The sequence below is a fragment of the Physella acuta genome, unplaced genomic scaffold (genome assembly GCF_028476545.2).
Source record: "Physella acuta isolate Inbredline_101_S28 unplaced genomic scaffold, ASM2847654v3 ptg000379l, whole genome shotgun sequence".
NCBI classification, from domain to species: Eukaryota; Metazoa; Mollusca; class Gastropoda; family Physidae; genus Physella; species Physella acuta.
Genome location: NW_026731898.1, coordinates 21,256 through 93,344, shown reverse-complemented (window position 1 = coordinate 93,344; position 72,089 = coordinate 21,256). Strand labels below are relative to the sequence as shown.

The following is a 72,089-nucleotide window of genomic DNA, read 5'->3' as shown; positions in this document are numbered from 1 at the left end:
AGTTTCGCGTACTGATAAACAAAAAAGCCTATCTGAAGAGGGAGATCCCAAACTATCTTCTTTTTTAACGTTTCTACTTCATAAACAGCGTCAGTAAGTTTTGTCATTTTTTTAAATCGTGGATTATTAATACAATTCCCTATATCCCTATCACTACAGTAGGTCATGTCCGCATGTCGTGTTTTATCCGTCAAAGTTTTACCGTATGCTGCGTTTCCTAACAATTTCATTGTTTCACTAGTTATCGCGTATTTGTCGTCTATGTCCCCCTTTCTTCGCGCGTCTGAAACTGTATCCCCAAATGTCTTAAAACATGCAACCGGATTATATTCAACGACTTGATAAATTTTACTGACTACCAACCCATGATTTAAATACCACTTTAAAAGGGGGGTCGCTAATAAAATTTTCTCCCCTGTAAAGCTACCGATTAAAGTCCGTCTACCGCTAGTTAATAAGTTGTTATCGATCGCGTATTGTCTCATAAACGGTCCGATGTCATCGCGCGTAACGTCCGTATTTTTAAAAATAGGTGTCATCTCACTAAAATGTTCTCTTAAACTATCCGGTACTTTAATGTCGCATTCTATCAGACCAAAACACGAGTCGTCTAAAACAGAATCGATGATCTGTTTTTCAGTCAGGGGCCATTTCTTACCATAGGTCGGTGTCGGTGTCTTTTGTGATTTGTCAATAGATTTTAAATAGTCTTTAATAGTTGGGTTCATTTTTTTCTGGTTCCCCCACTCACATTCCCACATTTCTACGACTTTAACGTCAACAGTATCTGTAAGGTACTTCGTAATTTCGTTTGTCTTTTTAAATAACTCAGTCAAGGGTCTGTTACTAATGGGGTTTACTGTTCTGTCTTTAGTTAAAGGGCAGTCAGGGTGTCCATGAAAGAGGCAGCCATGGAACTGATAAACGGTTCGAGTGTTCGCGTCCCACCCGTCTACTCTTATATGGCGAGATCCTAAGCTAACTTCGCCCCCATTAAACGCGGTTTTTAAAGTTACCCCCTTTGTTTTTGAAACCCACGATAACCACTGAAAGGCCTGTTCCCCATAATGATTCGTTTTACGCGGTCTAAACCCCTCCTCACTATTTCTAATAATCGGAAATCCCGTCGGCATTTTTTGCATTAAAGACCATAAATAAAGCGCGTTTGCGTCGTACCCCTTAATTGCCTGTACCACCTTATTACTATTCCCCCTAATGAACGTTTCACCCTTTTCGTGATGTCTATGAAAAATAATGGAGGGGCCCCCTACGATATTATTTCGGATTGTTTTATGTAACTCTGATTCGCGCTCGGAACACAAAGAAAAAGAAACGTTTTTGGGAAGTGTTTTGAATAAGTATTTTAAGGTTACCCCCGGGACAGAAATCGCATCTTTAAAAATATCAACCCCTAAATTTTTGTAAAAATTAGTTTGCTGCTCGAGCGCTTCGATAAACGGTTTTACATCGATATTGTTATACCAAATAAGATAATCTTTAAACGTTTGCATCCCCTTCTCTACCCAAATTTGCCTACACGTCGCGTACTCCTCGTCTGAAATGTTACAATTTTTTAATGATGAAAAAAAGGCCGAACGCGGAGGTAAAGACGTTTCATCTAAGACGGCTAAATTTTTGACATATTCGTACGGAAAAAATCCCTTGGTCTCTTTAACATTATATGCGGCGAGGTATTTACTATAGCTAAACCCCGGTGCTAGATAATTAACTATATCTAAGAATTTTAATTTATTTGTTGATATACACATAAAATTATTATTTCTTTTAACTACATATTTAAACGGTGTTTGTTTATCTTCTACGTCGTCTTCATCATCGTTACAACTAGATCTAGGTCCCTCCTCTAACCCCTCTTCTGTGTTTGAATAAGCTAAAAAGTACTGAATAAAATACGGCTTAACGAGATTTATATCATATTTTCCTGAATTAAACCCTATAACCGGCATTTGTCGCAAATACTCGTCTAATCTACCGCTAAGAAACCTATCAAACCCTTTGTCGTTCGACTTATTATCACTACCCCTAGCTTTAGGTGGAAATAACTTCCTGATTTGCTTAAAAACAGGCTCGAACTGTTTTTTTAAAATGCCATAAGCTGCCTCGGCGATTATGTGGAGTCTGTCAATAACTCTAGTCACTAATTCTTGAGGGTCACCAGTCGAAATAAAACAGATGGGTTCGAGGAACCCATCTACGTTTGAGGCTACAGAGCAAGACAAAGGCACGTGTTTGGCTACGCTTTTTGTAACTCTACCTAACGGGGGTAACTCGGTATGGTCGAAATAGCATTCGAAATCGTAAGTTGCTCGGAAGGGATAAACAAAGTTACTATCTACAACTAACCCATAGGACGCTAAAAACTCCCAGATTGTTTGCTGTGTGTGATAAAGCCCTCCCTTATACCTATCTACGGGTTTCCCCCCATTACACCCTTTCGCGTGTCTGTTCATTTGTTGAACGGTGGGCCATAATTTGTTACACACAGAACATGCGAAAGCGTGACCCGCCCCACCTATATTATTAATGTACATAAACTGATTTTGAAAAAATAAAAGATATACAGTCTCCCTAAACCTATCACTACTTCTAAGTTTCGGAGAAAGGATCTGGTCTTCGTTAAATTCAAAAATCTCAATATTTACACTAAAACAGGACTCTAAGAGGGGAATTTCGACCAACCTAACCCCGCTAAAATTATCCAAGGTCCCGAGACCTTGGTGCGCTTGCCACTGTTTCGCGAGTTTTAATGTTGGCTTTCTGAGATTTATTATGGATGCTCCTAAATGTGTGGCTAAACATCTAAAAAAGGAAAAATTGTCTGTGTAGGGTTTGGAATGGGAATCCTGTTGTAACATGTTGATGGCGTGATTATGTTTAATAAAGTCAGGAATGTCTGTAAGAAGGCATGTGGGTGAAGCTTTGTCTGTGGTCGGGTGTAAGTCTACTGCATCTCCCCTAAGGTCGTCTACAGGAAAAATAGTGGTGTGTGAATTAAGGTTACTGTCATTGTTAGTCTTTACGCGTTTGTTGTTTGATATGTCGTCATACGTCGTGTGTCGTTTTAAGGAGTTAGTGTTGGTCGCAGTGTGGTCTGTTTGACTCGCTGTTGGGAGTTGGACAGTATGTGTGTCGGTCACTAATGTGGGTTGGTGTGTTTGTCTGTTGGTTGCTGATGGGGTGTCGGTCGGTAATGTTTGGTTGCTGTGTGCTTTCTTAAAGTGTCTTGTTAAATTACTTAGTAGTGTAAATACTTTCCCGCATGTTGTGCAGGGATGTCTCTGACGACCGTGTGCAGAGTCGTGATGTCTTGTCAAAGCGTCTTTGCGAGTGAACACTCGGTTGCAGATCTCACATGCGTAACGAGTCATGGCTGGATGGCTGGTAGGCTGATCGGCTTCCATTATTGATGAAGTGTCTAGTGTGTGTGGATCAGTTGGCTGCTTGGGTAGGTCGCTGGCTGTAGAATAAAAAGAATTACATAAAATAAAATACATGAAATAAAAAACATACTTAAAACAAAATTGAAAATGAAACGTACCTATGGGGTGGTTTGAACTTCTAAGCTGAACGTGAAGTTAACTGTATGTGGAGATCCGAAGTGGTGTAGTTGGATGTAGTTGGATCTTTGGTTCAGTGGATGCCTCGGGGCTGGGTAGGTAGCTCAATAGGGTCACTGGTTGTGTCGATGAGTCGGTTGTACACTAAAAAGAAAATTCAATTGACTACTTATTTAGATACACATTTATTTAAAGGGTATTTTAATGGGGTTAGCGCCCTTAAAACAAAAGTAATATTAACCTTACCTCGGTGTACGATTCAAAAGTAAAGTAATTAATTAAAAGGTATTTGAATGGGGGTTAGTTCCCTTAAAACAATACGTACTATTAACCTTACCTCGGTGTACGATACAAAATTAAATTAATTAATTAAAAGGTATTTTAATAGGGTTAGCACCCATAAAACAAAAGTAATATTAACCTTACCTTTAATAGAATAAACACGCACACAGGCTGCGGTCCGTGTAGGGTTAGGTAGATGTGATGGTTGGTAAAGCTGGCGTGGGTTTAGTCTTAGGAGTCAACAGAGGTCGCAGGCTGGATAAGTCGCGGTGAAGCTTGATTTGAAGTCCGAAGTCGAAGTGTTTAGAACACAATTTTCGCGGTCATTTATACGATTGCTCAGCGTAATTACACCACCAGCTGTCGCACAACAGCTGTTGCATAATGACCTAAGTGCTTCGCGGAAAGCCACTTAATGTACGTCGTTAATTACCATACCCCCCCGGTGGGATCGCTTCGCGAACCCACATAAATCATCATGACCCGTCAAATCGATCGGGGAAACTCGGTGAAGCATAACAAAATTTAATTAGGTGGGACATCATGCTGTGATGGCCCGTGGGTGGGATCAATATAAAACCCATTAATCACTACGAGGCGCGTGCCATGGTAACAGGTGTTCCCACACTTAACGCTGGCTTTGTGGTTAACCACTTAGCTCTTTCAATTAAACGCGGAACCCCTGCTGTGATCGGGTCGGCGAACAACGCATAAAATCGGTGAAGCATATCCAATTTAATTATATGGGACAACATTTGATGGCCCAGCGGCTGCGATCGATACAATACCCATTAAAAACGCTCAGCGCGTGTCAACAAAGGATCCCGGCTCGATAAGTAACAGATGTTACATGTCTGGTTAAAGGCTGGTATACAAAGACTGTTCTAGTACATGATAGTGTTAGTCTTTTATTTAAAACATACATACAACCAAATAAACAAACCAACAAATTAAACAACAAAGAAAAGAAATATATCAAATAAATAAATTAAACAAAAGTAATTAAAATCAAATTACGTAACTAGTTAATAATAATTTAACTAATTATAAAATAAAATTAAAAATAAACAAAATAAAAATAATTAAAAAGTAAACAAATAATCAAATTACGTAACTCGTTAATAAAAATTACACAATATAAACAAAGTAATTAAACAATTTAAATCAAACAAATTAAACAATTACGTAATAAAAACACATTAAAATTACGTAACTAGGTCAAAAATTAATTAAAATTTTAAAAACTCATTAAAACTCATTAAAAAACGCATTAAAATTACGTAACTAGGTCAATGATGATGTCACAAGGTCACTAATTACGTCACAAGGTCAATGATTACGTCACAAGGTCACCAAAAGGTGACCTACTTCCCCACCACCTCCGCCAACCCTAGTTGGCGTAGTATTTTACTATATGTCTTTGCGCCACCCCTGCATCCTGCTCACCCACCCTCCACATCCCGATGCGCCAGGCTGGGAGTATTTTGCTATATCTCTTTGCGCCACCCCCACATCCTGCTCCCGAGTATTTTGCTATATGTCATTGTTCCTCCACATCCCCACCTCCGCCAAAAATGATAACCAAAAGCGACCTAATATACTACTAAGGTGTGAAGCCCGATTGTTTAATTCCATGGTAAGTCTTTCCCAAGCACTGCATTAATTAAGTCGCTTGGTCGCTACATTTTACACGGCAAGTTAAGGTTAAAACCTATTTGCCAATGTGGTCACCCAAAGTATCTGGAAACTTGATTCTGGCCTATTCGGTCATTTTAACTGTTTTGATATCCTGCAACTGTCACATTTCTCCTGCAATATATCTATTTCTCCTATAATATATCTATTTCTCCTATAATATATCTATTTCTCCTATAATATATCTAATTCTCCTATAATATATCTATTTCTCCTAATAAAATAAAATCCCCCTACATATATCTTATCACCACCCATCTAAGCTCTATCAGACTTTCCTTTTGTAGTCTATTTTATAAATCTCCATTATGCCACCATCACTCATCCATCCGTTCATATGCTAAGACAAACAAACAACATATGAACTTCACTTCATCTGCCCTATGGATTGTTAGGACCTATCCTGGAACTATACTTATACTCAACCATCGCTTACCCTTATGTGAAATAAAATAAAATAAACAAAATGAAAACGTCATTTTCCTGTAATTATTCATTTAATTATTCCCCATGTATCTTTCATATCAACTTTATCTTATCCTTTTCCAAAGCACGTCTTACTTCATGCATAACATGTGCTCACAAACTAATCACAAACAACTTAGTTAATTTTAAGGAATCTTTCCGCCACTTAAAGTTAGTCAGGCTTGATCCGCCAACTGTGTCAACAACAAAAAATCCCACGGAATTAAAATTAAAATATTTTTTTACCATACACAAAATGTTATTTTTTCCCTACTATCCATCAACCATAAAACGGACCAATTTCTTTCACATTTTCCATTTCTAGCGCTGTAGACATTTTTCCTGTAATGCTATTAACGATTCATGAGATTCAGCCCAAAGCTTTCACCCCACCCCCACCTCCACCCCCCCCCCCCCACTACCAGACGCTTGGTGTATTCACTTAGGAAAACAATGAAAGGAAATGTATGCTAATCTAAGCTATATAATCGTATTTTTACGGACCATTTTTTCACATTAATGGCGGCTATATTTGCATCAGCTGCTTTGGGTCAACGACACTATTAATGGTTTCCAATAGCAACCATTTCCCTTGCTCTTTCTAGAAACATCGCGTAAATAGCGCTGCTCTTTTTTATGTGTTTTGGTCTTATAAATTAAACAAACGATTTTTGTTTAAACAGTCGAGGGGAGGTAATCGACATACCACTTACAACTCTCACGAAAAGGGAAATAACAAAGTATGTATTATCCTGGAGGAAATGTATACCGTTGTATGGTATGACACGATTGTGGGACTGGGTGTAAGGGCTTAAGATAAAGGGCGGGTTTGAAAGGAGAAATGTAAACATTGGTTTTATTCATTTGAATTTTCTTTTTTGCGTAATTGATTTTAGGTAACATTGGCGTGTATAATAGATGGAACATCTAATAATATTTTAGGAAGTATATGTGGAGCGATTGAATATGTCTTTTATTCATAAATATGGTCCTAGGACCTTTGACCACAGGTGCTTTGACCATAGGGGGTTTGACCATAGGGGGTTTGACCACAGCGGAGCTTTGACCATAGGGGCTTTGACCATAGGGGGTTTGACCACAGCGGGCCTTTGACCATAGCGGTGCTTTGACCATAGGTGGTTTGATCATAGGGTGTTTGACCACAGGTGTTTTCTCAGCAGAGTGTCTTTGATCACAGGTGGTCTATCAACGGGTGTGATCACAAGCGCTGTGTCCGGCTTTGATCATAGGTGTGATACGATTAACACGATTTTATACATGTTTCCTGAGAGTACGTTAATAGAAATTAACATGTATTTAAAAAAGCCAAGAACTATATTTTAGTCTCCACATAAAGGCTGGCGCTAGTCCTCATAGATTTATTTTAAATATAAATGAAACACAAATAATGCGACATATAACAAGTTTCACAAATAAATAATGTAGAAGTACTTGAAAATACATAGCATATATAAAGGATAAAAAATGATACAAAACTTGCCAACAATATAGTCAAAGATGTAATACATAAAATGGTTAACTACATGACAGATGTGCTATAGCACGCAAATATGTCAGTACATCTGTTTGACCATATTATTACATCATGTCGAAATTTAAAATATAATTTAGCAACTTTTAAAATAAATCCTTACCATATATGGACAGCATTGGACAAACCACCTGAGATCAAAGACCCTATGTGGACAAAACACCTATGATCAAAGCCGGACACAGCGCTTGTGATCAAACACCAGTTGATAGACCACCTGTGATCAAAGACCCTCTGCTGAGAAAACACCTGTGGTCAAACCCCCTATGGTCAAACCCCCTATGATCAAACCACCTATGGTCAAAGCACCGCTATGGTCAAAGGCCCGCTGTGGTCAAACCCCCTATGGTCAAAGCCCCTATGGTCAAAGCTCCGCTGTGGTCAAACCCCCTATGGTCAAACCCCCTATGGTCAAAGCACCTGTGGTCAAAGGTCCGCGCACCATAAATATGTACCCTAAACATGTATATATATACATATTAATATACATACATATATATATATATATATATATATATATATATATATATATATATATATATATATATATATATATATATATATATATATATATACATATATATATATATAAATATGTATTGATTTTTGTTTTTGCTATGCTATCAAGATTTAAATGGTCATTTAATAAAACGCATCAAACAATTAATTTTAGATGTACTTTACAAATCTTAAAATATATAATTACAAGCCGGCCCGCGGCATAACATACGCCGCTATTTAGTTGTTTCTAATTTTCAATAATTCATAATTTGTGAATTCGACAGTACCAACGCTGACACTGAAAATATTTCTTTAAAACACCATAAGTAGCTCGTTAAGGACCATAACCCCTCCCCCCCTTCCTCCCCCTCCCCCCCCCTTCCTCCCCCTCCCCCCCCCCCCCCTACGTTTAAAATCGTTGGCTCTGCTTGTAAACATTTAGAGTGAACACAGCTCACTAAAACCATGTAGGGGTGGGGAGGTAGGGAGAGCGTTTGCAGCTTGTTTTCTAACGGCTCGAAGAGGAGAATTATATATATAGATGTACGTTTGTATATATAATTATGTACGTTTGTAGCGTGTTTAATGTGATTTTCGTGTTGTTTAGTTTTTATTTATTATAGACCCTGTTTCTGAGATCCGTGTTTTCAAATCTCCCCACTTGCTGCCTTGGCACGCCTGTTGGAGTTTTTAGATTCGCTGACGTCAGCGGAAATCTTGCAAGGTTTCCCGGTGACTTGCAGGAGATCTTGCAAGTGCAATCCGCTTATAGAATTAAGTCAAACCGGTGCAATTATTTTCCTTACCCCATCCTTGATCGAACACTCAAATTTTGATCTAGTACTAAAAATCCGATTTGGTGTGGCGTTATTGATTAAGCAAGCAGTGATCTAGCTCTTAAATATTTAGCTAGCTCTCAAATATTGATCAAATACTCAAATATTGATGAAAAGCTCAAATATTGATCCAAAACAAAATTATTGATTGTGGGAATTCAAATATTATAAAGCAATGAATTGTGATTTAACATTTCAGTATGTATTAAGTATTTAAAAAACCGAGCTATGAAGATAACACAAAGGCAAGATATTTGACCAGTCGTGGCAGTAAAAAATAGTTGACAGAAAGTGTAATGCAGATGTTGAGAGAAAGTGTAGATGCAAAGAGACAGTCTGATAGTTTAGATGTAGAAAGACAGTTAGCTTGAAAGTGTAGATATAAAGAGACACTCTAAAAGTGTAGAGAGACAGCCTGAAAGTCTAGATGTAGAGAGACAGCCTGAAATTATAGATGTAGAGAGACAGTTATCCTTAAAGTCTAGATGTAGATAAAACAGCCTTAAAGTCTACATACGGAGAGAGTCTAAACTGTAGATATATAGAGATAGTTAGCCTTAAAGTGTAGGAAGCATGAAACCGTAGCTGTAGTAATACAGCATAAGATAGCGACTCAAATCCTCAAGACGCCCCCGAATCGTACCCTAACACGATTAATCACCTAGACCAGGGGTTTCCAAACTACGGCCCGCGGGCCAGATGCGGCCCGCGATGTCCTCTCATCCGGCCCGCGGAGATCTTTTTGTCCACGGAAAAACCGTTTGTTGGTGATGGCTGAGGAACTTTACCCAGAAAAAATCAAAGACATGCCTGGAAGAAACTGGCCCCCGAACTGAAATTTGATAGTTAATGTGGCCCTCGGACTGAAAAGTTTGGAGACCCCTGGCCTAGACTAATGATACTTATCCGGCTAGCTGTGAACAGCGTAGATCTACATTTTACCGTTTTTACGCCCAGTGCAAACAATTTTCACCTTTGTCCTCCCCTTTTTGTTACAATATTTAAATAACTCCCTCCGTCGATTTTAGCCAAGTCCAAATCAATGACAAAACCAACCAATAGTAAAAACTCGTTTCCTTAATCCCAACTTTTTGCTCCTTCATTTTATCCCGACTGGCAAATTTCCAAAGGAAAGATTTTTTTTTACTGCTGTAACCTACATCTATCTTTTCATTGCCAGTTTAAAAAAAGCTTCGTATTTTTTAAAAATTATTTTTATATTCATATCTTTACAGGAGAGATGAAAAGAACTTGAAATGGAAATCCCTATTTCTTAGATGTACACAGTAAAAATGAATTCAAATTATTGAATATTATGTCTTTTTTTTTTTATTCCGAGATCTAGTCTTTGTGTCCGAGTTTTAAAGTTCATTTAACCGTAAAAAGACCGTAGGTTAAACGGTAATTTAATTACCTGTAAGAAGAAAAAAACTAACTGTATTAGTGAAGGAATTGGACAGGTTATTGGGTAAGTAAGCGAAGTAGAGTTAGGTCTCTAACCCTAAAAATAGAAGAGTTCTTCTGCCTTTTGTGTACTTTGGAGAGTCCATAAAAGACGTCTAACTTCTGTATGTGGGATGGGTGGTGGGGGGACGGAATTTTGTGACGATGTGTGATGAGGGAGAGGATGAGTTAAAAAGTGTGACGACACGTTTTTTGTGTTATAAAAAATAATATTAACACTGGTTTTTACTAGTTATTTCACGTTTTTTAAAGACATTTTTCGGCTATTTATATACTTAACATAGACCGAGCTTAGAAATATCTTACAAAGAAAAAGTTTTGGGAAAATAAAATCTGCAATTTTAAGGGATGGGGTTGAAGGATTATTTGTGAGGTAAACATAGGATGTGGTTTACTTTTTTAAACGATGTGTGTCATGTGGAAGGGGGGGGGGAGGTTTACAAACGTCTGGAAAAACGTGACGTCATGTATGGATAACTCCTTTTATTAATGCTTTGTATGACCTGTTAATACTGTTTAAAGAAAATCAAATGCTTTTATATTTTACAAAACAGAAAGAATAGTATATGTATATCTTGTAAAGTGAAAGCAGAGCGGACGAATACTAACAACCCGAAAGCCTCGAATTAGGATCCCAAGCGCGATGACGTCGCTGAGTCCACTCAGCTATGATTAGTACCTGACTCGCGTTAGGGAAAGTAAAGTCGACTGGGTATAGTAATGACAAGTTTATTACTTCATATCCCGGGGTCACAGAAACAGATGAACTCTGCCTCATCTGCCCACTGTTGCAAGTTCGAAAGGGTACTTTACTTTTTACTTTAATAACGGCGTGTAACCCGCCGGTTAAGGTAAAATTTAATTACGTCTGCAGCTGTTTTTGGTTAGTTTTTTTTTTTTTAAATAAAGTTTAATGTAATAATCTCATTATCTGGTTTTTTTTTTTCCTTTTTATGGACGCTTGTAATTTTGTTTAAAATTCATTTGCGCTATTATTATTATTTTATTTTTTTTGCTTTTAAATAGCGTCTGTCTTTAAACCTCCACGGTTGTGCATTTTTATCCTAATGAGCTGACAATAGGTGTTAATTAGCAATCTTTTCCCCGTGTTTCATAATCGTTTTTTTCCCATCATAAAAGCCTGCAATTATTTCCCTTCAGTTTTTGTTCGCAGGTTCGTTGAAACTGGTGTAAAAATCGTCGCATAAAAAAATGTTAAGATAAATGACACAGACAGACCCCGATAGACCCCTGTCAGACCCCGATTTTTTGTTTTCTTGTAAACAAGTCGACCCATAACACAACAATTTTCACGAAGATAAAAAAACAGGTGTCCAAAAAAAGAAACAATTTTTCCGTCGTATTTTTTTACACATTTAAAAAAAGGATCGGGGAGGGGGGGGTGCGGTGATATTTTGCCAAGTAATGTGTATGAAGCAACATAAAACATTCATCCTGACATATACATCACAACATATATATCTCCTACGTCGTAGCACATAAATCTTAACAGTTTTGTAATAGCACATACATCATAACACATACATCGTGACACATGCGTTTCAATACAAACAGCATAACACATATATTTTAACACAAACATCATAAGATATATATCTTATCACAAACAGCATAACACATATATTTTAACACAAACATCATAAAATATATATTTCATCACAAACATCATAACACATATACTTTAACACAAACAGCATAACACATATATTTTAACACAAACAGCATAAGTTATATATCTTAACACACACATCATAAGACATGCATCTGAACACAAACATTATAGCACATATATCGTATCAGCTATATGATATAACATTAAACACACCCATATTTATATTAACACACAAGTAAACACACAAACACAAACCTCACATATAAACACGCACAAGTTAACACATACACACACACACGCGCGCGCAACTACACACGACTTTTAGCAAATTCATCTGTAGCTAGATCTAAATGAAATTTAAGATGTCGCCTCAAACATTTGTTTACTTTTTTTTTCGGCGTGAGATTCCCCAGTGCCAACCAATGGAAACATCATCTTTCTCTCATCACGAGCTACCCGGACCAATCAGGACTAACGTGACTCTCGCCCTAGACTGATCTACAGCCACAACGAGATTGCTCCGGGGGTCAGGGGTCAGAGCTCATCTCTACGTCATTTACATAACAGTTGGGGGCGACCAACGTTTTTTTGTAACGTGACGTCAAAAATGTGAAACGCTTGCCAAGAAAAAAATAATAATATTCGCCATTCATTGAAAAAGTGGGTTTCGACCCAAGAATGAAATTACGCGGTTAGTTTTCACGATTACATTTGCATATCATTCGTCTGGATATTATTTAAAATGTTATCGTTATATCATTATTATTTATATTTGGTTTGGTGCACTTTAGCCATTAGGGAACAGAATAGTGGTACAAATAGCGTCTAAAATTATAATGGCGACGTCGGTTAGGTTACTGAAGTGGAGGCCGATGATGGCCGATTAGGGCCGATGAGGGTCGATTAGGACTGATTGTGATGGAATGGAGTCTTTTCACTGCTCGTAGAACTTTAAAATGGGAAGTTTGTACCCGGGTAAAAATTGGAACCCCCCCCCCCCCCCCTTGAGACGATCCTGGCTACGCCACTGCACTCAGTCCACCCAGCACGTATGAGGACCTGACTCACGTCTTACATCTGATCCATATGTTTGGATGCTATTGCGGACGAATTTACCTTTGTCATACCACTGCTTCGTAAACAGGCTACATAAAAATGTTCACCTTTCAGACCTAACAATAGCTAGGACAGAAGCACCAAAACTTGAGAATTCAGAGTTATTCGACGTTTGCTCTAAAATTATGTCGTGCATATTTCAGCTGACGTATGTGTTATTGATGTAGTTTTGACAGAATGTTATTAGTATGGCCTACCTCTGGTGGTCAATAAATATTGATAATTTCGTTGTTTCTTTTGAATAGAATTATTTCCTATCGTACGTATCGTGCTGCATTTGCTATTGACGATTTCAGTACCAAAAAAAGCTGTTGTTAAATGTTTGGTTGATGGCGTGGTCTAGCGGTAGAAAGCTAGACTGCTAACCCGAAATTCTCGAACTCTAATCCGGGTTCAAGTCAGAAGAATGTTCCTTGGGTGTGGTAGATGTGGTAAATGTGTGGGTGGGTGTGGGTGGGTGTGATAAATGTGGTTGTGGATGTGGTTTGGTGGGTGGGTGGGCTAAATGTGGGTGTGGTTATGTGTGTTAAATGTGTGGGTGTTATTGGGTGGGTGGGCTAAATGTGTGGGTGTGGGTGTGGTTGAGTGGGTGGGTGGGCTAAATGTGTGGGTGTGGGTGTGGTTGGGTGTGATAAATATGTGGGTGTGGGTGTGGTTGGGTGGGTGGACTAAATGTGGGTGTAGCTGTGTGTGCTAAATGTGTGGGTGTGGGTGTGGTTGGGTGTGATAAATGTGGGTGTGGGTTGTTGGGTGGGTGGGCTAAATGTGTGGGTGTGGGTTTGGTAAGTTTGTGTAAAATCGTAGGTCGGCGGGTGTACGGGGAGAGATCTTTCACCAATCCAAACAATCGAATTGAAGCGACGAGCGAGCTGATGGGTGTGCTAATTGTGTGGGTGATTGTGGTTGGGTGTGGTAAATGTGGGTGTGGTTGGGTGGAGTAAATGTGTGGTTGGCTGGGTATGCTAAATGTGTGCGTTTAATACGTTTGTATACAATCCTAGGTTGGCGGGTGTTGGAGAGAGATTTACACCATTTCAAACACTCGAATTGCTGTACGGAGCTAGCTGATTGCAACGTGTTGATGTATCCTGGGACAACGAACTCGAGCCTCGCCCCGGGCGTTGAAAATCTCCAAGGCCGGCTGGACCTCGGCATATCCGATCGGCTGGACGTCTTAAGTGCAAATAAAACATTTCTAGCCCTCTAATGTGGCCCATCTATCACAACGAACTACCCCCCCCCTTACCTTAATTTTTTCATGCACTAATGTGACCCACGCGCCGATGCTGTCTATATTTTTGAGCTGATCCCGACAAATCTGTCCCCAGCAGGTTGGAATAAATACCCCACCCCCACATCCCACCCCCAGATCTGGGTTTCTAGACAACGGAATTCGCAGGCAAAAAAAGTGTTACATTTCAAGATGTCTAAAATTGTACACTTTATTGTTTTTTTTTATAATGTCGGGTTGGCTTGACCCAGAGTGTCAGTTTTAAAATGTTTTAAAAGGTGTTGTTTTCTTATTTTATTATTATTATTTTGAAAACATTTAAAATCACTCATTACTTTCGTCTTTCTTCTTCTTCGTTCTTAATTTTAGTGTTGGAAGGGATCCCATCCAGCACAATAAAGTACACGTGTCATCTGGTTATGCGCCATTGAGGCCATTGACTCAGATTTCAGCCTGCTTTTCTTGTTGGATTTGCTTCCATAGCATTTGTCCAACCAAGAACAAACTACAAGTGAGCATTTTTTAATTTTATTTTGGAGTTGTGACGACCATTGTCACAATGAATCATCTGACATTCCTCTCGCCATTTATATATATATATATATATATATATATATATATATATATATATATATATATATATATATATATATATATATATATATATATATATATATATATATATATATATATATATATATATATATATATATATATATATATGTATGTATGTATATATACATACACATATATATTTCTAATCTGAGAGTCTCGAGTTCGAATCCGGGAAACAAAGGCGAATGGGCATAGTGCTGACCACGATATATATATATATATATATATATATATATATATATATATATATATATATATATATATATATATATATATATCGCTTGTCCAAAACACCCACAAGCACCACCCAATAACACCGTTCTAAAACAGCTTGTTATACGCTCACTAAATTATTTCTTTCCTTATTTTCAGCACACAGAAATGGTAAAGCTAACGACCACAAAGCAGAAAAAAATATTTTCCCGCAACAAATAACTACAAGCTTTAAGTTTTCCAATTCTTAAAATCGTTAAAGCCTGGCTTATTTTTCCTACAAGTAGGATTAGAGATCAATTATTTACATGTTATTTCACAGCTAGCATTGCATGGTGGGATACAATGGGTGTTGTTTTATTGTTTCAAATATACGATCGATTGCCCACGCAGGTAGTTCCGACACGTCTTTGCTCGTTGGGATAATTCTCATGGGAAATGTTTTAATGTAAATATTGGATTTTTATAACGTGTTTGTTATCATTTAAAAGCATGCTGGTGCATGCTATGTTTAGGGTCTATGACGGTATATGCTATATTTGTAACGTATGATGCTGTATGTTACCTTTTTAAATATGCTAGTGAAAGATGCAATTTCAGTGTATGCTAGTGTTTGTTATATGTTCAACGTATGCTGCTCTGTGCTACCATTTCAAGTATGCTAGTAAAAGATACAATTTCAGTGTATGCTAGTGTTTGTTATATTTTCAACGTATGTTGTTGTATTTTTATCATCGTTTCTTGTGTGTGCCCAAGATACATGACGCAGATGAAGTAGAGTGTATGTGTTTCAGTGACCTCGGTATATGAAGAAATTGTGTGGTCAGCATTATGCCCAGCCGCCTTAAGTTCCCTTACGTGAGTCAAGTACCCATCTGAGCTCGGTAGACTCAGGGGCGTCATACAGAGATTCGTTCTCGAGGCTTTCGGGTTGGCTGTCGTAAGCTCTAGTTTGCGACCACGCCGTCCCCATTTGAAACGGATACTGGTGTTTGTATATTATTTCAACGTATTCTGGTGTATGCTATCTTTTAACGTACGGTACTGTATGCTACCATTACAACGTATGCTGATTCATGATACCATGAATAAGTGAGTAGTATATTAGGTCACTTTTGGGTCGTATTTTTGGCGGAGCAGGTGGTGGGAAGGTACAATGACATATAGTAAAATACTCGGAGCAGGATGCGCAGCCTGGGACAATGACATATAGCAAAATACTCCCAGCCTGGCGCATCGCAGGGGTAAGGGTGGTGGAGCAGGATGCGCTGCAGGGACAACGACATATAGTAAAATACTACGACAACTGGCGTTGGCGGAGCAGGAGGGTGGCGCAGCCTGGGACAATGAGATATAGTAAAATACTCACCCGCCTGGGTGAGCCTGGCGCAGAGGCTGGGTGAGGGTGGGTGCAGCCTGGGACAATGAGATATAGTAAAATACTCCCCCACCCTAGGGTGGCGGAGCAGGAGGGGTGACGTAATCTCCGTTGACCTTGTGACGTAATCATTGACCTTGTGACGTAATCAGTCACATTGTGACGTCATCACTGACCTAGTTACGTAATTTTAATGCGTTTTTTAATGAGTTTTTAAATTTTTAATTAATTTTTGACCTAGTTACGTAATTTTAATGTGTTTTTTAATTAGTTTTAATGAGTTTTAAAAATTTTAATTAATTTTTTATTAACGAGTTACGTAATTTGATTATTTGTTTGAGTTTTTAAATTTTTTAATTAATTTTTTATTATCGAGTTACGTAATTTAATTACTTTGATTGTATTTTTATTTTGTTTAATTTGTTTGTTTACTTGTTGTTTAATTTAATTACTTTGTTTATATTGTGTAATTTTTATTGACGAGTTACGTAATTTGATTATTTGTTTACTTTTTAATTATTTTTATTTTGTTTATTTTTAATTTTATTTTATTTTATAATTAGTTAAATTATTATTAACTAGTTACGTAATTTGATTTTAATTACTTTGTTTAATTTAATTACTTTGATATATTTCTTTTCTTTGTTGTTTAATTTGTTGGTTTGTTTGAATGTATGTATGTTTTAAATAAAAGACTAACACTAGCCGTGTACTTTGTGAATAACATCCATTAAAGATAACGATCAGCCACAGCTGTTACGTATCGACCCGCCCGCGAAGTTTTCTCACCGCTGCCCGTTTTAATGGGAATGTATTGATCGCAGCCGCTGGCCCATCACAGCATGATGTCCCACCTAATTAAATTTTTTGTTATGCTTCACCGAGTTACCCCCGCTCGGTTGACGGGTTATGGTAATTAACGACATACATTAAGTAGCTTTCCGCGAAGCACTTAGGTCATTATGCAACAGCTGTCGCACAACAGCTGTTGCTGTAATTAGGCCGTTCAACCGGATAAATGACCGCGAAAATTGTGTTCTAATCACTTCAACTTCGGACTTCAAATCAAGCGTCACCGCGACTTATCCAGCCTGCGACCTCTGTTGACTCCTGAGACTAAACCCACGCCAGCTTTACCAACCATCACATCCACCTAACCCTATACGGACCACATCTTTTGTGCGTGTTTATTCTATTAAAGGTAAGGTTAATATTACTTTTTGTTTTAAGGGAGCTAACCCCATTAAAATACCCTTTAAATAAATATGTAACTAAATAAGTAGTCATATGTATTCCTTTTAGTGTACAACCGACCCTACGAGACAGACTAACCATCGACCGAACCTATTGAGCTACCTACCCATCCCCGAGGCACCCACTGAACCAAACGTTCCAGCTACATCCAACTACACCATTTCGGATCTCCACACACAGCTAACTTCACGTTCAGCTTACGCGTTCAAACCCATAGGTACGTTCATTTTTAATTTTGTTTTAAGTATGATTTTTGTTTCATGCATTTTATTTTATGTATTTATTTTTATTCTACAGCCAGTGACCTACCCAGTCATCCAACTACTAGACACTTCGTCAATAATGCAAACCGCCCAGTCTACCACCCATCCAGCCATGAGCCGTAACAAGTGTGACATATGCAACCGTGTGTTCACCCGCAAAGACGGTTTGACAAGACATCACGACTCTGTTCACCGCCGACAAGGACATCTCTGTACAACATGCGGGAATCTATTTACACGACTTGACAATTTAACAAGACATTGTAAAACAACACACACCAACCAAACATCACCGACCGACACCCCATCAGCAACCGATAGACAAACTCCACAACCACTATACGTGACCGACAGACAAACCATGCAACCCCTAGCAGCGATCCAAACAACTCGTACCATGACCAACACTATTCCATTAAAGCGACATACGATGTATGACGACATAGCAAACAACAAACGCGTAAAGACTAACAACGACAGTAACGTTAATTCACACACCACTATTTTTCCTGTAGACGACCTACCCATGATACGTTATACATGTGACATATGTGAGCATGCATTCACCTGCAAACATGGTTTGAAACGACATCACGATACGGCACACAGACGACGAAGACATACATGTAGAGAATGTTTGCAAGAATTTACAAGAAAATATAATTTAACGAACCACTATAAAATACCACACACCATCAAAACATCACCAGACGACACATCAGTGACCGACACGAATATCCCATAGGATGACTTCTCACAGACATCTCCTTACACCCAACACAGAAACTCACTTTCTTACTTTTATATTAAAAGACAAGTAGACACAATGTGACATCTCCCCTAGACTGTAGACCGATGGGGTTGTTTTTATTCAATAAAAATTTATTATATATGGTCTTTTGTGATTTTTTATTGTGTTATTGTTTTGTTACTTGTCCCTGAAAGTTATGTAACTCGGTATCCTGTATAAGAGGTATGACTGGAATCAAAATCACGGGAGAGAACGTGACGTACATCGCGATATTTGAAAACAGGGCGATGTTTAACCTCAACCAAAAAAGACAATGAACCTAGAAGGAAGACGAATATATATCTTAGTCTTGCAGCAGATTACCTTCCCATGTTCACTTTAGTATTACAGTTTTCATCAAACTTCTTTTTGACTTGAACTTCGTTAATTTTTAAGAAAGTTTACTTATACATAATACATTACGTCTAATGACAATTTTTTATTTTTACCACTCAATGTATTTTCTTTTTCTATATCTTACATTGTCATCTTAATTTTTGATCACCTTAGTAAAAATTTGCTTAAGATTATAAACTTCAAGTTTTAAAAAACAACAACGTTATAGTACGTCGTGTCAAATGACACACCGTTTAAAATGTCTACATTTAAAGTTCACCAAAATAATGACGTAAAATCTAAATATGATATGACGTTAGCATACATATCATTCAACCTGTCAAGTCGTGTAAATAGATTCCCGCATGTTGTACAGAGATGTCCTTGTCGGCGGTGAACAGAGTCGTGATGTCGTTTCAAACCATGTTTGCAGTTGAATGCATGCTCACATATGTCACATGTATAACGTATCATGGCTAGGTCGTCTACAGGAAAAATAGTGGTGTGTGAATTAACGTTACTGTGGTTGTTAGTCTTTACGCGTTTGTTGTTTGCTATGTCGTCATACATCGTATGTCGCTTTAATGGAATAGTGTTGGTCATGGTACGAGTTGTTTGGATCGCTGCTAGGGGTTGCATGGTTTGTCTGTCGGTCACGTATAGTGGTTGTGGAGTTTGTCTATCGGTTGCTGATGGGGTGTCGGTCGGTGATGTTTGGTTGGTGTGTGTTGTTTTACAATGTCTTGTTAAATTGTCAAGTCGTGTAAATAGATTCCCGCATGTTGTACAGAGATGTCCTTGTCGGCGGTGAACAGAGTCGTGATGTCGTTTCAAACCATGTTTGCAGTTGAATGCATGCTCACATATGTCACATGTATAACGTATCATGGCTAGGTCGTCTACAGGAAAAATAGTGGTGTGTGAATTAACGTTACTGTGGTTGTTAGTCTTTACGCGTTTGTTGTTTGTTATGTCGTCATACATCGTATGTCGCTTTAATGGAATAGTGTTGGTCATGGTACGAGTTGTTTGGGTCGCTGCTAGGGGTTGCATGGTTTGTCTGTGGGTCACGTATAGTGGTTGTGGAGTTTGTCTATCGGTTGCTGATGGGGTGTCGGTCGGTGATGTTTGGTTGGTGTGTGTTGTTTTACAATGTCTTGTTAAATTGTCAAGTCGTGTAAATAGATTCCCGCATGTTGTACAGAGATGTCCTTGTCGGCGGTGAACAGAGTCGTGATGTCTTGTCAAACCGTCTTTGCGGGTGAACACACGGTTGCATATGTCACACTTGTTACGGCTCATGGCTGGATGGGTGGTAGACTGGGCGGTTTGCATTATTGACGAAGTGTCTAGTAGTTGGATGACTGGGTAGGTCACTGGCTGTAGAATAAAAATAAATACATAAAATAAAATGCATGAAACAAAAATCATACTTAAAACAAAATTAAAAATGAACGTACCTATGGGTTTGAACGCGTAAGCTGAACGTGAAGTTAGCTGTGTGTGGAGATCCGAAATGGTGTAGTTGGATGTAGCTGGAACGTTTGGTTCAGTGGGTGCCTCGGGGATGGGTAGGTAGCTCAATAGGTTCGGTCGATGGTTAGTCTGTCTCGTAGGGTCGGTTGTACACTAAAAGGAATACATATGACTACTTATTTAGATACATATTTATTTAAAGGGTATTTTAATGGGGTTAGCTCCCTTAAAACAAAAAGTAATATTAACCTTACCTTTAATAGAATAAACACGCACAAAAGATGTGGTCCGTATAGGGTTAGGTGGATGTGATGGTTGGTAAAGCTGGCGTGGGTTTAGTCTCAGGAGTCAACAGAGGTCGAAGGCTGGATAAGTCGCGGTGACGCTTGATTTGAAGTCCGAAGTTGAAGTGATTAGAACACAATTTTCGCGGTCATTTATCCGGTTGAACGGCCTAATTACAGCAACAGCTGTTGTGCGACAGCTGTTGCATAATGACCTAAGTGCTTCGCGGAAAGCTACTTAATGTATGTCGTTAATTACCATAACCCGTCAACCGAGCGGGGGTAACTCGGTGAAGCATAACAAAAAATTTAATTAGGTGGGACATCATGCTGTGATGGGCCAGCGGCTGCGATCAATACATTCCCATTAAAACGGGCAGCGGTGAGAAAACTTCGCGGGCGGGTCGATACGTAACAGCTGTGGCTGATCGTTATCTTTAATGGATGTTATTCACAAAGTACACGGCTAGTGTTAGTCTTTTATTTAAAACATACATACATTCAAACAAACCAACAAATTAAACAACAAAGAAAAGAAATATATCAAAGTAATTAAATTAAACAAAGTAATTAAAATCAAATTACGTAACTAGTTAATAATAATTTAACTAATTATAAAATAAAATAAAATTAAAAATAAACAAAATAAAAATAATTAAAAAGTAAACAAATAATCAAATTACGTAACTCGTCAATAAAAATTACACAATATAAACAAAGTAATTAAATTAAACAACAAGTAAACAAACAAATTAAACAAAATAAAAATACAATCAAAGTAATTAAATTACGTAACTCGATAATAAAAAATTAATTAAAAAATTTAAAAACTCAAACAAATAATCAAATTACGTAACTCGTTAATAACAAATTAATTAAAATTTTTAAAACTCATTAAAACTAATTAAAAAACACATTAAAATTACGTAACTAGGTCAAAAATTAATTAAAAATTTAAAAACTCATTAAAAAACGCATTAAAATTACGTAACTAGGTCAGTGATGACGTCACAATGTGACTGATTACGTCACAAGGTCAATGATTACGTCACAAGGTCAACGGAGATTACGTCACCCCTCCTGCTCCGCCACCCTAGGGTGGGGGAGTATTTTACTATATCTCATTGTCCCAGGCTGCACCCACCCTCACCCAGCCTCTGCGCCAGGCTCACCCAGGCGGGTGAGTATTTTACTATATCTCATTGTCCCAGGCTGCGCCACCCTCCTGCTTCGCCAACGCCAGTTGTCGTAGTATTTTACTATATGTCGTTGTCCCTGCAGCGCATCCTGCTCCACCACCCTTACCCCTGCGATGCGCCAGGCTGGGAGTATTTTGCTATATGTCATTGTCCCAGGCTGCGCATCCTGCTCCGAGTATTTTACTATATGTCATTGTACCTTCCCACCACCTGCTCCGCCAAAAATACGACCCAAAAGTGACCTAATATACTACTTAAGTGTGCCGGCGAATGCTACAATATGTATATCATTTCCATTCTGATTGAATAACAACACTTGCCTAAACACCACTCAAGGTATGGTACTCTACCCTATAAACATATGCTCATGTATGCTAGTATATTAATGTATGCTCCTAATACATTGACAATATAGTCTCATTAATCACGATAACAACGTTTCTTTTTCAACTTTACCTTAATATGCCATATGTACAATGTCGATATATGCTAATTTACGATCGAACGTTAACGGGAACTGCTTGGAAAATTATGCCAAAGTAGATATGTTTGCCTGTTTCAAAGTAAATTATACAGCATAATACAATGCCGAAGTATGTTAGTTATTCGTCTTTGACTAAATATGCTGATTTGTGCTGCTTATTTACCATTTATATTATGCTGCGAGTGCAAAGTATAGCGGTGTATGCGTTTATGACAATGTATGTTACTTTAAGTTATGAGTATAAAGTATGCGTGTATATGCTACTAATAGGGTGTATGCTGGCCTACATAGCCTATTTGTTCACGTATACAGATATGCTACCATCATTTCGTAAAGTAAAGATTCCTCTTTAGACCTAGCGATCCACTGGGTAGATGTATCATAGTTCATATGTTTCTTGACCTCGGTATATAATGTTTAATATGGCCAATACTATGCCTAGTCACCTTTACTTTCCCAACCGTAAGTTAGGTACCCATCAGAGTTGGATGGACTCAGGGACGTTCCACTGACTTGAACCCGGAAACAAACTCGAGACTTTCGAGTTACAGTCTAGCGCTCTACACGTCTTCCTATCATTTGGATGCATGTTAAAAATACATCATTTCACTGTATGCAGTCGTATGCTGAAAGCTTCAGTTATGCTAAGTATGCTTCGTATGCTGGTGTTTAATGGCAGCAAATGATAACTAATCAAAACAACTTTCTTGTACCCTGTGTCTTAGTTACCCTATTATAGCGATCTCAATCAGAAATAACCAGCCCTTCATAAAAATATATTTTACACATACGTCATCGCGTCTAAAAATAGCTCCGGTGGAAAATCCGATCAAAACACGTCCTTGGATGACTGACGTCTTCCAGTTCTCGAGTTCAGGACTTTTCGTTAACCTAATTAAAATAATCATTTCAAATTTCAAGCCGGTAGTTCCCACCAAACCGAATTATGGTAATACAGTCACGTGATCCCCGCCTGTTATCTAAGAGTTGAAAGCTAGTTAATTTGCTTCGTCAGTGAATTGCTTAATCTAATTATATCTCGTGTCAATCCTGTTGTCCAGGAACCTGGGCTGTCCAGAGGTGTTAGAGGGAGGGGGTGAGGGGAGGGGGTGAGGGGAGGTGTTGGGGAGTGAGATGTGAGAGGGTAGTAAATGGATGAGGAGAGGGTAGTAGAGTGTGGAGGAGAGGGGGGGGGGTAAAGTAAGGGGAAGAGTGTAGTAGAGTGTGGAGGAGAGGGGGGGGGGGTAAAGTAAGGGGAAGAGTGTAGTAGAGTGAGGAGAGGGTAGTAGAGTAAAGACGAGAGTGTAGTAGAGTAAGGAGGAGAAGGTAATAGAGTGAGGAGAGGGTAGTAGAGTGAGGAGGAGAGGGTAGAGTGAGGAGAGGGGAGTAGAGTGAGGAGAGGGGAGTAGAGTGAGGAGGGGAGGGTAGTAGAGTGAGGAGAGGGTAGAGTGAGGAGAGGGGAGTAGAGTGAGGAGAGGGGAGTAGAGTGAGGAGAGTGTAGTATAGTGAGAAGAGGGTAGAGCGAGGAGAGCGTAGTAGAGTGAGGAGAGTGTAGTATAGTGAGAAGAGGGTAGAGTGAGGAGAGCGTAGTAGAGTGAGGAGAGGGTAGTAGAGTGAGGAGAGGGTAGAGTGAGGAGAGGGTAGAGTGAGGAGAGGGTAGTAGAGCGAGGAGAAGAGGGTAGTAGTCTAAAGAGTGAAGGCAAGAGCTGTGAGAGGATATATTAAATAAGAAGGTTGGTCAACACTACTGAAATGGTACTCAAGTTATCGTGCACACAGACACGCGGACAAAACTGCAAAACTAAGTTATTCTGCCTCCAGAAGGATATAAAGCGTTAAAGTTTGTCAAAATCCTTATTTAGATTTTTTTCACGATTACAAACATCCTTATTATTCCTTACGAGCTACGCCGCTATTTAGTTGTTTTATTTTCTACTTTTCAGTAATTCATAATTTGTAAATTCGACAGTACCAACGCTGCCACTGAAAATATTTGCTTTAAAACATTATCGCTCGTTAAAGACAATGAACCCCCCCCCCCCTCCTTTCACCAACCCCTACCCCACACACCACCCCGTGAAAGTAAACTCCTCTTAGTTACCTCCCCTTAGTTTAAAATCGTTTCAAACTAAATTATCTGCCTCTAATAGTCGTCACTAAACCCGGCTCTACGATTGTAAACATTTAGCGTGAACCACAGCTCACCAGACCATGTAGAGGTGGGGGGTGGTGGGGAGCGCGCTTACAGCTTGGTGTTTTCTATCGTCTCCAAGAAGAGAATTATATATATAGATACGACAAAGTAAAGATGCGTAAAACAGCGAAAACTAGTAATTATTTAGCACATTTATACTACTTCCTCTATTCTCTGTACACGAGAACGTTAAAAAATATGATATAGTCCTACTTCTTAACAGTACGACTAAATTATTCTAACTTCAGGGATTCCTTTCTGTTATACAAAAAAAAAAATAATTAAGACACGGAAAAAGAAATAAAAGCCACCCAACCCTAAGGACAGTAAAACATTTTTGCCAAACCTAGTCCCAACACGATAGGAAAGAATGGGAAGAACTTAAGAGATGGCAAACCTCCCAGTAGGAAAAAAATTTATTGTCAGAGTACCTTCTAGAAAGAGATGTAAAGACTTCAGCGCTGAGCAACGTTAGACTGTGAACAGAGATTGTAGGCGGGTTATTTTGATTGGGGGTGGGGGCGGGGGGACTGCGTGGGTGGTGGGTGTGGTGGATGGACAGGCTAACTTAACCTAACCTAAAGTAAACACACCCAGAGCTACTGTAGCGAAACTCAAGAATCGAAAGTTGTGTGAGGGAAAAAAATAGTTTCAAGTGAATCTGGAGTTAAAGTACGTTCATGTCCTAGTAGTTTGGTGACAGTAGGCCCCACTAGAGTTGAACGGTTCTCACACTGGTCATAGCTGGCTCCCATTCATATTTCAGGTAAGCTGGCTTATTATTTTGAAGTAAGAATTAATTCTATTTAAGGCCAATACAACCTTCAATTATTTATACCAGAAGTATATCAAAAAATTAAAACGACATCTACTACAAGTAAAATATCAGAAATAAAAAACTAAAATTAAACTTGGTATTAATGGTATGTTGGATTTTAGTTTTTCGAGAATCCTTATCTTGCGTGTTTCTAGTATTAAATCTTAAAGACGAATGAAATAGTGTGGTATAGAACAAAATACAATGTTCAGGGTACTGGGAATACAGTCAGAAGACGATTTAATGTACACGAACTCTATAGGAATACATGTAGTACTAGCTAGAGTATCTAGTTCATGGGGGAGGGGGGGGGCTGCACATGTAGCATTAGCTTTAAATCTAGCACGGTTAGTACTAGCACAGTAAACACTATCTACATTATAAACAAAATTATATATATATATATATATATATATATATATATATATATATATATATATATATATATATATATTATATAGCTATATCTAGGATATGTAGCACATGTAGTAAGTAGCACACGTAGCATTAGCTAGACTAACAAGGACGTCCTACAGTCACAAATACGAAAGGATATCCAAACGCTCTACCATTCGACCACACCGTCCCTTGAATGAATAAGTCACTTTTATAAATGCTGAATAGGTTCACTAATACAAACATCTAGATGCTAGACTATGATCTTGCATTCCCTTACATTAGTTTTTTGTCTATATCAGAGGCTGCTGTTCTAAAAACGGTTGAGTGTTTTCATCTGTTTCCTTTTATCCCTCAAGAAAAAAATATGCAGGATTTTCCTTGGCATATTTTACAGATTGCGTATCTTCTGCTCCAGACAAAATAGTTTTAGCAATTTTTAGGTATATTTTTTTTTAATGTCGTCAGTGTGCTGTGTTTATGGCAATCAGTGAGTAATTACGTAATTATAGTTCAAAGTGTTTTGTTTGGATATTATGCTTTGGTTAAAATAGTTCACATAGTTCATGATACTGGATTCACTTTTTATTTTATTCTCTTAAAGCGAGCACTGTGAAAACGGCATTTAATAAAACAGTCCCGCCATAACGGTCTCTCCCTAAAAAGCCCGGAAAAACGACCCTGATTAATCTGCCCCCGAATAAAAATAGGCCCAAAAATTTATAATCCGAAAAAATGGCTTCAGACACACACACAAAACGCCGACATAAGGGTCCGCGACAATTTAGCTCCAACAAAAAAGTCCCCGATATATATTGCAAATTTGTAACAAATTAATAATTCGCTGTTAAACTTTATTTTTCCAACACGATGGGGATTATACTCCGCAAAGCATAAGCTGTCGTCTTTAAATGACATCACGCTTATGCGGAAAATCTCCCCCACCTCTCTGGCCTCCTCATGTCACGTGACTTACTTAACCTCACCCTCTTTACTTCTTGTGGAGCGAATTGGTCTACTCATCACATTAAAACACACAAAAATGTCTTAAAGAAAAAACTGAAACAATTTGTTTCACCTTTTTCACCACTCCCCTCAGATCAGCGCGCCCCCAGTCCCTTTTAATACCCACAACCCCACACAACCACAAATCATTACCTACTCCAATCATTACCTCCCAACTACACACTCCAATTATCACCTCCTACATTCCCCGGTCAATCATTACCTCCCCATTATCCTTCAATCATTACCTCCCCACTTTCTTTTAAGCTTTTCTAGTATTATTTTATCCTCTACAAAAGATAATTTAATACACGCAAAAAGGCATGTTAACTCCCGTCCCTATTTTATTTTATGATGCTAATTAATAACATTTAGATACAACCTTCCCCTCCCCAAACATGCCTACTCTCTCTGCACCCCTCCCACCTTCTACTGTTAAAGCATTAGATAAATTAATACCACAGATAAGATTTTTTTTTTAATTGTGGGATAAAGATCATTTTACATTTAACAACAAAGTGTAAGCCAGGGGTGTCGATTCGTCTAGTTATTATAAACAGCAGACTTGTTTTCATAAGGAATAAAGAAAGCGTTATACAATATCCCTTAACACCAATCTTACCTTACAAAACTATAAAACCAACCATTACCCATATGACATAATATAACAGGTTACATTATCTTTATTTTACCTACCTGCCCCGTGTGTTTCATAATATATTTGATCTTCAAGAATAAAAAACAAATTTAAAAAACGTCTAAGGGTTGTAATCGAGAAATTTAAAAATGGTTATATTGATCTCCCTGAAGGCAGTTTTTTTTTGTTGACTAGCAAGAGTTACTTTTACTGACTAGCAAGTGTCGTTTTTGTTGACTAGCAAAAGTTACTTTTGTTGACTAACAATAGACCCAGTATTGAGGTGAGAGTAAGTAAAGTAGGGAAAGTTTCCTATTCAGACCTAACGATCCATAGGGCAGATAAAGTAGAGTTCACATATTTCTTAACCTCCACTGTCCTGACTGTAAGTGGTGAAACTAGATTAAATATATCACCGTATCTACGTCATCCGGCTGGACGCATAAGTCATTTGGCTGGCCTTACATGTGTCAGGTAGGTGTAGACGCCAGTGCGGTGACGTCACATTCCACGTCATATGCTACATGTTTTGTTTAATCCAATATCTTCTTTAAACACTAAATGTAGTCTCACCAGTAAAAAAAAGATGAAAGATAAGAACATTTCAAATTAGATATTTGGTAATTTTGGTATGGGTATAGAGGGCACGTGTAATGATTTACTGGAATGAGTTTACGTGGAAGGGGGGGGGGGGGTTGGGCATTTGGTAAATATGTGCGATAACAGATGCCGAGTTGTGTATACATTCGGCTACACATGCGGGAGGTCATTTCTGGACAATGAACAAGTTTTCATTATTTCATGTATTTTTTAATGCTTTGGTTTAATTTTTGTTTGTATTGTTAATCAGCGTAAGATGTTTACAATTTTTCACATAACCCCCCCCCCCCCCTCGCCCCACCCCGGTCATGTTGTGCAGAAGTCCATGGTGCACTCATTAGGATGTACAACAAGATTTAACTATCTACCCATAATTTACCCATCCACCCTAGTGTACATACCCACTCTAGATTTACCTATCCACCATAGAATAACTTTCCACGCAAACGTATCTATCTACCCTAGGTTTACCTTTCCACCCAAGACGTATCTATCCGACATAGATTTACCTCTAGGTCTACATATCCGCCCTAGATTTTCCTACCTGGAATTCCTATGTCCCAGGTACAGACCATTTACATCCACGTCACACCCTGCTCGTCAAAGGTAAATCAATACCTGCTCCGTTCATTCAATGCTCACTAATCTACATACAGCATCATTTGCTTCGTCTTGCGCAAGACACAGAAACTGTATTAAATGTTAGTGTTTTAAAAAAAAATAATGTTACCAGATGTTATCAAGTTTCTTGGCCAAGCTGGGTACAAAGCTGGGTAAAAAAACAGTAACACAATCTACATAGGGTGTATACAAGGGAAGGTGGTGAGATTTATAGACAGAAATTTTGCACACGAAGGTGGAAAAATATTTTTGCTGAGAACGTGTATACTGACTCATACTATCAAGGGTTAGCTAGATACCAGAGGTTTATTAGGTGAGTACTTATTTATCAACTCTTGCCTTAGGCAGGGCCAATTTAATATACTAATGTATTTACTCATTAATACTTTGGATTCCTCATAAAGAAACACACCTTCAAAATTAGAGAACGCTTTTTACTATTGACTTAGCTAACTAAAATTACATTAAAAAATATTCTACTTGATTCGCTATGAAATCTTTAAGTGCTACATTTTGAAAGGAAATCGTTAAGTTCTACATTTTGAAAGGAAATCGTTAAGTTCTACATTTTGAAAGGAAATCGTTACGTTCTACATTTTGAAAAGAAACAGTTTCACGAAAATTGATAATATTAAAAAAAATATTTTCGTCCTTGCCAAGGTAATAGTTTTGTATTTCGATCCGAAATTTTCATAAATAAAACAATCGCAGTAATTGATTGTATATTTCCACCCACAGACCACCATGGTGTTTGAGCTACTATCGGATGTTGGAACCACAACATGGCTGGCCGTCCTGCTCGTCTTGGTCCTGTCCTGGTACTGGACGGCCAGCCAATCAAAAAACCTCCCACCGTCACCTGGGATAGCTTTACCTTTCATCGGACACATGTATCTGCTGGAGAAGAATCCCAGAAAACAGTTCGAACGGTGGGTCAAGCGGTTCGGTCCGGCGTTCAGCTTGAGGTTTGGGATGAACCAAGTCGTGGTGCTCAACACGTACGACGTGCTGAAAGAGGCGCTGGTCAAGCAAGGTGACCACTTCTCTGACCGGCCAACAACGGGATTTGTCGCGGCCAATCTATCCTTTCACTCCAAGGGCGTTATTTTTTCATCAGGCGCCAACTGGAAAGAACAGAGAACGACATCACTTGCCATTTTGAGAACATTTGGCATGGGGAAGAATATTTTGGCTGATAAAATCTCTTTTGAGGTTTCTAAATACATTGAAGCACTTTCTGAAAGTGGAGGAAAACCTACGGACATCAGGACTCTCACCAACATCAGCTTCTCAAATGTCATTTGTTCAATTATTTTTGGGAAAAGAATGAAATTTAACGATCCAAAGTTAATTGATTTGATAAAATGTTTAAACTCAGCAATCGCTTCTATTTCCTGTATCTCTCTATTCAATTTCCTACCGGCTTTACCGTTTTTTGCCCTTTGACTATTTTAAAGTCTGAAATGCTTATTACAAAGTTAACCGCGAACCAGAATGTCCGCTGAAAATGATAGATGAAATTAAAAACACTCCAAACACTGAAAATTGCATCGATGAATCTAGAACAAGTCGGGGTGAACCATGCTCCCATCATTCAGAACAGATCCAGACTTAAATACCTGACAGCGTTTATCATGGAAACACAACGTGCAATAAAGTCTCATCCACTTCTGCAATCAGGATGCAACTGTAGCCGGGTACACCATCCCCAAGGGGACACAAGTCTTGCCTTACCTGGACGCCGTCCTGATGGATGTAAAAATCTGGGGCGTAACTTCCGTCCAGAGCGTTTTCTTGACGATCAAGGCAACATCCAAAACAGAGGAACTCATTCCTTTCTCCTTGGCCGACGTGTTTGTTTAGGGGAATCTTTAGCCAAGATGGAACTGTTTCTGTACTTATCTTCCTTGTTTTATCGTCTTGAAATCCTTCCAGCTAAAGATAACTCCATCCCACCAATGAAAGAAACATTTGGCGTGGTTGTTTCCCCTCCACCTTTTAAAATCCGCCTCGTGGAAAGACAACTTTTAACATCGATGGTGGAGAGGGGGAGACACCATGTATCACCTTACCTGGTGCTAAACGATCATATGACACCATTGAAGTTTAGCATACAATAATATTTTAACATAACAAAAATAAAATAAGCATAAAAATTACAAATTCTTTATTAATGATAATATAAGATCGTATTACAGTTAGAGACAAAAATACATCAGCACTATAAATACATTGTTGACAGCGATACAAAGCTGCTAGACAAAAACATAAAACGTAAGACCATATTTTTTAAACATCTTTCACCTAACTTTATTATTCTCAACCATACGGACATACAGACACAAATTTATAAATGCCAATGCTCCTTTTCATTTTTAACGAAAAAACTCCTAATTAATAATCAATACTTTCATCTTGATTTGCGACAAATATTTGCTGACTAATATTTACTTAGGGTGACAAAAAGATACACATTTTTCCCCTGCGTGTTTATTATGTTGGAATTTAAGATTTTAAAAAAAATGTATTTTACATCAGATATTTGCAAAAACAAGAGTGATTTTTGGTATGTTCATGTTTGTTAGTGTTCGGAATTTCAATTACATATTTAACTGACAAGATTGTTACGTTCATGCGAGTTTGACTGACAATTTTATTTAATTGATACATGTTTTGCTGAATAACTTTGTTACAGTTAAACGTGTTTTGCCAATAATTTTGTTAAATTAATATGTCTGTAACATATATTTTTGCTTTCTAGAATAGTGTTGTCGGTGTAAAAAAAATGTTAATACTCTTTTTTTTTTAAAACAAAAACGTATCTTAAATTAAACAAAGAATCTATAACATGACGCCTCGTGAATATGTAAACAAAATGTATACATTTCAGGTAAATAAATACAATTTAATCTCAAAAATGAAATCTATTATAGATGGAATATTATATTCTACAAAACAAATGGAAGAGGGGGGAGTAGCAAATGACGTCTTGTTTTCTTGGACGATTTTTTATTTCTTACACACCCACCCAACCCCCTCCTCCCCCCTTCCCGTCTTCCGCAATGTCATCCATCGCAATAAATGTCAAAATAAATTCTAAAATTCTAATATGCTAAAGTGTGACGTTACACTTTCTGAAATCTAGACCCCCCCCATCACACTCCACCCCGTGTTACACCTCCTCTCGGAATCTAACGCCCTATCCTTAACAGTGTGCTGTCATTTCAAGACTCGCCCTAGGTAAGGATGATACATCATATTCTTCTATAAGCCAGATCATATACTCTGAACTGGTACACTATTTTTTCTATCTACCCGAGGTGGGAAAGTAGAACACACAGTGTAACCCGGAAGACCAGGGTTTGAATCCCGTTCTTGAGTCTACGCAGCTCTTATGAGTACCCAACTCAAGTCATTAAAATTGGTTTAAAGATAATGGTGACGACACTATGTTTACGATTTACTAATACATATGAACAAAAACTCTATATGTTCTACTGGTCTTCAGGTACGAATGTGTGTTTTATTGGGCAACATTTTGAGCAAAGATCAGGAACTGACGGTCCAGCGAAACATTAATCCTCTGCTCATAAACAGAATAAACCAAATACACTATACCTACAACATAAATGTGTGCTTTTATTTATCAAAACAAAACTTTGTTTATAATAAAAACATAAAGTATAGCCGTAAAAAAACAGGCCTCTACTGGTGTTGAAAACACACTATCGAAAACTCTAAAATTACTGACACTCTAATTTAAGAGCTCGATAATGCCATTAATGCCATTAATTTATTAAGAGATTTTTCATATTATTGTTAAGGAGATCTAAATATAAATCGAGGTTAAATGTAAACAGGCAGTTAATGAATAAAACTATTCTGCATAATATTTGTATAACTTTGACATTTTAAGTTTTTTAATAAGTTATTGTGTTTCTGAATGTATCTTTTCACAACTTAATTATTTATAGCTAACCTTTAAAAGCAGGCTGAGCTAGAAGTGGGGGCAGGAACTGAGTGTGGTTGGTGAGTTGGGGAAACAGTTTATTTCCATATGTAATATTAAAATATATGTTTGGAGCGAATATTTTATGAGGCATTTTGTTGGAAGTCATTTTGTCATAAGCCAATATGCTGTGAGCTAATATGTCGAGGGCCGTCTTGAAGAAGGCCAGTATATCCCAATCCAATTTTCAGAAGCCTTTTTTACGCTAGCCTTCCTGTCAGTAAGCCGCATGTCTGGAGTCATTATGTAATGAGCCCAATTGCTGGTACCTGTTTTAACGGAAGCAAACATGTCAAAGGTATTTGTAATGAGTAAAGTTGTCGCAGGTCCTTTTTTATTGATCGTTTTTTGTGGAGACAATTTATAATAAGGCTGTTTCTTTAGTGCCCCTGAATTTTCACTCACAATAAAAAGGAAAAAAGATTATTAAATATTATTTTTATTTGAAAAGATTATCTATTAAAAAATAGTTTTTTATAGCGAATATATTTTGAAAAAAAATAGTATAAATAAGTAAACTTAATAACTTTACAATACAAAAGACTGTCGGTGATTGACCCAGTTAACACAGACAAGGACATTACAAAGTTAACTTTCCTGGCTACAAATTTTACCACGTAGACATACATTACTTTGAAACTCTCATAACCCCCCACAAAAAACAGAGAAGAAAATATCTTCTCGCATTTTAAATATTAGTAATCAGATGTAAAAAAAAGAAAGGAAAATTACTTTTTATCAAATATTGCTATTTCCATGGATAAATACATGAGTGTTGTGTAAGTAGAATTTACATAATATTATTTTACATCAGCTAATTATTGAGAGTGTGGTGATGTTTAAGTAATTTTTTATTGATAAATATCTCTATGTCTCTATAGTGGATATATATTGATCGTTGACAACGTATATAATACGAAATAGTATTATTTCACAGACTACTTGCCTCTAAGTATTGTTCCTATTTTAAGATTGTTCTATGCTTTCCGTGTATATGATTTCGTTCTCTTTAAAAAGTATCTTTGTATAGTATTGTTGTTTCATAGGGTGTATAGCTAATAAGCAGTCTTCTAAAAAATGTTTACACTTTAAATATCTTTGTATTGTGATGGTAGGGTACAGTTTTTATAGACCAAACAATGTTCTAAAAATAAAAACAAAACCACATATTAACTTTAACAAAACAACATATCCCTGCCCGTCACCAGTGCAGGGGTATGTGCTGCAAACAAACATCTCCCAGAGTTTTTTGTCTTGTGCCATCTTCTCAATTAGACTCCTGGTGAAGTCCATCTTTGTTGTTTTAGCCTTTATGTCCTTAATGTTACTTGGTCAACCGTTGTTTTGTTGGGTTTTTTTTGCGTATTCCTTGGGGACAGAATTTTCTAAAAAAATGTCTGTTTGGCATTTATATAACAGTTCAGTTTTACAGTTCATAATTTTTTTTATGATTTAGGTAGTCAAATATTTATTTTTTCACGTCGGCTTGTCTTTCTACGCAGCGGATTTCATAAGGTGGAGGGGAGACAACCACGCCAAATGTTTCTTTCATCGGTGGGATGGAGTTATCTTTAGCTGGAAGGATTTCAAATCGCTGGAACAAGGAAGATAAGTACAGAAAAAGTTCCATCTTGGCTAAAGATTCGCCTAAACAGATTCGCCGACCGATGGAGAAAGGAATGAGTTCCTCTCTGTTTTTGATGTTTCCTTGTTCGTCAAGAAAACGCTCTGGACGGAAGTTACGTGGGTCGCCCCAGATTTTTTCATCCATCAGGACGGCGTCCAGGTTAGGCAAGATTTGCGTCCCCTTGGGGATTGTGTATCCGGCTACAGTTGCATCTTGATTGCAGAAGTGGATGAGACTATATGGCACAATACTGGCAATACGTTGTGTTTCCATGATAAACGCTGTTAGGTATTTTAGTTTCGGTCTATCTTGTATAGTCGGAGCGCGGTTCACTCCGACTTGTTCTAAAATCTCCTGGTAGATTTTTTTCTGAACTTCTGGATTATGGAGCACAAACAACAAGCTCCACAAGATGGTGGTGCTGGTTGTCTCCGTACCTGCGGCAAACAGGTTGTCAATAACTCGAGCTAAATTAGTCTCGTCCAGTAAAGTGGATTCACCACGCTTTTCTTTATCTTTCATTTCGCTAATATAAGCGGCGATGAAATTTTCACTGTTGGTTGAGTCGTGTTTAATTTCATCAATCATTTTCTGCGCGAAAATTTGAGTTGCACTTAAGTTAGCAATCAGCTGCTTCGATTTCAAAGGGTCAAACGGCAAAAGCCTTAATGCTGGTATAAAATGAAGTAGCGATGTACCCGAAACAGAACTTACTGTTAGATTTAAGGCATTTATCAGTTCAATGAACTTTGGATCATCGAACTCATACCTCTTGCCAAAAATTATTGAACAAATTATATTCGAGACGCTGACGTTGGTCAGAGTCCTGATGTCTGTAGGTTTTCCTCCACTTTCAGAAAGTGCTTCAATGTATTTAGAAACCTCCACAGAGATCTTCTCAGCCAAAATATTTTTCCCCATGCCGAAGGTTCTCAAAATGGCAAGTGATGCGGTTCTCTGTTCTTTCCAGTTGGCGCCGGATGAAAAAATAACACCCTTGGTATGGTCGGGTATGTTTGCCGCGGCAAAGCCGTTCGTTGGCCGGTCAGAGAAGTGGTCACCTTGCTTGACCAGCGCCTCTTTCAGCACGTCGTACGTGTTGAGCACCACGACCTGGTTCATCCCAAACCTCAAGCTGAACGCCGGACCGAACCGCTTGACCCACCGTTCGAACTGTTTTCTGGGATTCTTCTCCAGCAGATACATGTGTCCGATGAAAGGTAAAGCTATCCCAGGTGACGGTGGGAGGTTTTTTGATTGGCTGGCCGTCCAGTACCAGGACAGGACCAAGACGAATAAGACGGCCAGCCATGTGGTGGTTCCAACATCCGATAGTAGCTCAAACACCATGGTGGTCTGTGGGTGGAAATATTAAGTCAATTATTTCCCTCGTTTAAATTTTTTTTTATGGAATTAAATCGTAAATTACTTTATTTTTGGACTTTTTAACATTTGTGTATGTATTTAATGTATTATCTTATGTGCAATTAAAATTTGTTGTACATTATTTTTATTGTATGCTTTTTTTTTTTCCATAAAATAAATTTGTTTTATTTGAGTATCCAGTGCGCCCTTCGCACATTACTGCGATTTGAGAAGAAAGAGAACTTATGGACATTCTTTATGATAATATTAAATTTAAACTGTTTCATCTATTGAAAATCTCTATTTATTTTCAAATGAAAAACATTTCAAAAATTTTAAATTTATTTCTTCCAGATCACCCAATCACATGCTGGTGCCAGTGTGAGAAGTGCGGACTAATCGCATCCTACACCTGAAACATTTTGTTTTTGCGGGGGGGGGGGGGGTTACTCTACGCGTTACCGTTTGTGTTTTAGTTTCTTGGCCGCTCTTTTCTCGAATTCGAATTATTTAAATAAAAACCAAAGCGGTATTATATTTTTTGTATCTTAGTTGTTGTAGCGTAGTGTTTTCTACATTAAAAACCGTACGCCACACAGTGTTCTGTGTGAAAACCTTCAGTGTATGCTTGTTATTTTCCCCAATTGTGAGGTACAACACCCTTCAGCGACCACTTACGTGAAGTTGCGAGGCGCTTTTGTGAGCCACAGGTTAGATTAATGCCAAAAAGCTGCTCAGCATCACTCTGACTAAACTAGCCCCTTTATTTATTAGAAATAGACTAAAACAAGGCAACTCATTACAAGAAATAACTCTGAAAGTTTCTATGAAACTACAGCTGAATTCCATGCATGTTTTTTGGTCTTGTTATATTCGAAATGTACACACTGCTGTAAAGTGGACCACATTTCACCATTCAGTCCGGCATTTTGTAAACTAGGCGATAGTTTTTTAGCTCCCCTTAAAATACACACTGTGCGATCTTTAAGCAAGGGGACCTTTACTTTACAAATAGTTAAATGAAAATCTATATACATAAAAAGCAATGTATATGTGTGTGTGTGTGTATTTGTCTTTATGCATTACTACACCTTTCAACTATCACCGTGAACCTTTTTGAAGCTGTTGAGAATACACATGGGAAAATTTCTATGAAGAAAAAAAATTAAATTCACAAGGGTGACGCCCGGCAGGGCGCGATTTGATTTTTCTCTATAAGCGGTGTATAAATATAAAAGTCGATTGCGGTTTGACACCGTTCATCCAATCGCCCTCAAAATTTGGGGAGTTGATTAGAACACTCCAGGTGAGATTTCCGTCCCAAAATCTTTTTTATTTTTGCAAGAGCGGCGCCTCGGGAGGGTGTGATTCTTCTCTATAGACGGTATATTAAAAAGATGAGAGTCCCCGGTCTTTTCCGTAAGCGCTATGGAGCCTACGTTCGTTTTAAACAGCGAGATAGACTTGGATAAGATTGGGCGTTATAGTTGTTCGCTAAACATAATCAGGCACGTCCCCCGGTGCCCCGGCATGGTCGGATTTTAAACCCCGGGCTATCCTGTGAGCGACATGGCACCTACGTTCCTTTTAAATATTGTGAAATACTATGCATAATATTGGGCGTTATAGTCGTTCACTAAGCATAATCTGGCACGTCCGCCGTCTCTTTTAAACATGAATCAAGCGCAGGCATTGTTTACATTTAAACAAAGTCACGCGTTTAAGAATATGGGATTGGTAAAGCATTGATGAAACTCTCCTAATATATTTCTTCAGATTTTTTTTGTCTTTTATACATTGCTACATCTTTCATCTGATCGCCCTGAAACTTTGAGAAGTTGTTAAGGATTATCTTCAGGAGGTTTCTGGGAAAAATAAAATTCAATTTCGCATGAGCGGCGCCCAGGCAGGGTTGAACTTAGCGCCTAGGGCTATCCCATGAACGCTATTGCGCCTACGTTAGTTTTAAACAGTGATATAGACTATGAATAAATCGGGCGTTTAGTCGTTCATTAAATTGAATCAGAGATTTGTTTCCTGGCGCCCGACACGTTGCAATTTGGCGCCGCAGGCTATCCCAGGTTTTGATAGAATATGGATAAGAAGTAGTATTATAGTCGTTCACTAAACTGAATCAGGCACGGGGTGGGCACGTTAGTATTATTATATCGGTGACACACCTTAGTGAATTTATTTATATATATATATATATATATATATATATATATATATATATATATATATATATATATATATATATATATATACAGAGAGAGAGAGAGATGCGAGAAGGGAGAGTCAACCCAGTGTCCGAATGAAAAACGGGCTGTCGGCTGCAATGCACAACACACATACTCCGATAGGCCTACCCCATGCTGCATATTCCTACTGAGTCATACATTTGTCATGTTGAAGAGGGCGTGGGGAGTTGTAAAGAGTTGTTTTCATGGACTTTTGTGGTAGGTTAGTTTGGTTTAGCGCTAAGTTCTGAACATTTAAAGATATTTGCATAACACTATTATAAAAAATGAAAACCAAGCTGTATGCACGTTTCTAAACAGAACATAATATTAAATACCTAAATCGATTTATTTAATTAAATAATAAGGTAAAAAATGCAGTTATTTATTAGTATTTCTTGTGTACATTTTTATTTATTTTTATTTTGCCCCTTTTTGAGAAAATGTATTTCCTGTGTTGTGTGCGTCGTCAGCAATGAATAAAATAAGGAATAACTTGTTTCTTCACATTCTCGAAATGGAAAATCTTCTTTAACTTGAGTTTCAAAAATTAAATTAAATTCATACTTAAATTGGCTATCAATGCAAGAATTTATTCAAACTTGTGTCTTTTTTTTTTAAATTTTTGTTGTTATTAACTTGATTTTCTTTTTCTTTAAACAGGGTCGGGTACCGAAAAAATTAATATAGAATGTATCTTCCTTTAATGTCTAAGATATAAAATTACTCACCTAGTGCATTGGTCTTTAACTGGGAAGTTTCAAATCCCTGCTTGTACACGCTTTCTAGGCGATATTAGTTCTCTTCGTTTGGGAAATTTTTTACACTAACTCACTCCGCCGCCTTTTATATACAAAAATGAAGGTCATGTTATAGTTTTTGAACCTGTTATTTCAACAAATCAACTTGCGATAAAAGGAGTTTAAAAATAATTAAAATTGTGTTACGGTTTTTGCACCTTGCAATGTGTGAAGGTTGTCAAATGAGCTTTCAGTAAATGGACCAGGTACTGTTTCACCTTAGTCATGCAGGGTACGACTTGGTGTTTGGTGAAATCTGGTCTGTGTTTACCAAGGGCGAGGAGATACGCGGCATTGAAACGTAAGCGGATTTCATTGGTGAATCTAGTCATACTTCCTGTTGTGGGGACCATGGAACCCTGACCTACATATCGCTTGGCAAAATGTTAGGGAGGAGGTAGGGGAAAGGGCAGTGGGCAATGCAATACAATTAAATGGGATCAAAAAGTTTTGACACAAAATAAAGCAAAACAAATTAGAGAAATCAAATACTTGAGATGCATAAGTTCTCTCTCTTTCTCTCTCTCTCTCTCTCTCTCGTTGGATATATATATATATATATATATATATATATATATATATATATATATATATATAGGCTATATATATATATATATATATATATATAGCCTATATATATATATATATATATATATATATATATATATATAAATAGTCTGAATTTCTATTAGCATCACTACATGATTTATACGATTAGGCGACCTGTAAAACGGGGCAGTGATACTTATTGAATCGTCATTTAAACTACTCAAATGGTGTTTATGTGATCTGAATCGCCCTAAGATCACTATAGTGTCTTCGTTGTTTTCTTTTTAAAGAGCGCTTTACGTGAGTGCTACGGTGGGCAACAACAATCGATGACTGAACCGACATAGCCCGGTGCCTTGGAGCCCCTGAAGTAGCTTGATCGGTGGCTCCGTCCAGCGCATCCTGACACTCTTTTAAGTGTTAGAGGAGGAATGTTGTACCTCAACCATGTGAAAGGTAATCAAATTATACTACACTGTAAATCTGCTTTTAATTTCTGATGTAATATGCACCAGTAATTGCAACAAAGATAGCAATAGGTGTGCACAGAAAACGAGGTCACGCTTTAAAAAAAACATCATTAGTAACAATTGAATGTTATCAATCATTTATCCTTGAATTTCTTTTCTTTCGAGGTCGCAGGAGCAAGCAAAAGGGTGCGCTTGTATATATATATATATATATATATATATATATATATATATATATATATATATATATATATATATATATATATATATATATATATATATATATATATATATATACCCCGGGCCATTTATCTAGGTGAGACAACTCCAAAATCATACAACTACTGCCTCGCAGGATCTTCTTGGTTTGGACAAAGAATATGGAAGCAAATCCAAAAGGAGAAACATACTTAATTGTGCTAGAAGAAAATCCCTTTAAAATCTAAAATTAAGAATGAAAAAGAAGAAAGAAAGTAGTAGAAATAGTGATTGGATTGGAGTTAAGGAAAAAAATCATAATAAATGTTTTAATAACAAGCTTTTTTTTGTAATAATGCACTTAAAAAAAAAGAAAATAAATTATACACTACCATTTGAATAACTATAAAGAAAAGCGTGAGTCACTTTAGTACCTATTGGATACCTTTACTAATATTAAGGAAGAGACCCACGCTTTACTTTATAGTTATTTAAATAGTAGTGTATAAATTTCTTTTCTACTTTCTAGTGCATTATTACATAAAAACATGTTATTAAAAAGTTTTTTATGATATTTTTTTCAGTACTTTAAAAATTTTAAATTTACAATAGAATAGCATGACTAAAAACCATTGCGCACCTAATGAACGTGATGACGCGTGTATAATAGTGCGAAATAATTGGGTAAGACTGCCTATTAATTTGGTTAAAAATTTTAATTAATTCATAAAACAATTATTACGCAACCAATTACGTCAAATTTAATGTCATATTTCATTGTCTTTATATCTTCACCCACGTAATAACTATAAATCGAATATATCAGTTAGAAGTGCCCGAACTTTCACTTGGGCGACAGAGGAAGTCAGTTAAATAAAAGCTTGTACAAAAAATCATTTAAAAAACGTTTTAATAACGAGCTTTTATATACTAATGCACTAAAAATTAGAAAATAAATAAGTTTCTTTAAATATACAGTAATACACCACTATTTAAATAATCATAATGAAAAGCGTGGGTCTCTTTATTATCTATTAGATATCTTTACCAATATTTACGAGACCCACGCTTTTCTTTATATTTATTTAAATAGTAGTGTATTACTATATATTTAAAGAAACTCATTTATTTTCTACTTTTAAGTGCATTAGTTTATAAGAACTTGTTATAAAAATGTTTTTTTTATAATTTTTTCCATACTTTAAATTTTTAATGCAATACAGTTGCATGACTAAAAACCATTGCGCACCTAATAAACGTTATGACGCATGTATAATATTGCGGAATAGTTTGATGAGACAGACTACTAATTTGGACACAATTTTAATTAATTCATAAAAAATTAATTAGGCAACTTATTAAGTCAAATTTAATGTCATGTTCATTGGCTTCATGTCTTGACCCACGTACCAAATACAAACCGTATCTGTCAGTTAGAAGTACCCGTAATTTCGCTCGGGAGTTTTGATCTTGCCTGACTACAGACAGAGACAGTGATTTAAAAAAAGATTGTAAAATGATAGTGATTGGAAAGCAGAAGAGGAGGTAGCAATTGGAGTTGATTTGCGGTATTTTTACATAATGTTTGTGCTCAATTTGTAGTTGCCATTTTGTCAGGATTTATCTCGTCGGATACTAATCCGTCGGGATAAAGTTAGATAAAAACCAGTTAGGCGTGAGCATATATGTCTTCAGCCTTTTAAGGGTAGGCACCACGGATAGAATTTTTTTTTTAATTTAACACATTTCTGGGTATTTAATAAGTACATATGTTAGTAGTTGTTAAACTATTGACAAAAATAATATGTGGCCGTCAATAGCAGTACTGGTTGCCATGGGAACCGCGAAAAGGTGTGAAAACTAACACCTTTTCAAATCGCTAAGGCTTTGTTCCCATAAGCAATTTTGTAAAGCGGATGAAACATTTAGATTTACGAAACCAAACTATACATTTCTACGTTTGTTCATTGCGATAGCTTGTACTCAATTTTTATTACAAATTTTTACGTAAATTTAAGTACAAAAATTAGGGGGTGGTATAACATAAGTATTGATATTTTCTAAAGTATTGTCGTAAACTTAATGTACAAACGTAGTTTTGTAGATGGTATAATGCTAAATGCATGTGGAATGTTTCAGTGCTGTAAGACTAAGGGTTCCAAAGCCTTAGCGATTTGAATGTTGAATTTTGAGTAAAAATGCAAAGTTGAGAAAACGTGAAAAGAAAGGCAGAAAAAGGCACTGTGCGTTTCCTCTTATAGCAAACAGAAAATGACTTCTTGTTATGTGTGGAAGAACCATTTGGCTAATAAAATACGCGTTGATTCATGTTGTAGTTTTAGATAGATTTTTCTGCGTAAGCAGAAAATATGCATACAACAGAAAATAAATTAATGACTGTTAAGTCTTAAACATCCTATCATTTGATTGTTATTCTCAGAACAGCTATCATCAAACCAGATTAAGTTTTGTTTGTTAGCCGGTCTTCTCACGTCAATAGAATGTCTATTGTAGCTTACACAAGTTTATTGCCTTATGATAATAGCCTACTACACAACGCTGGGTACAACGCTTGAGGTTAGACACGCCCCTTCACCCCACCCCACCGCTGGATAGTGCGTGAAGAACCGATGAGCCATAGATTACCAATGTTCATTCAACCGTGAATAACATGTCTGTGTAGATAGGGTCGAGTACAAGGCCTAAGTGAATGCTATCAACTATCCCATCTAGTATTTCCATTCGTTGCTAGCAAACCCTGTACGGAGAGATGGGCGGGCATACACATTAACACATGTGTCGTATACAGTCCGGTGTAAAGCCTGATGAACGCGTTCAAGCCTATCACAGCATGCCGTAACAAGATTATAAAACAGCCGTTGGTTGAATGGCGAGAAGGGGATGAGAAGGATAAAGGGGATGGACTTAGTACATTCTTCAAACTGATAGACATGTCCATGACGCATTGTTTCAGCTTAGTATAATAAAGCGTACGAAACAGTGTTTAATAGTGTTCCAGTGACAATCAACAGAACATTTGTTGGTAAAGTTTCAATTATTAAACTTAATGTTGTTCTATAACTTTAAAACAACAAATAGAAGAGTATACGCTAATGATGTAAACAAACAAGACAGGTGATTGTTTTGTTTATCTAGAAACAAGATGGCTGCCTTGCACACGTGGTTAGTTGCAACCTATCGCAGATTATTTTGATTTACTGTACTATTGTATGATTGGTCAAACGTATCAATGAATCTCTTCCCATTCATAATTTTTACGCACATGCCCATATATGGACTTTGACATCAAATTTTACTTGGTAGAAAACAACGTTTATCCCACTTATTTGTAGAACAAAAGAAAAAGTCACTACACCAGCGGGTACACGAGTGCTTGGCCCTTAGATTGCTGTAAAGTTTATGGTGCCTCGCGGGCAATAAATGATGTAATACCCGCTCGAAGATAGCCGCTGTCCACGTAGTAGTGTGAAAACTTGCCGGGGGGTACCATGTTTCACATGGCAATAAACGGATAACCGTAAGGCGTAGAAGTCCGAAATGTTCGGGTTAGATAGATAAAAGGTATTAGTACCGAATTAAGAAATAAAAATTTTGGGGAGCAAAATTATTTTTTTATCGAAAACATGGGTATCTTGTATCCTTAATTCGATGCATTTATGTCGTAATCCAACCTGTCAGAAGCTTTTTTGTATCGAACAATGATTTCGGGAACCGATATATCAATAGCCCATTTATAGGGAACATTACTGTCTCAAGACAACACGTCTGGGTAGCTTTTTTTGTTGGGAGTCATTTCATCGAGGCTAATATTTCGGGGCTTTTTAACTGGGTCGTTTTTCGGGGGTCGATATGCCGATGCATCCACTTTTTTATTGTACAAACAAGACACAAAATTTGTAAAGAATATTTTTTTTTATTTGAATTTATGCAGCGAATATATTTTACGAATATAAAATAAATAAAAAGTGATTACTTTACACAACAGTTACCGTCAGTGTTTGACCAAGTTAACACAGAAAAAGATATTACAAAGTTAACTGTGCTGTATGTAAACAAACATTAACATAGAAACTCTTATAAACTCATGTGAAAAAAAGAGCAAGTCAATATTAGTAATAAATGTATAAAAAGAAGACAAAAAAAAACAATAATTTTCAAACAGTGCTATAATCATTCAAAAATCCATTAGTGTAAGTAGCATTTACTTGTTTTTTAATTTCTAATAATTATTAAGAGCATGTTAATATATAATAACTACTTTTAATTGATATTTTTCTATGGTTGCATGAAATCATTTTTGCCAACTTGGCAGTATATGATTGTATATTTTTACGAAACTCTATTATTGTAAATTATTGTATGCATGTTTCTGACTTCTACTTTTCTTATTTTGTCATTGTTATACAATTTCAATATCGAAGATTGGTTTTATTTTTTATTTGGATTAAAGTATAATTCATAATTATTAATAATCAGTTTCTAATCTATGGCTACAACTCATGCATTCATATATACATATTGTGAGAATAAGTTTCAATAGTCTATTTAATATTCTTAAAGTAAAAATAAATAAATCTACTTATTCACATTGACATGTCTTTTCACACAACGGATTTCATAAGGTGGAGGGGAGACAACAACGCCAAATGTTTCTTTCATCGGTGGGATGAAGTTATCTTTAGCTGGAAGGATTTCAAAATGCTGGAACAAGGAAGATAAGTACAGAAAAAGTTCCATCTTGGCTAAAGATTCACCTAAACAAACACGTCGACCGATGGAGAAAGGAATGAGTTCCTCTCTGTTTTTTATGTTGCCTTGTTCGTCAAGAAAACGCTCTGGACGGAAGTTACGTGGGTCGCCCCAGATTTTTTCATCCATCAGGACTGCTTCAAGATTGGGAAAGATTTGCGTCCCCTTGGGGATGGTGTACCCGGCTACGGTTGCATCCTGATTGCAGACGTGAACGATGCTAAAAGGCAAAATGCAGGCAATACGTTGTGTTTCCATGATAAACGCTGTCAGGTATTTAAGTCTGGGTCTGTCATGAATGGTCGGAGCTCGGTTCACTCCGACTTGTTCTAGAATCTCCTGGTAGATTTTTTTCTGAACTTCCGGATTATGGAGCACAAACAACAAACTCCACAAGATGGTGGTGCTGGTTGTCTCCGTACCTGCGGCAAACAGGTTGTCAATAACTCGAACTAAATTAGTCTCGTCCAGTAAAGTGGATTCGCCACGCTTTTCTTTTTCTTTCATTTCGTTGATGTAAGCGGCGATAAAATTTTCAGTGTTTGTTGAGTCGTGTTTAATTTCATCAATCATTTTCTTCGCAAAATTCTGGGTTGCACTTAAGTGAGCAATTAGCTGTTTTGACCTGCAAGGGTCAAACGGCAAAAGTCGTAATGCTGGTATAAAGAGGAGTAGAGAGGTACCGGAAAAACAACTTACTGCTTGGTTTAAGGCATTCATCAGTTCAATGAACTTTGGATCATCGAACTCAAATCTCTTGCCAAAAATAATTGAACAAATCACATTCGAGACGCTGATGTTGGTCAGAGTCTTGATGTCTGTAGGTTTTCCTCCACTTTCAGAAAGTGCTTCAATGTATTTAGAAACCTCCACAGAGATCTTCTCAGCCAAGATATTCTTCCCCATGCCGAAACTTCTCAAAATGGCAAGTGATGCGGTTCTCTGTTCTTTCCAGTTAAGAAAAAATAATACCCTTGAGATGGTCGGGCATAGTCGACGCGGCAAAACCATCCGTTGGCCGGTCAGAGAAGTGGTCACCTTGCTTGACCAGCGCCTCTTTCAGCACGTCGTACGTGTTGAGCACCACGACCTGGTTCATCCCAAGCCTCAGGTTGAACGCCGGACCGAACCGCTTGACCCACCGTTCGAACTGTTTTCTGGGATTCGCATCCAACAGATACACGTGGCCGATGAAAGGTAAAGCTATCCCAGGTGACGGTGGGAGGTTTTTTGATTGGCTGGCCGTCCAGTACCAGGACAGGACCAAGACGAGCAGGACGGCCAGCCATGTGGTGGTTCCAACATCCGATAGTAGCTCAAACACCATGGTGGTCTGTGGGTGGAAATATACAATCAATTATTGTGCTTGTTTTATTTGTAAAAATATTTTGAATGGAAATATAAAGTCAGTTATTTCCCTTGTTTTATTTTTTATTGAATTATATAATAAACTAGAGTACCCGTCATCCGTTGGATAACTGTGGGTTTCGGGCGTCATCCATCAAAAAACATCACCTCAGTCACTCAGAGGCGTAGCGACCCTTCCCGGCGCCGGGGGACGATTTTTCGATTTGACCCCCCCCCCCCCCGCAAGATTTCGATTTACAACCCCCCCCCCTTAAGCGTTTGATGTGCACCCCCCCCCCTCTCAAGATATCGATTTGCTTCCCCGCCCCCCTCAAACTTTCGATTTGCACCCCCTCAACCTGCAGTGTCACTTATCGTCACACAAAAAACAGACCCCACATTCAAAAATATATTTTTTATCTTTTAAAAACACAGATAACACCGATTTTGGACTATCCCTTTATATACTGACGTCACAGGTGACCTACTCAACTCTACTTCACCTGCCCAGTGTCCCGACAACATGTTTTTATCGTTTAAAAAAAATTCCAGCCGAGCATGTCTCCGACCACACTTCATATGCTTAGGACAAAGAAACAGATGAACTCTAATTCACCTGCCTGCCCTGTATCCCGCCAAGTTCAGATAGGCAACTTTATGATTCACATCTAAAAAATAAAATAAAAATTTAAAAAAAAAATTTATCATTGACGTTTTGGTCTACAACCTGTGCCACCCGCATGAGAGCCGAATACACTAACAACTTAGCTATTTACTCGTGACGTCACAGATGAATTTTTATACTATACTTTAATACTTTGAGTCTCCTTATGCAACTTGATTTACGCGTATAGATCTAGATCTAAGTCTAGTAGTAGTAACTTTCAAATTAAATTTTATCTTAAATTAGCCAAACAAACATTTATATAAAATAAAGAAGGTCTGAAATTATCTAGATCTAGATTCTACGGCTCGTTTGCTTAAGTCTAGAATCTAGTATTTGCGTAACTCTTGCTAGATCTAGATCTAGAAATTCTAGATCTAGAATCTAGATCTAGATAGATAAATCACAAAGATTTATATAAAGTATTTAAGGACTAAAAATGTATTATGATTATAAAATGGATTGTATTTTTATTTAAGTAATCTTAGGTATTTAATATTTTGTTTGACCTAGATTCTAGATCTAGATCTATAAATAACTTGCTTGGCCATATGATATTTTTAGATCTATAAATAACTTTCTTGCACAGATTGTAGAGCTAGAGAAATTTATTGTAAAACTAAAAGAAAAAGAGAGTTGAAAATTTATATAAGTGTTAGAACGTAATAAAAACAGCAAACGGACGTATTATTAAAGTTATGGCCGACAGAAAATTAGATTTAGAACGCGTTAAACTTTTGAATGGGCCTATGATGGAAGCCGCCATTTTATTGTACAAAAGTAAACAAAAAACTGTGACGTCACTGTTTCGTCGAGTCTAGTTGTTTTTCTAATCTTTAAAAAAATGTGGTTAATCTACCTATGAATAAATCAATAAATTAATTAACGTCTTTAAATAAATTTGTGATTAACAGTCTGTCTGAAAAGACAAATTGTTCTCTACCTACATACTATTTTACAGCTCTCCATAATGAGTAGAACTATTCACAATACTCAATCAGACAAACAAAAAAACAAACAAATAAATATTCAAACATGTAAACAAACTTGAGTTTTAGTAGTATATAGATTGTTTCATTACAAGCTTTTATTTAGTTCATAACGTCAGTTTGATTGTCTGTGAGTTTGTGGCAAATCTTTCAACTCTTTTACATATTTTAGAACCTAAAGCTTTTAGGAAAGAAAGGAATTTTTTTTTATTTTCTTATTTTTAGCTATAATGATTTTTTTTCGACTTTGTGACATGTGTGGATAAACATGTCTTAAATTGTTGCATTTATTTAATTTACTATCATGTGTTTACTTTGTCTCTATAAAATATATTATGTTACCTGAGTATCCATATTAATAACCAGTGCACCCTTCGCACATTACTGCGATTTGAGAAGAAAGAAAATTTAAACTGTGTTATTTATTGAAAATCTCTATTTATTTTCAAATAAAAAATATTTTAAAATATTTTAAAATTATTTATATTTATTTATTTTTTCCAGATGCTTTTGACGTTTGCTGTTGTCAATGTGAGAAGTACAGGCTCTACGAATCATATCCTACAACTAAAACGTTTACTGGTCTAGTTTTTACACCATTGGCCAAATTTCTCAAAATTGAATTATTTTAAAGAAAACCATATAGATACTAAGTGTCTTTTATCTTAGTTATTGATTTCCAGAACCGCCGTTCGGGTGTGGCAAAAAGGGTGGCCGCCTCATGCCCTGCGCTTGAAGGGACCCTGTGCTTAAGCACCGTCATTGTTGTCTGAATTAGCTTGTAAACTTAATAATCTTTGCTAAATTAATTTTGAAAAAAAAATGGTCGAATGCCGAAATTGTTGATTGTTAAATCTATTGCTGTTAGTGAGTTATCCTCTACATTTCAGGGGTCTCCAAACTACGGCCCGCGGGCCGAATGCGGCCCGCGAGGTCCTCTCATCCGGCCCATGGAGATCTTTTTGTCCACGTAAAAAACGTTTGTTGGAGGTGGGTGAGGAACTTTGCCCAGAAAAACCAAAGACATGTCTGGAACTAACTACCCCCCCCCCTCCGAACTGAAATTTGATAGTTAATACGGCCTTCGGACTGAAAAGTTTGGAGACCCTTGCTCTACATGAACGGAGACAGGCCGTAATTCGGTAGAAAGACATGAGTGTCACACCTAGCTGTGTGTAGGACACGGTCGCCTTGCATTTGACCTGAAGTGACAGGAGATGGTTGGAGCGAACTAGCCCCCGACCTGACATGGGGTGTAAATTTGGGAAAACACTAATGGGATACCCTATAGTATTCGGACCGATGAAGATGTTTTTAGTAGACAGTCAGTGACCTAATGAACACTAGTCTTGACTTTTTCGTTGTAGTGCTCGGATATGTTCTTTTCTGGTATAACAAAATTAAAATTCAGTGGCATGCAGGGGTGAGTAAGCGACCACCAACGTATCTAATGAATTCGATATCTGCTTTTGTGGACCACCGATTACATTGATGCCAAACTAGTAGCAGTCATCTAACAAGGTATCCTTTTATTATCAAAACCTAACAAAATGCAACGCAGAATTATACTAACTAAAACTACCACCTCAATTCTTACAAAAAGCCAAAAACAAGTAACGCGGCAACACATATATTTACGAGCAATAAAACAGAGAGTTTTTATGAAACTACATTTGATTTACAAGCACGTTTTTTGGTCTGGTTTTATTCGGTTTCTACACACTGCAATTAAGTGGACCACATTTCAGCATACGATCGGGCTAACACTTAGTAAACAGAGCAATAGTACTTTAGCTGCCCTTAAAATACACAGGTTTGAGCGGTCTTTTAAGAAAAGGGACCTTAACTTTTTATATGTGTGTATACATGTATATATATATATGTATATATATATATATATATATATATATATATATATATATATATATATATATATATATATATATATATATATATATATATATATGTGTGTGTGTGTGTGTGTACAAATATATACATATCTATATATGTATGTATATAAATTATAATATAAAAGTATATAGCCAAACCTGTTTCACGTTGAAAAACGGGCTGTCAGCTGCAATGCACAACACACTTATTCCACTAGGTCCCCCCCCCCACCCCTGTTACACATGGTTTAGTAGGTATTTTGCGCTCGTTTGGGCCAGGTGTAACAACAGTAAATAAAACACAATCCACAAAGAGAATATGTATCATTTACGTGTAATTTTCTTCAACCACAAGAAAAAAAAATATGAAAAGAAAACTGACGAATCACTGTCTTGACATCACGCTAACGTTCTCTGCCCACTCTCGCGATCACATACACTTACCAGCACAGCACTTTCAAGGGGAGGCCAGTATTACCGTGCCTACACATTTTATTTTAGCCTACCACGTCACAACCTATTAAACATCTTCAGCCGTAATCACTCCCTCACCTATGTCCAGAACTCATGCACATTCCTAATGAGTCATACATTTGCGACGTTGAAGAGGGCGTAAGGACTCGAGAAAAGTTGTTTTTCTGAAATTTTGTGGTAGGTAGAGTTTGTTATAGCGTCTAGTTCTACAGATCGAAAATACCACTTGCATACCACTATTATAAATCAAAACCAAACCTTATGCATGTTTATTAAACAGAACATCATATTAAATACCAAAATTTGACATAAATAATTCACTTTAAAACCCAAATTTTCATCGTTATTTGTTGTTTTATTTTTATTTTTTATTTTCGTTATTCAAATACAATACAAGATAATTTTATGTTGCTAATTTGTTTTGATTTTTTTTCTTTTTAGAGGGTTGGGTATCGAAATTATTAATATAGAATTTACCTTATTACACTGTCCTTGAAATAAAAGTACTCAACTAGGACATTCGTCTATAACAACAGTCGCGTTTAAAATCCCTGCTTACACACGCATTCAAGGCGATATTAGTTGCCTCCGTTTGTGAAATTTCTGACAATAACGCACGCCAGCGCCTTTTATATACAAATGTTACAGTTACAGTTACAGTTTTTGAACCAGCTATATCAACAAACATGTTCGCGATAAAAGGAGTTGAGATCCGTGGCTAACGAAACGTAAGCGAGTTTCATTGGTTAACCTAATCGCACTTCCTGTTATGAGGACCAAGGAACCCTGACCTACATGTTGCCCAGTAAAAGATGAGGGACGAGGGAGGTGAGAGTGAGCAATGCAATGCAAATAAATAGAGTTATTAAAAAGAAAAAGTATTTATAGAAATCAAATACTTGAGATGCATGATCTCTCTATCTCTCTCTGTCTCTTTCTCTATGTATATATATCTCTCTATTTATCTCTATCTCTATATCTTACTCACACTCTATCTTGCTGTATATATATATATATATATATATATATATATATATATATATATATATATATATATATATATAGCCTAGACTACCTTGTATATCCGATTGGGCCGCCTGTAAAATGGGGCAGTGATACTTTTTGAATCGTCATTTAAACTACTCCAATGGTGTTTGTGTGCCCTGAATAGCCCTAAGATCACCATGGCGTCTTCAAATGTTTGTAAAAGCGCTTTATGTGAGAGATGAACAACAACATTCGATGACTGGACTGAAATAGCCCGGAGCTTTTGGGCCCCTGATTTTTAATTCGCAGGGTTGGCGCCTTAGCAGGGCGCGATGTGATTGTTCTCTGTAAACGTTATATAAAATTAAAAGTCGATTGCCGTCAGACACCGTTCATCCGATCGCTATGAAACTTTATGGAGTTGATTAACACAGTAAAGGAGAGATTTCTGCTAAACAAACTTTTTAAAAAATTTTACAAGGGCGCCGCCCCGGGAGGGTGCGATGTTTCTCTAAATACGGTATATAAAAAATAATAGTCGGATGCGGTTTGACAGTGTTCAATCTAGTGCCATAAAACTTTGGGAGATGCAATTACTCCCGAGACGATTTCTGTGGGGGACAAAAATTAGTTTCTTATGGGCGGCTCAAGAGAGGTTATGATTTTTGTCAATAAACTGTTTGCACCCAGAGTTCCAGAGCGGCTATCTTAGCACTTAGTGACCTTTAAGCGAGCGTCTTACATAGAGGGTAAGGTGTACTACTATATTCTGACGTCAACAGGCTATACACTAAAGACACGATGGGCAACAACAATCGTTAACTATGTCGAAGATGGGGTGTTATAATCGCTCAGTAAATTCTATCAGGCACGTTCGACGGCGCCCGGCACGGTACAATTTGGCGCCAGGGCTATCTCGTGAGCGCGATAGTGCCTACGTTCGTTTTAAGCAGTGTGATAGACTATGCATAAGATGGGGTATTAGAGCCGTCCGCCGACACACATACAGGGTGCGATTAGGCACCCTGCGCTATCTTGTGAGCACTTTTTGTGCCTACGTTACATTTAAAGAGCACCCTACAATATTGACAAGGCGGTACACGACATTTGATGACTAAACCGAACAAGGGGACGTACGCGGCGCCACTGCGATAGTGTAATAGGTGGCTCACGAGAGCGACCCTCTAAATCCCTATCACCTAGGCGGTTAGTGTTTAACGATGATATTACGGTGAATCATTTACGTGCATGTAATGCATTGATTAAACCCTCCTAATATATTTCGTCAGATTTTATTCTTTCCCTCAGCAACGCGCGGGGACGTGCACGCTACCTTATATAAACGCCTATTATGCGGTTAAGAGATCTTTCTTGACACCGGAAATAAAAATATGAAGTCCCAAAAATGATTTTACTACGTAGTTGTTTTTGTTCTGTATTTTTCTATGCTTATGTAGTTTTTGCTTGATTTTTATTTTTCTTTTCACATTTTTGCATGCAAGGGGGGTGGGGCATGCGTAAGGGGGATGAGGTGGGGTGTACACTGACTGCTTAGTTGGCTACTATTACCTTTGCCAATGAAATGCTGCGATCTTTTTGTCATATGACAGATGAACCCGTCGTCTAGGGAAGTAAATACTATTTCTTTTAAAAATACTTGATTACAACCCTTGAAGTTTTAATTGCTATAACTAAGGAATTGTGAACACATTGGATGAAATATGAGAAGGTATAGGTTTATTATGTTGTTTTATGTTGTTTTACAATTTAATAATGCAAATAGAAAGCAGGCTGAAATTGGAGTCAAAGGCCTGTATGGTGCTTAACAAGTTAATACGTATTCTTAATTGTGTTAGAAGTAAATCCCTTTCAACACTAATACTAAGATCGAAGAAGAAGAAGGAAAAGAAGAAACAAAGTAGAGGAAGCAGTGATTGGAGTTAAGGGAAAATGATAGCGACTAAAGAAAGGAGGAGGGGGTTGTAATAGGGCTGGTAAGTAGGTCGCGATCCAGTTCTACGGCTCAATAAAACCCCCATGAGCCATAGAACTGATTGGTGACCTACTTACCAGCCCTATTGGATTTGATTTGCAGCATTCTCACAGTGTACCCAGTATGAAGTTGCCATTTTTTGTATTTATCTCGCAGGATGCCAATCAGTCTGGATGCAGTTAGTCGTGAGCTAATTTGTCATCAGCCTCTTTATTGAAAGACTTTTTGCAATGATTTATTGTGTCAGGAGAGTTTTTTGTCGCGAGCAATTTTTTCGGTAACCCGTATGTCCGGGACAGATTTATCGGGAACATTATTGTCTTGACCCAATATGTCCGGACCCTGTTTTTGGCGATACACCCGCATATTTATTTTACAATAAAAAAGACACAAAATGTGTAAAGAATAATGATTTTTTCTTTGTTTGAAATGAACATGGCGTTTAAAAAATAGTTTTGTAAAGCTTGATTTTTATTTTTTACACAACTGGCAGTGTTTGACCAAGTTAACACAGACAATGACATTACAAAGTTAACTGGGCTGGGTACAAATTTTAACCACGTAAACATACATTCACTTAAGTTCTCTCATAAACTTATGTAGCAAACAGAGCAAGTAAATATTTGTAATAAAATGTAAAAAGAAAAAAAAAACACCCATTATAAAAATGCAATTATTGTGTAAACATCCATTAGTGTAAGTATCTTTTACTTGTTTCTTAATAATAATAATAATAATATTCAGAGTAGAATACAATATAATTACTTCTTTAAATTGAAAACTTTTCTATAGTTGTATAAAATCATTTTTGTCATCTTAGCAGTATGTGTATGTATATTTTTACGAAACTCTCTTATTGTATACTAAGACTTGTTTCTAGCTTATGTTTCCTATTTTGTCATTGTTATACAATTTCAATATAGAAGATTGGTTTTATTTTATTTTTTTGAGTAAAGTAAAATTCAGATATTTTTTATAATCGCTTTCTAAGCTACTGTTAGAATATATATCTTCGTATCTACGTGTATTGAGAGTAAGCTTTAATAGTCTGTTTATAATGTTTAAAGTAAAAACAAAACTTTATATCAGGTTTAATTAAACAAAACACTATACTAATAAATGTCAAGTGATAAATAATCTACGTGTTCACATTGAGGTGTCTTTCCACACAGCGAATTTCAAAAGGTGGAGGGGAGACAACGATGGCAAATGTTTCTTTAATTAAGGGGATGGAGTTATCTTTAGCTGGAAGGATTTCAAATCGCTGAAACAAGGAAGATAAGTACAGAAAAAGTTCCATCTTGGCTAAAGATTCGCCTAAACAAACACGCCGGCCGATGGAGAAAGGAATGAGTTCCTCTCTGTTTTTGATGTTGCCTTGTTCGTCTATAAAACGCTCTGGACGGAAGTTACGTGGGTCGCCCCAGATTTTTTCATCCATCAGGACGGCGTCCAGGTTGGGAAAGACTTGCGTCCCCTTCGGGATGGTGTACCCGGCTACTGTTTCATCCTGATTGCAGACGTGGATAAGACTAAATGGCACCAGACTAGCCATCCGTTGTGTTTCCATGATAAACGCTGTCAGGTATTTGAGTTTGGGTCTATCTTGGATAGTCGGAGCGCGGTTCACTCCGACTTCTTCTAGAATCTCCAGGTAGATTTTTTTCTGAACTTCCGGATTATGGAGCACAAACAACAAGCTCCACAAGATGGTGGTGCTGGTGGTCTCCGTTCCTGCGGCAAACAGGTTGTCAATAACTCGAACTAAATTAGTCTCGTCAAGTAAAGTGGATTCACCACGCTTTTCTTTTTCTTTCATTTCGTTAATGTAAGCGGCGATGAAATTTTTCGTGTTGGTGGAGTCGTGTTTAATTTCATCAATCATTTTCTTCGCAAAATTCTGGGTTGCAGTTAAGCGAGCAATTAGCTGTTTCGACTTGAAAGGGTCAAAGGGCAAAAGTCGAAGTGCGGGCAGGAAATTGAGCAGAGAGGTTCCGGAAACAGATGCAATTGCTAAGTTTAAAGCTTTAATCAGTTCGATGAACTTTGGGTCATCGAACTCAAATCTCTTGCCAAAAATAATTGAGCAAATTATATTCGAAACGCTGATGTTGGTCAGAGTCCTAATGTCTGTAGGTTTTCCTCCGCTTTCAGAAACTGCTTCAATGTATTTAGAAACCTCAACAGAGATCTTCTCAGCCAAAATATTTTTTCCCATGCCGAAGTTTCTTAAAATTGCCAGAGATGTTGTTCTTTGTTCTTTCCAATTGGCGCCGGAAGAAGAAATAACGCCCTTGGAGTGTAAGGGTACATTGGCCGCGATAAATCCCGTACTTGGTCGGTCAGAGAAGTGGTCACCTTGCTTGACCAGCGCCTCTTTCAGCACGTCGTAAGTGTTGAGCACCACGACCTGGTTCATCCCAAACCTCAAGCTGAACGCCGGACCGAACCGCTTGACCCACCGTTCGAACTGTTTTCTGGGATTCTTCTCCAGCAGATACATGTGTCCGATGAAAGGTAAAGCTATCCCAGGTGACGGTGGGAGGTTTTTTGATTGGCCGGCCGTCCAGTACCAGGACAGGACCAAGACGAGCAGGACGGTCAGCCATGTGGTGGTTCCAACATCAGATAGTAGCTCAAACACCATGGTGGTCTGTGGATGGAAATATTAAGTCAATTCTTTCCCTTTTCCATTTAGGTAAAATTTCTATTTACATATATTGCGTGTATGTGTATTTGCTAAACATTTTGGTTGGAGATATGGAGATATATCGTAAATTATTTCCATTGCTTTTTTTTTTAAACCTGTGATGTTCATATACTTTGTAGTTCATGTTTAATTTGTCAACACTATTTGATAAAAAATAAGTCTAACGATTTTCTGAACTGCCTGCGACGGGTCTGTCCAGCAGATGACTGCGTTACTTTATAGATTACTTCATTTAAGATTAAAGAGCATTTTTAGAGTTTTTCAAGGAAGAAAACAAAAAATTGAAAAATATATTTATTTATGAAAAACGAATTACACCTGAAAATTTCTTTCCTGAAAGATACATGAATTCTGAAATTAGTTTAGAACTATTTTTTTCTCAGATTCTACACACTTCCAGAAAGTGGGCCATGTTTCAAAGGGACAAATATATTTTTAGCTCCCCTTGAAAAAATCGAATAATACGGTCTCTTCGGCGAGGTGTGCTTTGAATTAAATGGGGACCAATTTTATGGGTTACACGTCTTCACAAAAGACTGTAACGCATACAAGATACACACACTCACACTCACACACACACACACACACACACACACACACACACACACACACACACATATATATATATATATATATATATATATATGCATGTATATTTAATCGTCAAAGAGTTTGCTATTAAAATCTATAACAAGCTGTTGATTCAAAGAAAATGGAATATATTACGTAAAACATCATTTTAGTGTTAATTGGATAAGTAATTTTTTAAGATTGATGGGCTTCAAAATAATAAATTCCTATGGGATTCTGAGGATATTTACTCAACACTGCCTAAGACATAAAATTACTCACCTAGTACTGTTTTATGTAATGGTCAAATTTCAACGGTCTGATTCTATTAGTGAACTTCTTCAGTACTGCTAGTTCTCCTCTTCGTTTGCAAAAGTCCACTCTTTAAACGCATGTAAAATCTCTCCACCGCTCTTTATATACAGCTAAGTAGGTCATGTTACAGTTTTTGACCAGGCAGAGCCAACAATGGGTAAAACTATTTTTAAAAATAAATTCGATACAGTTTTTGCACCGTGCGCAAGCCAACACAGCTAGGAGTGACGGTAGAAAATTGAGCCTGGAATGAATGGAACAGGAATTGATTTAACTCTTACTGGTCGGATGTGACGTAGAGTATGATGTAACCTCTGCTGTATTTACCTAGGACGTGGCGAGACGCGGCAAGCGCAACGTAACAAGGTCAGATTGGTGAATTTTGTTACACTTAGTTTTTCACGGACCAAAGCACTTGGGGGATGTGAGGAAAGGGCGGTGTAATGCAAATAAGTAGAACCACTAAATATCTTATGTATATTTAGAACGAAAAAAAATCAAAACAATGAATATAAATTAAAACAATTAAAACGAGTTTATTTTTAATAAATGTCTTCGCCCTTTTTAAAACTCTAGTATACCAAAACATACCCGCCCATTAGCAAAGGCGTAGCGAACCATTTTCCCGCCCCAAAATAATTTTTAAGAATCGTGGGGGGGGGGGGGGGGGACATAATGCTTTTTACCAGCCACTGTCCCTCAACAGTTTCTGCAATGGTGTCAGAAAATTGATGTAGAGAACAGTTAAATCAATCTGTAAAGCCATTTATCTGAGTTTTTTTTTCTAAATAAAATATTGTATATTAATGCAGCTCAGCTAAAGCTTTTACTTTTCTCTACCCGTTTTGTGCCCCTCTAGGGTCGGCTGCCGCACCCGCTCTCCCCTAGCTACGCTTTTTCCCCTATGTTCAGCCGTTGTTACAAAATAAGACAGCCCCCCCCCCTAATAGCATAGTAAAGCAATTCCATTGTCTAATTTTATAACGAAAATGTTTTCCAGCGATTTTTTTTAGAGTTACAAATGAATTGAGTAACAGTTGAAAACTATAATAGTGATCATGAAGTAAGGTGGTGGACTACGTAAATTCTCACTCCCAGTGTTTCTTTCAGTCATTTTTCTCAGTTGAGGGGCACTTAAAACTATCGAGTTGAGGGGGGAGGGGGTTAAATTTCGGGGGGGGGGGTCGGTTTAAGTTTTTTAAATATATATAAATTCTATTTCGTTCGTACTTCGGCAGTGCATCCCCCCTTCCACCTGCCCCCTTCCCTCCCTGAAAAAAATGCCTGAATTTTTGCTAACACCTGACGTGGAGCGTATGACGTGGAGCGTGACAACACCTGACCGTGATGACGTTTACATTTTTATACACATGTGTCGCAGGGTAGACTAAGTAGGTGAGGTGACGTGTTGGCTGTCTACTTCTAGTAGGAAGGACCATGGTCGATGTACTACAGGTAACAGACAGCGAAAGTAGGTGTGAATGTTAGTGTGGGGGAAAGGGAGGAGTGGCAGTTCTTGTGGGCCGTGGGATTTATCGAAAGGCGAATTAGCATTGAGAAAATCAAATAACCTCAACAAAATTGAAAGTGAAGTCTTGGATCAAGTAGTTAATGAACTGGTTTTACGCCCATGTACTTTTGGCTATCGCCAATTTTAATCAGATTATGAAAGACGTTGCATAACCCCCCCCCCATATTCCCTGTTATATTACGTCACAGCTCAACATAACCTCCCAACTATATATATATATATATATATATATATATATATATATATATATATATATATATATATATATATATATATATATACATAAGGGTTTATAATAATTGGCTGAGTGTATATGGGAGATTCCAATAGTGAGTTGACGGGGTAAGGTAGGTTGAGATTGTAAGGGGAGGGTGACCCTGATTGTATATATATATATATATATATGGAGATATAGGCAGTGATTGAAGTGGAGATATAGGCAGTGATTGTAGTGGAGATATAGGCAGTGATTGAAGTGGAGATATAGACAGTGATTGCATTGGAGATATAAGCAGTGATTGCATTGGAGATATAAGCAGTGATTGTAGTGGAGATATAGGCAGTGATTGTAGTGGAGATATAGGCAGTTATTGAAGTGGAGATATAGGCAGTGATTGTAGTGGAGATATAGGCAGTGATTGTAGTGGAGATATAGGCAGTGATTGTAGTGGAGATATAGGCAGTGATTGTAGTGGAGATATAGGCAGTGATTGTAGTGGAGATATAGGCAGTGATTGTAGTGGAGATATAGGCAGTGATTGTAGTGGAGATATAGGCAGTGATTGTAGTGGAGATATATGCAGTGATTGTAGTGGAGTTATAGACAGTGATTGTACACTATGTTTCTATGTACCCGAGGTGGGAAAGTAGAGCAAACAACGGTAATATTTCGGTGAATTTTTACGTTTAGGTAACTCATTGATTAAACTCTCCTAATATTTTTAGTCAAACTTTATTCTTTCCGGCAGCAACGCGCGGGGACCGGCACGCTAGCTTATATAAACGCATATTATGCGGTTAAGAGATCTCTTGACAACGAAAATAAAAATATGACGTCAATAAAATGCTTATGTGCTTTATGCTTGATTTTTATTTTCACTTTTTTTTTGGCCTGTGTGGGAGGGGGGGGGAGGATGCGTAAGGGGGGTGAGGTGGGGTGTACACTAACTGCTTAGTTGGCTAATAATACCTTCGCCATTGAAATGTTGAGATCTTATTGTCAAAAGACAGATGAACCCGTAGTCAAGCGAGGTAACTACTGTTCGTTTTAAAAATACTTGATTACAACCCATGAAGTTTTAATTGCTATAACTAAGGAATTGTGAACACATTGGATGGAGTATGGGAAGGTATATGTTTATTAGGTTGCTTTACAATTTAGTTAGGGGTAGATGGTGGTTAATTTTTTTATTCATCACCATCTTTTCCTAATCGTGCCCAACACACACGAGGCTGACGAAGTACAGTATTTCTGTTTCAGAGACCTCGGCATATGAAGTATAGAGAAAGTCATGTAATCGTGCAAAAAAAATGACATTTTACACCTCCCTGAGTCGGAAAAACATAGTTTTGCAATTTGTCCGTATGTCTGTGTAAGTGTATGTGTGTGTGTGTATGTATGTGCTGTAAACACGATAACTTGAGTACCGTTACAGCTAAGTTGATGAAATTTCATATACAAGTATTATATCACAATCGTTGATCCGTATCAACTTTTGAGCGATTTCCGATAACTGGAAGTGGAACTTTTTCTACTCTGAATTTTTGAAAAGCCTATAACTTGAGTACTATTTCAGATAAATAAACGACATTTCACAAGTAAGTAAAAGAGTAAATTCTCTACCTTCTGTCAAATTTTAAGTAATTTCCGTTGACCGGAATAGTAATTTACGCTATTTCCGATTTCTCAAAAAAACTAATGTAAATTTATAAAGTACTAATAATATTCTGCACAATTATGCACATTTTATTTGGCATTCATTTGGTGTCAAGTCTTTTTTTCTACGAGATTTTATTCTATTTTAAGAAGTTTAAGTATTTAAAATGGATTAAAAATCATGTCTATATCCCGAGTTCCCATCAACTGTTGTTTTATATAAGAATATTCAAGAAAGTTTAGGGGAGATCACTCCCGGTTTATTTGTTTTATTATGGTGTGTCAAATTTACAATGAAATGTTATTAAGAATGTCATTTTGAAAGAATTTTTTTTTAATATTAAAGTAATCTGTATTTTTGTGCTATTTACCGATGCAAAAATTCTTAGAAACTTAAAAAAATATTAGGGAGGTGGTGTTTGAAAGAAAATAGGAGGTCGGCGTGGTCGGGTCGGTTAAGCTCATGGTTCGAACCTCCGTGCAGATGGGGACAGCCACTCATCTAGGAGAGACAACTCCAAAATCATACAGCTGCTGCCTTGCAGTTTGTTTTTGGTTGGACAAAGGCTATGGAAGCAAATCCTAATAGAAAGCATGCTGAAATTGGAGTCAAAGGCCTGTATGGTGGTTAGCAAGTTCATACGTATTCTTAATTGTGTTAGAAGTAAATCCCTTTCAATACTAATACTAAGATCGAAGAAGAAGAAGAAACAAAGTAGAGGAAGCAGTGATTGGAGTTAAGGGAAAACGATAGCGACTGAAGAAAGGAGGAGGGGGTAGTAATAGGGTTGGTAAATAGGTCGCCATCCAGTTCTACAGCTCAATAAAACCTGCATGAGCCATAGAACTGATTGGTAACCTACTTACCAGCCCTATCGGATTTGAGCTGTGGCATTCTCACAATGTACCCAGTATGAAGTTGCCATTTTTTTGTATTTATCTCGTAGGATGCCAATCAGTCTGGATGCAGTTAGTCGTGAGCTAATTTGTCATCAGCCTTTTTATTGGAAGACTTTTTGTAGTGATCCATTGTGTAATGAGAGTTTTTGTCGCGAGCAGTTATATCGATAACCCGTCCGGGACAGATTTATCAATAGCCTATTTATCGGGAACATTATTGTCTACACCCAATATGTCTGAAGCCCTGTTTTGTGATACACCCACATTTTTATATTACAAAAAAAACAACACAAAATGTGTAAAGAACAATGATTTTTTTTTTCTTTATTTGAAAAGAACATCGCGTTAAAAAAATAGTTTTGTAAAGGGAAAATATTTTTTAAAATATAAAATAAATAAAACGTGATAACTTTTCACAAGTGTCAATGTTTGACCAAGTTAACACGGACAAAGACATTACAAAGTTAACTGGGCTGGGTACACATTTTAACCACGTGAACATACATTCACATAAAAACTCTCACAAACTCACGTAGCAAAAAGAGCAAGTAAATATTTGAAATAAAATGTAAAAAGAAAAAAAACACCTATTATAAAAATCCGATTATTGTGTAAAAATCCATTTGTGTAAGTATCATTTACTGGTTTCTTAATAATAATAATATTCAGAGTAGAATATAATATAATTACTTCTTTAAATTGAAACATTTTTCTATATTTGTATGAAATCATTTTTGCCATCTTAGCAGTATGTGTATATATATTTTTACGAAACTCTCTGATTGTATACTAAGACTTGTTTCTAGCTTATGTTTCCTATTTTTTCATTATTATACAATTTCAATATAGAAGATTGGTTTTATTTTATTTCTTTGAGTAAAAGTAAAATTCAGATTTTTTATATAATCGCTTTCTAAGCTTCTGTCAGAATATATGCCTTCGTATCTACGTATTGTGAGAGTAAGTTTTAACAGTCTGTTTATAATGTTTAAAGTAAAAACAAAACTTTATATCCGGTTTAATTAAATAAAAGACTAAACTAATAAATTTCAAGTGATAAATAATCTACTTGTTCACATTTAGGTGTCTTTCCACACAGCGAATTTCAAAAGGTTCAAGGGAGACAACGATGGCAAATGTTTCTTTAATTAGTGGAATGGAGTTATCTTTAGCTGGAAGGATTTCAAAATGCTGGAACAAGGAAGATAAGTACAGAAAAAGTTCCATCTTGGCTAAAGATTCGCCTAAACAGATTCGTCGGCCAATGGAAAAAGGAATGAATTCCTCTCTGTTTTTGATGTTGCCTTGTTCGTCAAGAAAGCGCTCTGGACGGAAGTTACGTGGGTCGCCCCAGATTTTTTCATCCATCAGGACGGCGTCCAGGTTGGGAATGATTTGCGTCCCCTTGGGGATGGTGTACCCGGCTACTGTTGCGTCCTGATTGCAGACGTGGATGAGACTAAATGGCACCAGACTAGCCATCCGTTGTGTTTCCATGATAAACGCTGTCAGATATTTAAGCCTGGGTCTATCTTTGATAGTCGGAGCGCGGTTCACTCCGACTTGTTCTAAAATCTCCTGGTAGATTTTTTTCTGAACTTCCGGATTATGAAGCACAAACAACAAGCTCCGCAAGATGGTGGTGCTTGTTGTCTCAGTTCCTGCGCCAAACAGGTTGTCAATAACTCGAACTAAATTAGACTCGTCCAGTAAAGTGGATTCGCCACGATTTTCTTTTTCTTTCATTTCGTTAATGTAAGCGGCGATGAAATTTTTCGTGTTGGTGGAGTCGTGTTTAATTTCATCAATCATTTTCTTCGCAAAATTCTGGGTTGCAGTTAAGCGAGCAATCAGCTGTTTAGACTTGAAAGGGTCAAAGGGCAAAAGTCGAAGTGCGGGCAGGAAATTGAGCAGAGAGGTTCCGGAAATAGATGCAATTGCTAAGTTTAAAGCTTTAATCAGTTCGATGAACTTTGGGTCATCGAACTCAAATCTCTTGCCAAAAATAATTGAACAAATTATATTCGAAACGCTGATGTTGGTCAGAGTCCTGATGTCCGTAGGTTTTCCTCCACTTTCAGAAATTGCTTCAATGTATTTAGAAACCTCAACAGAGATCTTCTCAGCCAAAATATTTTTTCCCATGCCGAAGTTTCTTAAAATTGCCAGAGATGTCGTTCTTTGTTCTTTCCAATTGGCACCGGAAGAAGAAATAACGCCCTCGGAGTGTAAGGGTACATTGGCCGCGATAAATCCTGTTCTTGGTCGGTCAGAGAAGTGGTCACCTTGCTTGACCAGCGCCTCTTTCAGCACGTCGTACGTGTTGAGCACCACGACCTGGTTCATCCCAAGCCTCAGGCTGAACGCCGGACCGAACAGTTTGACCCACCGTTCGAACTGTTTTCTGGGATTCTTCTCCAGCAGATACATGTGTCCGATGAAAGGTAAAGCTATCCCAGGTGACGGTGGGAGGTTTTTTGATTGGCTGGCCGTCCAGTACCAGGACAGGACCAAGACGAGCAGGACGGCCAGCCATGGGTGGTTCCAACATCCGATAGTAGCTCAAACACCATGGTGGTCTGTGAATGAAAATATTAAATCAATTCTTTCCCTTTTCCATTTAGGTAAAATTTCTATTTAAATATATTGCGTATATGTGTATTTGCTAAACCTTTTGGTTGGAGATATGGAGATATATCGTAAATTATTTCCATTGCTTTTTCTTTTAAACCTGTGATGATCATATACTTTGTAGTTCATGTTTAATTTGGCAACACTATTTGATAAAAAATAAGTCTAACGATTTTCTGACGCTACAGGCTACAGCATCTCATATCTGAACTGCCTGCGACAGGTCTGTCCAGCAGATGACTGCGTTACTTTATAGATTACTTCATTTAAGATTAAAGAGCATTTTTAGAGTTTTTCAAGGAAGCAAACAAAAAATTGAAAAATATATTTATTTATGAAAAAAGAATTACACCTGAAAATTTCTTTGCTGAAAGATACATGAATTCTGAAATTAGTTTAGAACTATTTTTTTCTCAGATTCTACACACTTCCAGAAAGTGGGCCATGTTTCAAAGGGACAAATATATTTTTAGCTCCCCTTGAAAAAATCGAATAATACGGTCTCTTCGGCGAGGTGTGCTTTGAATTAAATGGGGACCAATTTTATGGGTTACACGCCTTCACAAAAGACTGTAACGCATACAAGATACACACACTCACACTCACACACACACACACATATATATATATATAAATATATATATATATATAAATATATATATATATATATATATATATATATATATATATATATATATATATATATATATATATATATGCATGTATATTTAATCGTCAAAGAGTTTGCTATTAAAATCTATAACAAGCTGTTGATTCAAAGAAAATGGAATATATTACGTAAAACATCATTTTAGTGTTTATTGGATAAGTAATTTTTTAAGATTGATGGGCTCCAAAATAATAAATTCCTATGGGATTCTGGGGATATTTACTCAACACTGCCTAAGACATAAAATTACTCACCTAGTACTGTTTTATGTAATGGTCAAATTTCAACGGTCTGATTGTATTAGTGAACTTCTTCAGTATTGCTAGTTCTCCTCTTCGTTTGCAAAAGTCCACTCTTTAAACGCCTGTAAAATCTCTCCATCGCTCTTTATATACAGCTATGTAGGTCATGTTACAGTTTGTGACCAGGCAGAGCCAACAATGGGTAAAACTATTTTTAAAAATAAATTCGATACAGTTTTTGCACCGTGCGCAAGCCAACACAGCTAGGAGTGACGGTAGAAAATTGAGCGTGGAATGAATGGAACAGGAATTGATTTAACTCTTACTGGCCGGATGTAACGTAGAGTATGATGTAACCTCTGCTGTACTTACCTAGGACGTGGCGAGACGCGGCAAGCGCAACGTAACAAGGTCAGATTGGTGAATTTAGTTACACTTAGTTTTTCACGGACCAAAGCACTTGGGGGGGGGGGGGGAGGAAAGGGCGGTGTAATGCAAATAAGTAGAACCACTAAATATCTTATGTATATTTAGAACGAAAAAAATCAAAACAATGAATATAAATTAAAAACAATTAAAACGAATTTATTTTTAATAAATGTCTTCGCCCTGTTTAAAACTCTAGTATACCAAAACATACCCGCCCATTAGCAAAGGCGTAGCTAACCATTCTCCCGCCCCACAATAAATTTTAAGAATCTGGGGGGGGGGGGACATAATGCTTTTTACCAGCAATTTTCCTCAACAGTTTCTGTTATGGTGTCAGAAAATTGATGTAGAGAACAGTTAAATCAATCTGTAAAGCCATTTATCTGTGTATTTTCTCTAAATAAAATATTGTTTATTAATGCAGCTCAGCTAAAGCTTTTACTTTTCTCTACCCGTTTTGTGCCCCTCTAGGGTCGGCTGCCGCACCCGCTCTCCCCTAGCTACGCCTTTTCCACTATGTTCAGCCGTTGTTACAAAAAAAGACAGCCCCCCCCCCCCCCTCATAACATAGTAAAGCAATTCCATTGTCTAATTTTATAACGAAAATGTTTTCCAGCGATTTTTTTAGAGTTACAAATGAATTGATTAACAGTTGAAAACTATAATAGTGATAAGGAAGTAAGGTGGTGGACTACGTAAATGCTCACTCCCAGTGTTTCTTTCAGTCATTTTTCTCAGTTGAGGAGCACTTAAAACTATCGAGTTGCGGGGGGAGGGGGTTAAATTTCGGGGGGGCGGTCGGTTTAAGTTTTTTAAATATATATAAATTCTATTTCGTTCGTACTTCGGCAGTGCATCCCCCCTTCCACCTGCCCCCCCTCCCTCCCAGAAAAAAATGCCTGAATTTTTGCTAACACCTGACGTGGAGCGTATGACGTGGAGCGTGACAACACCTGACCGTGATGACGTTTACATTTTTATACACATGTGTCGCAGGGTAGACTAAGTAGGTGAGGTGACGTGTTGGCTGTCTACTTCTAGTAGGAAGGACCATGGTCGATGTACTACAGGTAACAGACAGCGAAAGTAGGTGTGAATGTTAGTGTGGGGGAAAGGGAGGTGTGGCAGTTCCTGTGGGCCGTGGGATTTATCGAAAGGCGAATTAGCATTGAGAAAATCAAATAACCTCAACAAAATTTAAAGTGAAGTCTTGTATTAAGTAGTTAGTCAACTGGTTTTAAGCCCCTGTACTTTTGGCTTTCGCTAATTTTAATCAGATTATGAAAAACGTTTCATAACCCCCTACTTTCCCTGTCATATTACATCACAGCTCAACATAACCTCCCAACTATATATATATATATATATATATATATATATATATATATATATATATATATATATATATATAAGGGTTTATAATAATTGGCTGAGTGTATATGGGAGATTCCAATAGTGAGTTGACGGGATAGGGTAGGTTGTGATTGTAAAGGGCGGGTGACCGGGATTGTAGTGGAGATATAGACAGTGATTGTAGTGGAGATATAGGCAGTGATTGTAGTGGATATATAGACAGTGATTGTAGTGGAGATATAGGCAGTGATTGTAGTGGAGATATAGGCAGTGATTGTAGTGGAGATATAGGCAGTGATTGTAGTGGAGATATAGGCAGTTATTGAAGTGGAGATATAGGCAGTGATTGTAGTGGAGATATAGGCAGTGATTGTAGTGGAGATATAGGCAGTGATTGTAGTGGAGATATAGGCAGTGATTGTAGTGGAGATATAGGCAGTGATTGTAGTGGAGATATAGGCAGTGATTGTAGTGGAGATATATGCAGTGATTGTAGTGGAGTTATAGACAGTGATTATACTGGAGTTATAGGCAGTGGTTGTAGTAGAGTTATAGGCAGTGATTGTACACTATGTTTCTATGTACCCGAGGTGGGAAAGTAGAGCAAACAACGGTAATATTTCGGTGAATTTTTACGTGTAGGTAACGCATTGATTAAACTCTCCTAATATTTTTAGTCAAACTTTATTCTTTCCGGCAGCAACGCGCGGGGACCGGCACGCTAGCTTATATAAACGCATATTATGCGGTTAAGAGATCTCTTGACAACGAAAATAAAAAATATGACGTCAATAAAATGCTTATGTGCTTTATGCTTGATTTTTATTTTCCTTTTCACTTTTTTTTTGGCCTGTGTGGGAGGGGGGCAGAGGCGTAGCGACCCTTCCCGGCGCCCGGGGCGAACTTTCAATTTGGCGCCCCCCCCCCCGCTTATAAATATATATATATATATATATATATATATATATATATATATATATATATATATATATATATATATATATATATATATATATATTTATATATATATATATACATGTGTGTGTGTATAATTATGTGTGTGTGATAGTGTGTTTATATATAAGCTTGTGTGTGGGTAAGAGTGTATTTGTGTGTGTAAGCGTGTGTGTAAGCGTGTATGCTACAGTCCGGACAAGGTTTAATAATTACATTGTATGATTTTCATTCCTTAAAACTTTACGACAATTTAATTCCCATTAAGATGCGTTTAATTTTTTTTGCGAAAGATTAGTAATGTCAGTAAAAAAAAAATAAGCCTGATCTGTGTTAGAGGGTAGTTTGAAGCTAACGCTAATATGTTTAGACCAGCCTTTTATGTTCTAGTTTTGGAACGATCTCTGTTGTGATATGGTACATAGTTGGATTCGAAGTTTGTTAGAGTAAGGACACACAAGTGACATACAAGAAGAAGTTATCAGAAATATTTATTGTTCACATTGGAATACGACATGGGTATTTCGTTGATTGAATGATGGTATGACAAAACAAGCTAGAGAAAACAAACTGGAATCCAACGGATGTTAACAGCTCGTAGTCTTGGATTTCGCAGATTTGCCCTGCCTTCTCGCACACAGAGTTTCTTCCAGGCATCTCTTCGGGGGGGGGGGGGGGGGGGGCAAAGCCCCCCGAAAATTTTTTACCGCCCCCCCCCCCCCTCGAACGAAATGAAATTTATATAATTTATATATAGAAAATATATACGTTTAACAGTGTCCGCCCCCCCCCCCCCCCGAAGAAAGTCTACCGCCCCCCCCCCTCGAAAATTTCAAGTCCCCCCCCCCCCCCCCCGGAGAAAAAAGTCTGGAAGAAACACTGCTCGCACAACGTCAACAACAAATGCAGAACTAATTGTATTGATTGAAGAAGCAGTAACAATCAATTTAATGATAGCCCATGACCCATGACGTTCTGATTATAATCAGCAGCAATAAAACGCGTTTTAACTCTCTAAGAAAATGTGGAATTCAAATGCATTGTCAAAAAATTCAATCAGGATCTATAACTAAATGTGGTTTCTTTTACTGTATGGCTTGGAGCTAGATTACAGACAGTGGAGAATGAAATAAGAGCATGGAAAAAAGTGGTGGTTAGTGGCTTAGGGATTCAAGAATCCGTGATATTTAGTTCTCTTTAATATTGTTCAGTGTTCCAGGTAAGATGGAATGCAATCAATCAAAAGTATCTGATCTCTCACGTTGAAGTTGAGAGAATCGTAAGAATCTTACAAAGAACTAGTCGCGTCTTTTTTATAAACAAAACTGGCTATTGAAATTGTACATGACGCGTTAATACACTTGGTTTCTTTACTAAGTGTTAAGAGAGTTATCTACTCACCAATCCAGTACAAATACTTGCGATTTTTGTTAGCGAAAAAAGCGCCCCCCACACACACTCATCACAACCATCTTGGACAAAGTTTGTAGAGCGGTTTTTAACGTATCTAACTTTTTTTTAAATGTTACACAATTATACAATGCACAGTACAATTCGTTTCTTTCTGAGAGCTAAAGGTTGTTTACTCAGAATCCTGTGTAATTTTGCTATTTTATTTAGCCTAAAAGCGCCCCCCTGCACCATCTTGATAAAAGTCACTAACGTATTTTACAGTTCAACAATCGTACAATACGTTTTAATACAATTGGTTTCTTTTAATAGCGGTAACGTTTATCGACTCAACAATCTAGTGTAAATTCTTTCGTTTTAAGTCTCGAAAAAGCGCCCCCCTCCATCTAGGAAAAGCTTCAAAGCGGTTTTGCCGGTCACTGTTTCTTAAGAGTATATGTTTTACATTAATAAGAAATCAAGGTAGAAAACAGTTAAATCAGTATGTAAAGGCGTGTAGCCATTACATTTCTTAACTTAGACAGTTTATAATTCAAAACTGCAGCATAAAATCAGCTTTAAATTTTTTTTCCCACCCCTTTTGGCGCCCCCATATGGTCGGCGCCCGGGGCGGCCGCCCCCCCCCTAGCTACGCCTCTGGAGGGGGGAGAGGATGCGTAAGGGGGGTGAGGTGGGGTGTACACTGACTGCTTAGTTGGCTAATAATACCTTCGCCATTGAAATGTTGAGATCCTATTGTCAAAAGACAGATGAACCCGTAGTTAAGCGAGGTAATTACTGTTCGTTTTAAAAATAATTGATTACAACCCATGAAGTTTTAATTGCTATAGCTAAGGAATTGTGAACACATTGGATGGAGTATGGGAAGGTATATGTTTATTAGGTTGCTTTACAATTTAGTTAGGGGTAGATGGTGGTTAATTTTTTTATTCATCACCATCTTTTCCTAATCGTGCCCAACACACACGAGGCTGACGAAGTACAGTATTTCTGTTTCATGGACCTCGGCATATGAAATATAGAGAAAGTCATGTAATCGTGCAAAAAAAAATTGAGATGTTTGCAGATCTCGACGTTTTACACCTCCCTGAGTCGGAAAAACATAGTTTTGCAATTTGTCCATATGTCTGTGTGTTTGTATGTGTGTGTTTGTGTGCATGTATGTGTGTCTGTAAACACGATAACTTGAGTACCGTTACAGCTAGGTTGATGAAATTTTATATATAAGTATTATATCAAAATCGTTGTTCCGTATCAACTTTTGAGCGATTTTCGATAACTGGAAGTGAAACTTTTTCTACTTTGAATTTTTCAAAAGCCTATAACTTGAGTACTATTTCAGATAAGTAAACGACATTTCACAAGTAAGTAAAAGATTAAATTCTCTACCTTCTGTCAAATTTAAAGTAATTTCCGTTGACCGGAATAGTAATTTACGCTATTTCCGATTTCTCAAAAAAACTAATGTAAATTTATAGAGTACTAATAATATTCTGTACAATTATGCACATTTTATATGGCGTTCATTTGGTGTCAAGTCTTTTTTTTCTACGAGATTTTATTCTATTTTAAAAAGTTTAAGTATTTAAAATGGATTAAAAATCATGTCTATATCCCGAGTTCCCATCAACTGTTGTTTTATATAAAAATATTCAAGAAAGTTTAGGGGAGATCACTCCCGGTTTATTTGTTTTATTATGGTGTGTCAAATTTAGAATGAAATGTTATTAAGAATGTCATTTTGAAAGAATTTTTTTTTTAAATATTAAAATAATGTGTATTTTTGTGTTACTTACCGATGCACAAATTCTTAGAAGCTTAAAAAAATATTAGGGAGGTAGAGTTTGAACAAAAATAGGAGGTCGGCGTGGTCGGGTCGGTTAAGCTCATGGTTCGAACCCCCGTGCAAATGGGGACAGCCACTCATCTAGGAGAGACAACTCCAAAATCATACAGCTGCTGCCTTGCAGTTTGTTTTTGGTTGGACAAAGGCTATGGAAGCAAATCCTAATAGAAAGCATGCTGAAATTGGAGTCAAAGGCCTGTATGGTGGTTAGCAAGTTCATACGTATTCTTAATTGTGTTAGAAGTAAATCCCTTTCAACACTAATACTAAGATCGAAGAAGATGAAGAAACAAAGTAGAGGAAGCAGTGATTGGAGTTAAGGGAAAACGGTAGCGACTGAAGAAAGGAGGAGGGGGTAGTAATAGGGTTGGTAAATAGGTCGCCATCCAGTTCTACAGCTCAATAAAACCTGCATGAGCCATAGAACTGATTGGTGACCTACATACCAGCCCTATCGGATTTGATTTGCGGCATTCTCACATCGTACCCAGTATGAAGTTGCCATTTTTTTGTATTTATCTCGTAGGATGACAATCAGTCTGGATGCAGTTAGTCGTGAGCTCATTTGTCATCAGCCTTTTTATTGGAAGACTTTTTGTAATGATTTATTGTGTCATGAGAGTTTTTGTCGCGAGCAGTTATATCGATAACCCGTCCGGGACAGATTTATCAATAGCCAATTTATCGGGAACATTATTGTCTACACCCAATATGTCTGAAGCCCTGTTTTGTGATACACCCACATTTTTATATTACAAAAAAAAACAACACAAAATGTGTAAAGAACAATGATTTTTTTTCTTTATTTGAAAAGAACATCGCGTTAAAAAAATAGTTTTGTAAAGGGAAAATATTTTTTAAAATATAAAATAAATAAAACGTGATAACTTTTCACAAGTGTCGGTGTTTGACCAAGTTAACACAGACAAGGACATTACAAAGTTAACTGGGCTGGGTACAAATTTTAACCACGTGAACATACATTCACATAAAAACTCTCACAAACTCACGTAGCAAAAAGAGCAAGTAAATATTTGTAATAAAATGTAAAAAGAAAAAAACACCTATTATAAAAATCCGATTATTGTGTAAAAATCCATTGGTGTAAGTATCATTTACTGGTTTCTTAATAATAATAATATTCAGAGTAGAATATAATATAATTACTTCTTTAAATTGAAACATTTTTCTATATTTGTATGAAATCATTTTTGCCATCTTAGCAGTATGTGTATATATATTTTTACGAAACTCTCTGATTGTATACTAAGACTTGTTTCTAGCTTATGTTTCCTATTTTTTCATTGTTATACAATTTCAATATAGAAGATTGGTTTTATTTTATTTCTTTGAGTAAAAGTAAAAT

The 72,089-nt window shown here is 37.2% G+C and overlaps 4 protein-coding genes and 1 pseudogene across 4 annotated transcripts; 1 reads left to right on the top strand and 4 right to left on the bottom strand.

The window, feature by feature from the left end:
- The first annotated feature begins 29,659 nt into the window (after positions 1-29,659).
- On the top strand, positions 29,660-30,778 carry LOC131941980 (cytochrome P450 2C70-like). Its single transcript, XM_059301619.1, has 2 exons — positions 29,660-30,211; positions 30,596-30,778. Exons 1-2 carry the CDS (start codon positions 29,660-29,662, stop codon positions 30,776-30,778), a joined length of 735 nt encoding a protein of 244 aa, XP_059157602.1.
- A 2,611-nt stretch (positions 30,779-33,389) lies between these two features.
- LOC131941975 (cytochrome P450 2C15-like) lies at positions 33,390-38,981 on the bottom strand. Its single transcript, XM_059301613.1, has 2 exons — positions 38,888-38,981; positions 33,390-35,907 (listed from the first exon to the last, which is right to left on the bottom strand). The coding sequence occupies exon 2, from the start codon at positions 35,899-35,901 to the stop codon at positions 34,393-34,395; it is 1,509 nt and encodes a 502-aa protein (XP_059157596.1). The 5' UTR covers positions 35,902-35,907; positions 38,888-38,981; the 3' UTR covers positions 33,390-34,392.
- A 5,148-nt stretch (positions 38,982-44,129) lies between these two features.
- On the bottom strand, positions 44,130-50,901 carry LOC131941989 (cytochrome P450 2C15-like; annotated as a pseudogene).
- Positions 50,902-53,736: 2,835 nt separating this feature from the next.
- On the bottom strand, positions 53,737-55,933 carry LOC131941979 (cytochrome P450 2U1-like). Its single transcript, XM_059301618.1, has one exon. The coding sequence runs from the start codon at positions 55,931-55,933 to the stop codon at positions 54,425-54,427; it is 1,509 nt and encodes a 502-aa protein (XP_059157601.1). The 3' UTR covers positions 53,737-54,424.
- Positions 55,934-62,253: 6,320 nt separating this feature from the next.
- Positions 62,254-63,333, bottom strand: LOC131941978 (cytochrome P450 2U1-like). The gene has a single exon (XM_059301617.1). The coding sequence runs from the start codon at positions 63,331-63,333 to the stop codon at positions 62,254-62,256; it is 1,080 nt and encodes a 359-aa protein (XP_059157600.1).
- Positions 63,334-72,089: the final 8,756 nt, after the last annotated feature.

What these genes read in the sequence shown, in the direction of transcription:
- LOC131941979 (XM_059301618.1), bottom strand. Translation starts at nt 55,933, where the DNA reads ATGGTGTTTGAGCTACTATCTGATGTTGGAACCACCACATGGCTGACC.
- LOC131941978 (XM_059301617.1), bottom strand. Translation starts at nt 63,333, where the DNA reads ATGGGAAAAAATATTTTGGCTGAGAAGATCTCTGTTGAGGTTTCTAAA.
- LOC131941980 (XM_059301619.1), top strand. Translation starts at nt 29,660, where the DNA reads ATGGTGTTTGAGCTACTATCGGATGTTGGAACCACAACATGGCTGGCC. An exon ending in CCAACATCAGCTTCTCAAAT is followed by an intron (nt 30,212 to 30,595) that starts GTCATTTGTTCA and finishes TTCTGCAATCAG; the next exon opens with GATGCAACTGTAGCCGGGTA.
- LOC131941975 (XM_059301613.1), bottom strand. Translation starts at nt 35,901, where the DNA reads ATGGTGTTTGAGCTACTATCGGATGTTGGAACCACCACATGGCTGGCC.